Genomic DNA, 71,075 nt, shown 5'->3' on the forward strand with positions numbered 1-71,075 from the left:
TAATAATAAAATTATCACAGGGTGAAAATGTAGATTTTAGGATTTTTGGTATGGGGGTTTCGGGGACAAGATGGATGAACATGGGCGTGTCCAGCCTTTCTTCTTCTTCTTCTTCTTCTTTTGGTCTCCATTTTCTGCTGTGATGGTGGCACTTTGGGATTGGTTTAGAGTAGAAGCTCACTGTCTAACACAGGTGATAGGGATTGGGAATTAAGTGTACATATGTTATACGTAGTTTGTAGTATAAAAGGACAACACCACGCCTCAGGGTCGTCAGAGTGCCTGTGGCTGCCCTGCTGAGCAGATCTCCGCTGGGCAGAAAGAAAATTTTATAGATAAGAATTAATAAACAACCTCAAGACCGAAAACTGAACAGCTCTGACTCGTTCTTCAGACACGCGGGCTGAAACAGAGACATCCTGCACATCTCGGGGCAGCAATGAACAACCAAAACCCGAGAAGGAACGATGAACAGCGGCTGGTGAGCAGCCCCAGCAGCCGGGCTGGATTCCCTGCCCAGGTCCTGCTGCTCAGGGCTGTCCATTTCCCCAGGCAGGGGGTGACCCTGGCGGGGCAGGTGACAAAGGCAGCACCCACAGGGCTCCCTCTCTGCCATCCATCGCCGTTTTCCCAGGTCTGAGTCCCCTGTCCCCAGGGAAGGTGCTGGGGAACACCTCACACCCCCTAATGGAACTACAAAGGAAAACCTCAGCGAACAAGCCTTTCAGAGGGGATTTGTTTCCTTAGCACATTTGGATGGGGAAAATGTATTTGAAATTACGTTGGTACTGGCAAAGACAACAGTGGGAAATGTATGAGAATTCAAGAAGCTCCAGCCAGAAAAGGGACAGGAGAAAAAGCAAGTTCTTTAAAAAAAATACAAAACCAAAACAAACAAAAGCCCTCATAACCAAAATACAAAACCAAAACCAAAACAAACAAAAGCCCTCATAACAACAACAAAAACCTAAAGCAAAATAAAATCAAACCACCCCCCATAAAACCAAAACAAAACCAAACCAACCAAAACACACCAGCACTCTAAGGGCGCTGCTAAAATACACATTCTTTCACATGCAAATCCTCCTTTTGCACCACTTCATTGACTCTGAATAGGGGCAAAGACAAATGGCACTAAGACTACATTTAAAGCAAAGGCAGAGATAATCGATAGAGAAAAGTAAACAAACTCTTCTTTTGGGGGTGCGGGGAAGCCAACAACAAACAGATGAGATGAAAAGGAGCCCTTAAAGACAATTTCTTTGCCCACGTCAGTTACACTCTTGTAGACGTGCAGAAGATAATTTGGGACAGCGGCGGGGGACACCAGCTCCCCCCATCACGCCCTGTGATAACTCCAGGTGTTTCTATTGCCCCCATCACGCCCTGTGTTCACTCCAGGTGTTTCTATTGCCCCCCATCACGCCCTGTGATAACTCCAGGTGTTTCTATTGCCCCCCCCATCACGCCCTGTGATAACTCCAGGTGTTTCTATTGCCCCCATCACTCCCTGTGTTCACTCCAGGTGTTTCTATTGCCCCCCATCACTCCCTGTGTTCACTCCAGGTGTTTCTATTGCCCCCCCATCACGCCCTGTGATAACTCCAGGTGTTTCTATTGCCCCCCCATCACGCCCTGTGATAACTCCAGGTGTTTCTATTGCCCCCCATCACTCCCTGTGATAACTCCAGGTGTTTCTATTGCCCCCCATCACTCCCTGTGTTCACTCCAGGTGTTTCTATTGCCCACTGTCACTCCCTGTGTTCACTCCAGGTGTTTCTATTGCCCCATCACTCCCTGTGATAACTCCAGGTGTTTCTATTGCCCCCATCACTCCCTGTGTTCACTCCAGGTGTTTCTATTGCCCCCCATCACGCCCTGTGATAACTCCAGGTGTTTCTATTGCCCCCATCACTCCCTGTGTTCACCCAGTTGTTTCTATTGCCCCCATCACGCCCTGTGTTCACTCCAGGTGTTTCTATTGCCCCCTGTCACTCCCTGTGATAACTCCAGGTGTTTCTATTGCCCCCATCACTCCCTGTGTTCACTCCAGGTGTTTCTATTGCCCCACCGTCACCCCTGTGTTCACCCAGGTGTTTCTATTGCCCCCCATCACTCCCTGTGTTCACTCCAGGTGTTTCTATTGCCCCACCGTCACCCCTGTGTTCACCCAGGTGTTTCTATTGCCCCCATCACGCCCTGTATTCTGTGATAACCCAGGTGTTTCTATTGCCCCATCACTCCCCTGTGTTCACTCCAGGTGTTTCTATTGCCCCCATCACGCCCTGTGATAACTCCAGGTGTTTCTATTGCCCCCATCACCCCCTGTGTTCACCCAGGTGTTTCTATTGCCCCACCGTCACCCCTGTGATAACCCAGGTGTTTCTATTGCCCCCGTCACCCCCTGTGTTCACCCAGGTGTTTCTATTGCCCCACCGTCACTCCCTGTGATAACTCCAGGTGTTTCTATTGCCCCCCATCACGCCCTGTGATAACTCCAGGTGTTTCTATTGCCCCACCGTCACTCCCTGTGATAACTCCAGGTGTTTCTATTGCCCCCATCACTCCCTGTGTTCACTCCAGGTGTTTCTATTGCCCCACCGTCACTCCCTGTGTTCACTCCAGGTGTTTCTATTGCCCCCATCACTCCCTGTGTTAACTCCAGGTGTTTCTATTGCCCCCTGTCACTCCCTGTGATAACTCCAGGTGTTTCTATTGCCCCCATCACTCCCTGTGTTCACTCCAGGTGTTTCTATTGCCCCACCGTCACTCCCTGTGATAACTCCAGGTGTTTCTATTGCCCCCATCACTCCCTGTGTTCACTCCAGGTGTTTCTATTGCCCCACCGTCACTCCCTGTGTTCACTCCAGGTGTTTCTATTGCCCCCCATCACGCCCTGTGATAACTCCAGGTGTTTCTATTGCCCCCCATCACTCCCTGTGTTCACTCCAGGTGTTTCTATTGCCCCCATCACTCCCTGTGATAACTCCAGGTGTTTCTATTGCCCCCCATCACGCCCTGTGATAACTCCAGGTGTTTCTATTGCCCCACTGTCACTCCCTGTGTTCACTCCAGGTGTTTTTATTGCTCTGGACACAGACTCAGAGCCGGGATGGGGAATGGGGGTTCCATGAGGAGCTGCAGCTGCTCCACGGCAGGGGAGGGGCTGGTCCTGCCCTGGGCACAGCTGGGCACAGCTGGACAGTGCCCGGGGGGGAGTTTCCCCTGCAGCACCCCTGTCCCGGGCCAAGGGCAGCACCGCGGCCCCAGGGATGCTCCAGGGCAGCGATCGGGCGGGGCTGGGGCTGCTCCTGCCCCGCACAGCCCGGGACACCCCCGAGACACGGAGATACAAATTAATGGCCCTGCTAATCGCCCTGCTAATCAATCACCCGCACTGCTCGGGCCGCAGCTGCCCGGGCACCGGGGGGACCGAGACCCCCAGACCCTCCCAGCATCCCCCCCATGCCGTGCTCCTCGAGGCTTTGCTGAGCTCCAGAGCATCCAGCTGCGCACAGCTGGCAAATGGACCGCTATCACACCCCCAGTGGGGTAAAGATAATGAAGATTTAATGTGAAACCGTGGTAAATGTGTTGTGGATTCCATTCTCCTCCCCTTTTTTTCTTCCTTCAAAAGCATCAGTACATGCTTGGGAGCTAGAAAGGTTTGCCTGGATCTGATCAGGGCTGGGTTTTATTATTTCACAATGCAAAGATGAAATCCAACAGAAAAAAACAAAACCAAAACAAAACAAAAGCAACAACAAAAAAACTCCTAAACCATTTCTTACTGCATCCCTAGTTTCTCTAAATAAAAATTACCAACATAGAAACATCTGCTCAGCTCTGTTCCACTCCTTCCTTGAATTACCTTGTGGTTTTTGATTTTGTTTAAGGAGTTGTGGGGGTTTGTGTTTTCCAAGGCCCCCCACCCCAGCCGGCTGAGGAGAGGAAGGGCAGAGGAAGGCCCGGTCCTGGGGGTACCCTGCCAGCAGCAGGTCCTGGCAGAGCTGGACATGCAACAGGCCTGAGATTCTTCTGAAGGCAGTTCTAAGGGAGCTTGTTAACAGAGAGGCCCTGGGCAGCTGCACTGTAAATCTGCTGAGTGACAGCAAAGCCTCCCCTGGATGGGGCACCCACCCAGCACCAACTGCTGTGGGTCCATCCACCCGGCCAGTGCTGCTGAGGATGGCAAATTTCAGGAATTACAGGGATTAAACTATAGGGATGACAAATCAAATCAATTATCAAATTACAGGGATTTTGTCCCAAGTCACTGACCCTTGCTCCATGCCACAAAGGCACTTTCTGTGCAGCAGAAGGAAAGTGCCTGAAGAGCTGCAAGTGCCTTTGGAGCAGATTCCCACAGGAGCCTGCCAAGGACAGTGGGCCGGCTCTGCAGCTGTCATTGCCATCAGAACCAAATGAGAGAGACTGGGGCACAGCAGTCCCTCCCCAGGGCAGGCCAGGGCCAGGAGGCTGACCCAGTGTGAACCAGGGAATGCCAGGAATCTCACACCCACCCTGCATCCATTCTGCACCCACCTTGCATCGATTCTGCACCCATCCATCCTGTACCCATCCTGCATCCATACTGCACCCACCCTGCACCCATCCTGTACCCACCCTGCACCCACCCTGTACCCACCCTGCACCCACCCTGTACCCACCCTGTACCCACCCTGCACCCACCCTGCACCCACCCTGCACCCACCCTGCACCCACCCTGCACCCACCCATTCTGCACCCACCCTGCACCCACCCTGCACCCACCCTGTACCCACCCTGCACCCATCCTGCACCCACCCTGCACCCACCCATTCTGCACATACCCTGCACGCACCCTGCACCCACCCATTCTGCACCCACCCTGCACCCACCCTGCACCCATCCTGCACCCACCCTGCACCCACCCATTCTGCACATACCCTGCACCCACCCTGCACCCACCCTGCACCCATCCTGTACCCACCCTGCACCCACCCTGCACCCACCCATTCTGCACCCACCCTGCACCCATCCTGCACCCACCCTGCACCCACCCTGCACCCACCCTGCACCCACCTGCCCTGCCCAGCACTACTGCACCCACCCTGCTCGGCGCTTCCAGGGCAGCAACCCAGACCCAGCACACCCTGCCTGCAGGAGCAGAACCTCCTCTCTCCACTGGCATCATGTTCTAGATCTCATTTGAGCATCTACATTCAGATCTCTGATCAGCAAAGGCTGGATACACACGATCTACCATTAACTACAGCAACAGGAACTGGAGATCAGTAAGATTTTCACAGTGAAGGTGGAGATGCCCTGGCACAGGTGCCCAGAGCAGCTGTGGGCCCCCCATCCCTGGCAGTGCCCCAGGCCAGGTTGGACAGGGCTGGGAGCAGCCTGGGACAGTGGGAGGTGTCCCTGCCAGGACAGGGCTGGGATGGGATGAGCTCTAAGGTCCCTTCCAGCCCAAACCCTTCTGTGATCCATGAACACAACCTTTGCCATCAGCTGCAATCGATGGTGAACCAGGGGGTCCCCTCTGAACCCCCGCACCCTCCTCCCTGCGCTATTCAGGACAGCCTTTGCCTTAGGATTCCCAAGGCTGCCAGGAGCTTGGATCCAGGGCAGGCCCTTGCACTGCCACAGCCCAGGCACGCCGTGTGCCTCTGCAATGCCAGTGCACCATTAATAACCTTCCTCTGGGTCCCAATGAGAAACACAGTCCCAGCTCTCCCATATTGCAGGAATTTTTTTGAGCTCAGTTTATTGCAACCTGTCAAGATGCTCTTTGCAATTTGTACCCTGCTGCATCACTCCACAGCACAACCAGCAGCCTCCCAGCCAAGCTCCACCAGTCATTTGTTCAGTTAATGTGAGGGAGTAATGGGGACAGAAAGGACACCTGTGCACCACATTTATCTACTGCATCAGCAAAAATCACAGACAGATCTCAGCCCTGTTGGAGAAGCAGTACTGAGGCTGCACAGAGCTCCAGACAGAAGTTCACCCAGCACACTAAGCATGCAGCATGGTTTCAAACAGCAGGGTTCCCCCTATGCTCCTGCAGCACCATTTTCCACCAGACACCTCTTATTGTAGTGTCAGATACAGTCACTGTGTAAGGGGTTCAAAACCCCCCAGCAATGCTGGCCAAGCCTGTGGAGCATCCCACGGGGACTGTCACCATCCCACGGGGACTGCCACCATCCCATGGAGACTGTCACCAACCCATGGGGACTGCCACCACACCATGGGGACTGCCACCATCCCATGGAGACTGTCACCAACCCATGGGGACTGCCACCAACCCACAGGGACTGCCACCGTCCCAAGGGGACTGCCACCATCCCACAGGGACTGCCACCAACCCATGGGGACTGCCACCACCCCACGGGGACTGCCACCAACCCATGGGGACTGCCACCACACCATGGGGACAACCACCACCCCATGGGGACTACCACCACCCCATGGGGACTACCACCACCCCACGGGGACTGTCACCACCCCATGAGGACTGTCACCACCCCATGGGGACTGTCACCATCCCATGGGGACTGCCACCATCCCATGGAGACTGTCACCAACCCATGGGGACTGCCACCACACCATGGGGACTGCCACCATCCCATGGAGACTGTCACCAACCCACAGGGACTGCCACCACCCCATGGGGACTGCCACCAACCCATGGGGACTGCCACCACACCATGGGGAGAACCACCACCCCATGGGGACTGCCACCACCCCACGGGGACTGTCACCACCCCATGGGGACTGCCACCACACCACAGGGACTGTCACCACCCCACGGGGACTGTCACCACCCCACAGGGACTGTCACCATCCCACAGGGACTGCCACCACCCCACGGGGACTGTCACCATCCCACAGGGACTGTCACCATCCCACAGGGACTGCCACCACACCATGGGGACTGCCACCACCCCACGGGGACTGCCACCACACCATGGGGACTGCCACCACCCCACAGGGACTGTCACTACCCCATGGGGACTGTCACCATCCCACAGGGACTGCCACCACACCATGGGGACTGCCACCACCCCACGGGGACTGCCACCACACCATGGGGACTGCCACCACCCCACGGGGACTGTCACCGTCCCACGGGGACTGCTACCACCCCACAGGGACTGTCACCACCCCACGGGGACTGTCACCACCCCAAGAGCCACACAGTCCCCAGGTGCCCCCCTCCTCTCTCCTGTGACATTGGTGACCCCCTGAGCCCCGACCTTCAGGGCAGGGTTTGGGTAACCCAGCCCAGGTTTGCATGGGTTACAGTAAGAACCTCCTGGAACAGCTGCAACCGGCTCCTTTTTCTTCACAGAATGGCTTTTATTGTAACTACAAAATAAATGCTCTCTAAGGGTTTGCCTTCCACCTTCTCACCTCCTGCAAGGGGCTTCAACTCTACAGAAACACTAGGCAAACATACTCGGCTTTACATTTTCTGTGGTTTCAGTGAAGTGCACAACAAGCAGCACACTTGCAGGGAGGATGTTCCCTTGGAGCTGATCTCACACACACACGCATCCCCAGCAGCACACTTGCAGGGAGGATGTTCCCTTGGAGCTGATCTCACACACACACACATCCCCACCTCTGCACATAGCAGAGCCACCCTCCAGCCCAGCTGCCATCCCTCCCTGGCACAGCAGAGATGCTGCAGGGCCCCCAGCCCTACCCCGAAGGAGAGGCCATCCCAGCCAGTCTTGCTATTCTTACAGCTGCCCTGTCCTCCCAGCAAAGCAGGCAAATCACTGCCTGTGAGAGCTGGGTGTATCTGGGCTGCGGGCTCACCCTGCTGCCACTCCTGCTGCACCCCAAAGCCCAGGAGCAGCCCCTCATCCCTCCCTGCTTCCCCAGTGCTGCCCAGCCCAGCTGGGGCAGCCCCACGCCCTGGCTGCTGGGCTATTCTGTGCTGGGCTGGGATGTTCTGTGCTGGGCTGGGCTGTTCTGTGCTGGGCAGCTGGTTCCCAGTGCCCTCATCTGCCCTGCTCCTTGGCTGTCACCCAGCTCCATCGCCCTGGCCATGGCACAGGACCATGGAACACTTGGAAAGAAAAGAAAGGCAGTTTGGCATCTGGCAGGTAACTCCAGTGCCACCTGAGCACCTGAGCTCCCACAGGCAGTGCCATGCCCTGCTCTGCAGGGTTGGGTGAACCCCCATTGCCTTGCTCCACGCTCAATCCCACAAACATGGCTTGCCTTGCTCCACGCTCAATCCCAGAAACATGGCCTGCCTTGCTCCACGCTCAATCCCACAAACATGGCCTGCCTTGCTCCACGCTCAATCCCAGAAAAATGAATTTCCTTGCTCCATGCTGAATCCCACAAACATGAATTTCCTTGCTCCACGCTCAATCCCACAAACATGGCCTGCCCTGCTCCATGCTGAATCCCACAAACATGGCCTGCCTTGCTCCATGATCAATCCCACAAACATCAATTTCCTTGCTCCATGCTCAGCCCCACAAACATGGCCTGCCTTGCTCCACACTCAATCCCACAAACATGGCTTGCCTTGCTCCATGCTCAGTCCCACAAACATGATCTGCCTTGCTCCACACTCAATCCCAGAAACATGGCCTGCCCTGCTCCACGCTCAATCCCACAAACATGGCCTGCCTTGCTCCACACTCAATCCCAGAAACATGGCCTGCCCTGCTCCATGCTCAATCCCACAAACATGGCCTGCCCTGCTCCATGCTCAATCCCACAAACATGGCCTGCCCTGCTCCACGCTCAATCCCACAAACATGGCCTGCCCTGCTCCATGCTCAGTCCCACAAACATGGCCTGCCTTGCTCCACACTCAATCCCATAAACATGGCCTGCCCTGCTCCATGCTCAATCCCACAAACATGGCCTGCCCTGCTCCATGCTCAGTCCCACAAACATGATCTGCCTTGCTCCACACTCAATCCCATAAACATGGCCTGCCCTGCTCCATGCTCAGTCCCACAAACATGGCCTGCCCTGCTCCATGCTCAATCCCACAAACATGGCCTGCCTTGCTCCACGCTCAATCCCACAAACATGGCCTGCCCTGCTCCATGCTCAATCCCACAAACATGGCCTGCCTTGCTCCACGCTCAATCCCAGAAACATGGCTTACCTTGCTCCACGCTCAATCCCACAAACATGGCCTGCCTTGCTCCACACTCAATCCCATAAACATGGCCTGCCTTGCTCCATGCTCAATCCCACAAACATGAATTTCCTTGCTCCATGCTGAATCCCACAAACATGGCCTGCCCTGCTGCATGCTCAGTCCCACAAACATGATCTGCAGGGACTCCCAGGGTCCCTGCCCTGGTCCCTGCTCAGAGCAGGGCCATTCCAGCTCACTCAGGCTTTGCCCCCTTGGCTCCCACAAGCGTCCATGGACAGAGGTGCCCCACACTGCCCTCCCTGCTCCCAGCACCCAGCCTGAGAGGGCAGCAGCACCAGAGTCCTTCTTCTCTCCTGCCTCTCCAGCAGCCCTGGCTCAAAATGCTGAGGCACAGAAACTGTTCATCTCCCTCATGTCCAGGGAAGGTTCCAGCCCAACAGTGAACTACCCACACTGTGCCTCTGAGACACTGACAGGACATCAGCCCAGATACAAATTAAATTCCATCTACTGCAAATTTCAGCAGGGTTGTAGGACTTTAAGAGTCAGAACATTTTTCAGGGATGAACACTCCTAAATAATGAAGATGAGTATGAGACCACTCAGAATGAATGAGCGTTTCTGAGCAGTGCAGTCACTGCCCCTCAGCAGCATGAGCTCAGATGTGGTGGTGCATATTGCAGCCTGAAGTCACCCTGCAGGACTGGGCTGTTTGCAGTGTAACTGGCCAAAGGGATTGCTGTGCCTTTAGGCACACAGCGCTGTGGTAGCACCCTCCTTATCTCACCCAGCTTCTCCTGCCTGGCAGCAGCGGCCCCACAGCCCCTGGGCAGATGCTCCATGGTTCATCCAGTGATGAATGCCCTGCTGAGGGGGCACTGCAGGGGAAAAGCCAGGCTTTGATCAGGATTGGATCATCTCTGTTTTCCTCAGGAAGCCTGAGCAGCGATGTTGTGCACTGCACACGGCCTGCGTTTGTTGCGGATTACAGTAACAGCAGGTACTGCTCTTCCCTCTCCTTGCTGTGCAGTGCAAATGGGGTTTCAATTCTGCCAGAGGCTGAGCCCCACATGAACTACCCTTCAATAAACTGTTCGGCACGGCATTCATCACTGCATGAACCATGGAGCATCTGCCCCAGGGTCCGTGGGGCCACTTCAGCACTGGATTTATCACACAGGCACCAGCCTTGGCTCTCCCTGCCGATGTCCTGGGGTCAATCCTGTCTCTGCAGCATCACAGGAGGAACCATAGGAGGGGTGAGGCTGATGGGTGAGGCTCCTGGCTCAGCTCAGCCTCTCCTCCATGGGCTGCGGTGTCCTGGGGAGGTGTTGATGTCTCTGCTGCTACAGACAAGGCACGGGCAGGTCACTGAGCCAGCTGAGTCCATCAGGGCAGGGGCCAGCAGTGGGACCAGCAGCGGGACCAGCAGGACCAGCAGTGGGACCAGCAGTGGGACCAGCAGCGGGACCAGCCCCACAGAGAGCAGAGGCACCAGGAGAGCCCATCTGGGCAACCCAGGCCTGGTGACAGGACACACACACCAGAGCTGGGATCTGCTCTCCTGAAGTCATGTTAAGGCTGGCTGATTCACTGTTCTGAGAAAGCTCTAATTATATCTGTGAGCCAGATGGAATGCTGACAAGGGAGAAAGGAAAAATATCCCAAAAAACCCTTTGGTCTTGTTAGAGGAGCAAGGAGAGGCTGTGTGGATGGAGGGGCTGGAGCAGGATGAGAGTGCCAGGCCAGTCCCCAGCTGTCCCCCACCACAGGCTGTCCTGTTAGGGCTGACAGTGCCCCAGAGCCCCTGGCACCCTGTGCTCTGAGCTCTGCCTGCCCCGTGGCACTGCTGGCACCCTGTGCTTGAGCTCTGCCTGCCCCATGGCACTGCTGGCAACCTGTGCTCTGAGCTCTGCCTGCCCCGTGGCACTGCTGGCACAGTGCTGGAGCAGCCTGCAGTGCCCCTGGAACCCTGTGCTCTGAGCTCTGCCTGCCCCGTGGCACTGCTGGCAACCTGTGCTCTGTGCTTTGCTGCCCCATGGCATTGCTGGCACTCCTGCGTGGGCACAGTCCCCGGGTACCATGGGGTTCATCGCATGCGCACATGACACGCAGGCAACCTGTGCTGGCTTGCTGCCCCATGGGCATTGCAGGCACCTGTGCCGGCTTGCACCCCATGGTGGGTCTCCTGTGTGGGCACAGACATGGGCACCATGGGGTCCCTCCATGGGCACAGACCCCAGCACCATGGGGTCCCTGTGTGGGCACAGACACGGGCACCGTGGGGTCCCTCCATGGGCACAGACCCCAGGCACCAAGGGGTCCCTCCATGGGCACAGACCCCAGCACCATGGGGTCCCTGTGTGGGCACAGACCCGGGCACCATGGGGTCACTCTTGGCAGAGATCCCAGGCACCATGGGGTCTCCCTGAATCAACCAACCTGTGAGCACAAGCCCTGGATCAAGCACCATGCCCATGCCGTTGTAGTAAAACATTTATTTGTTCAGGTGATTGAAGCTACCATGTTTACAGCTCGTGACCTCACCACTGGTGACATGGGACATGACTGGGACCGCAGCTGCTGCCACCAGATTCTTCGCCGTCATTTTTAGTTATAAAAAACTCAGACACCAGAAAAAACAGGAATTTCAGACTTCAAGTGGCAGATGGGAAACCTGTGAGGGGGAAGACAGTTCCTCGAGGCAGCCGACCTGGAGGGCCCAGGCTGCAGCTTCAAGTAAAGGTTCCGGAGGGTGAGCCAGAGGTCAGTCCTGGGAGAGGCTGAACCGGAGCGATTTCTGCCGAGGAGCAGCATCTGTGGCAGCGTGGTCAGGGAGGGCACAGGGGCTGGTGTCCTGCAGAGAGGCCCCGGCTTCTGCACAGAGAGACAGAACACACAGAGTGAGGGCACGGCGAGCAGCAGCTGCCCTTGCATGGCCCAGGTGACACAGATGTGGGATGTGGGAGCACAGCAGGAGCTGCCAGGGGCTGTTGTGGGCACAGCACCCACCAGGAGCTGCCACAGACCATTGTGGGCGCAGCACCCACCAGGAGCTGCCCTGGGGCCATTCTGGGCACAGCACCCACCAGGAGCTGCCCTGGGGCCATTGTGGGCACAGCACCCACCAGGAGCTGCCAGGGGCCATTGTGGGCACTGCACCCACCAGGAGCTGCCCTGGGGCCATTGTGGGCAGGAAGCAGCAGCAGACCCTGCCCTCAGCCCTGGCACACACTGACTTGGTGCCATGTGCCCTGCAGGGGCTGGGGCAGCAGAGCATGGCAGCTGACAGGGGACAGGGCTGGGACTGGGATAACAGGAGACAGGGATAACAGGAGACAGGGATAACAGGAGACAGGGATAACAGGAGACTGGGATAACAGGAGACTGGGATAACAGGAGACTGGGATAACAGGAGGCTGGACTGAGACAGGGCTAACAGGAGGCAGGGATAGCAGATTGGGCTCACAGGAGACTGGGCTAACAAGAAACAGGGCTAACAGCACCCAGTGTCCCACCCACACCTCTGCCACATCTTGTCACCATCAGGGACTGCAGGCACAGCACTGCTGCTGCTGCTGCTGCAGGGAAAATCCAACAAGACAACCCCCAGAACCCCCAGCAGAACCAGCAAAGCTCATTGTTCCAGAACCAGAGAGTTCTCTGTTTTCAACATTTGCCGCTGCCCTTGCACAGGCCAAGCCTTTGCCCGGGGCAGGGACCCCAGCTCTGCCCACTGCCAGGGGGTCACACAGAGCTGGGGAATCCAGAGCAGAGCAACAGGGTATTGGAATCAAATACACATCACACTGCAACACACAGCACCCACCTTCCTGAGGAGTGTGTGTGCACCAGGAAAGGTCACTGCAAGGACGCTGTGCCACTGTCCTGCCCGGGGCACAGGGACAGCCCATGGGCAGCTGCTCCACCTCTGGGCCTGGTCCCACTGCTGCTGGCACCCAGCACAGCCCCCCTCACCTGGGGAAGTGCAGGTGTGCCACTGCCATGTGCCAACACCATGAGCCAGGCACCACCTCAGCTCCTCTGTGCGTGCTCTGGGTTACAGCCCCTGTAGGAGCACACAGTATGGGCAATGTAGAATGTAATCTTATCCCCAACAAGTTGCAGCTGAACCAATTACTAAAGATTAGGAGCAGGCCAGATGATAACAAGCAACACCTGTAACCAATAAGAACAAGTGGCATAAAAGAGTGGATTGGTGGGAACTGGAGTCAGGTGGTTGCTGCAAGGACCAGGAACAGTTGGTGCTCAGAGGAGATGCCTATGACAAACATTGAGGAGGTATGGGACTCTGAGGCTGTGGAACCCTTGCACCATAATGATAAGAGAACTCTTAATATATAAGACAACATGTAATGATAATAGAACTGTTGTGATCTATAAGACAAGCAGCCCCCACAGCACAGACTGAGCACAGGCCAGGCGGGGTCCCTGTGTGCGCACTGAGGGGCTGGGCTCCAGGCCTGGCTGGTTTTCCTCTCTCCCAGGTGAATTTCTCCTGCACAGGAGGAGGCACAGCTTGCACACAGCTCTGCAGGTGCCTCCAGAGCAGCAGCCTGGCAGTGCAGGAGCAAAACCAGCCCACACCAAGCCAGGCACAGCAGCCCGGGCTCAGCCCTTAGATTCCTGACCCAGACACTGCTGAAGCGCAGCTCTGGAGCCACCTGAGGTGACACAGCAATCCAGGAGAGCATGATCTGTCCCCAGCGGGCAGGAGCACCCTGTGCTGGTCTGGGACACTGCCAGAGCAATGCCCAGCAGGGCTGGGATGGTCCCTGGGAGGCAGGAGCACAGCCCAGCCCAGGAAGAGCTCAGAACTTCCTGCAGCAATTTCTCCTCCACCAGGGCCCATGCATAAAGCCCCTCCCATGGCTAAAACCCAGATAATCCACGGCTGAGCAGCAGCACACAGAGGCCAGCTGAGGCAGGCCATGCCTGAGGGCAGGAGGCACCCTGGGCTCAGTCCCTGCAGAGCCCTCCATGGCTGGGGTGATGCTGGGGCCACAGCACATCGCCCCCACTCCATCACCTGTGCTGAGGAGTTCTTGCAGCCTGGGGAAATAACCTGGGGTTATTCTGACCCAGGGGCATCTCAGCACTTTTCTGTCTCACAGCTGGCAATGGTTTTTGCAGAACAGAAGGGACAGAGAATTCCCTCCTCCAGGAGGCTTCCCACACTTTGAATGAACCCTGAATCAAACCAATGTCCCACTGCACAGTTACTCCAGTGGGAACGGATGATTCCATGCCCAGGGCACTCCCAAGGGACAAATGATCCCGTCAGCCAGGGAGAGGAGCTGGCACGAGAGGAACCCCTGGCTGCCCAGATCCCCTTGCCTGCACTGCCAGCAGAAAGGCACCAAACACAGGGCCATGTGGTCCCTGCACACTGCTTGGCACAGAGGCACCGTGGACAGAACATCAGCTGCAGTGCTTAGAAAATTATTCCTTTGAGTGAAAAATTACAAATATAAAAATAAACTTCCTTAAACCACAGGACACCATCAGTATTTTAGCACTTTCACAAAACATCACACAGATTTAGGTCCAGTTTTAGACAACATAGAAAAGCATTTTCATTGGATGTTTTTAAAATGCATGACTAAACCCACGCACTCCACAGCAAACCTCTGACACCCTCTCTGTACCCCAGGGTGGGGGGAAGGTGCCTCTGCCAGCACAGCCCCCCACTGGGGCTCAGACCTTCATGTTTGACCCACACTGGGCAAAGCCCTTGGCATCAGAGTGCCAGACCCTGGACAGGCCACCCTGTCCCCCACAGCACGTGTTTAACAGCTCACTTCTGTTCATGCATGCTCATGGCTGCCAATAAATCCAAGGAGGGATTTGTTGTATTTTTTTTCAACTTTTCCAGCAGGAAGCAGGCTTTCTCATTTTGAGGCTTTGTTTCCTATTTGGTCTCTGCATTTCCTGAGGGAAGCAAAAAGGGTTCCTAAAAAAGAAGCAGCCTCTTCCTTTTAGGTCCTTTACACCACCCTCATTGACTTTGTTCTTCTGTGACAGGCAATAAAATCACCCAGAGCAGCCCACGCTGGCCAAGAGCATCAGCCCCTCAGTGCAGAGTCCTGGGGGCAGAGATGGGGTGCCAGGGGCTGTGCCCCACTGTGAGATGTGCCCCCAAACTGCTCTGGGGCCGGCTGCTGCCCTGGCTGGAGCCAGGCTGGCACCTGCCCGAGTTACTGTGCCCCCAAGAACAAGCATACAGGGTATAAAATTTAACTATTCTCTCACTTTTATGGCCACAGAGCCCATCATGAACCTGTTATTTGGCATCTGAGAATGCACAGTGCTCAAATATTCAGAGTTAAGCTGTCTCTAATTTGAATATGATGACCATATGAGTTTAATTAATATTAACTGCAGGCTTCCCTTTACAGTGAGCAGAGCAGCTGCCATGCACACAACAAAATCTGCACCTGCTGTCCCCTGCTGCTGTGGGGCTCTGTCCCTGCAGAATGGCCCAGAATCACTCCATCCCACAGGCACAGCAATTAGGGGCAGCTCAAAGGTGAGACCATCATCTTCCAGGCCCTCCACGCACTCAGGGGCTGAAAAGAACTGGACCAAACTATGAAGTTCTGAGGAAATGTGGCCCAGGAGTCTAGGACAGCAGGAGATGCCCATCCACACCTGACCAGATGAGGTGCTGAATGGCCACAACCCTGCCGGCTGCCCACCTGCTTACCCACCTGCCCGCCTGCCTGCCCACCTGCCTGTCCACCTGCTCACCTGCCTGCCCACTTGTCCACCTGCCCGCCTGCCTGCCCACCTGCCTGTCCACCTACCTGGTAACCTTCCTGCCCACTTGTCCACCTGCCTGCCCACCTGCCCACGTGCTTACCCACTACCTGCCCACCTGCCTGCCTGCCCACCTAGCCACCTGCCTGCTCACCTGCCCACTTGCCCACTTGCCCATCTGCCTGTCCCACTCACAGCCCTGCTCAGCTGTGCCCAGCACCCTGAGGTGCCCCAGCCCCACTCCCTGCCGAGGGCTGCAGAACAGGGCACTGCCTGCACCAGGTCTGGGTGCCCTGGACCTCTCGGGGAGAGCCAGTGTGGGATCCCAGCTCAGGCTGTGGGATTCCAGCTCAGGCAGCTCTCGGGGAGGATCCCAGCTCAGGCAGCTCTCAGGGAGAGCCAATGTGGGATCCCAGCGCTCCACCAGTGCCAGCCCCAGCCAGCCAGAGCCGGCACAGGGGAAGGGCCCCATGCCCTGGTGCCTACTGGTGCCCCACAGAGGGAGCTCTGCAGCAGCACCAAGGCCCGGCCCCGGCAGGGCAGTCACCGCGAGGCTGGCTGGCGTACCGAGTGAATATTTTATTTTACACAACATAACAACACAGCGTTGTTGCTCCTGTACAGCATCTGCCTAAAAACAAAGGCAACACCATTGTCACGGAAAAGAAATGTACAGTCTGACCGGTTTAAAAAATATCATTTTACTGATTGATCCAGAAGTGGTTATTTGTTAGCTTGGAGGAAATTGCATTTCCTTTATAAAAGGCTTTTTCTGTGAAAACTCTCTCTTTTGTTTTCTGCTACCGCAGAACCAGGAAGCCAGTCCTAGAGCAGGGAAGGCACTGGTGCTGTTTCGTGCTTTTTTTCGCCCCTTAATCTTTTTTCCTTTTTTTTTTTTTAATCTCTGAATGTTGCCTTCGGTTTTGATATTAAATAAAACCAAACGAAAACTAAATAAACCCCCGTGTGCACTGGGTGGCTTATACAGAACCCGCCATGAACAAGCCATTAATCAGCGAGACAGCAGTGGACATCCAAATCCAATTCCCTGGGAAAGGGAGTTTCACACAACGTTTGGTGGTTTTAGTTAAAATAAAAATTTAAAAAAAAAAAAAAAAAAAAAAAAAAAAAAGCAGGTCACACAGTGCTTTCCAATATCCACTCAGAACTGGAGAAAGTTGCTGTTCCGCTCTGGGCGCAGTCTGCCTGGAGCAGCATCCCGTTCATGGACATGCTGCGCTTGGAGCGCAGGCCGGCGGGGCCGCGGGGCTCCAGCAGCTCTCCGCCCAGCGAGCGCCGCCGCTTGGCGCGGCTCGCCTCGGCCGGCAGCGTCAGGAACTTACTTGGCTTGGATTGTGCTCTTTTGTACGTGGGGGCCGCCTCGGGGCCGCGCCCGGCCAGCGTCAGGGCCGTGGAGTTGTTCCTGTTGGAGTTCTGGGGCTCGGCGCCGCCGCCCGCCTCGCCCTGCGCCTCGCTGCCGGGCTTGGGCCCCGACTTGCGCTTCTGCTTCTGCGGCAGGGGAGAGCTGGAAGTCCAGGCGGGAGGCAAAGCCGAGGTAGTGGTGGCCGAGTCCTGGCCGGAGCCGGTGTCCGGCGACTGCGCGGCACCGTCGCCCGCAGCCTTGCAGCACTGGACGCCCTCCTCGTGCCCGAGAGCCTGCTTGGACATGGACTGCGACAGCGCCCCGCCGCAGCCCTGGATCTGAGCCCCGTTGGTCTGCGAGTACACGTTGCTGACCTTGGTGGCCTTCTGCTGCCCGTTGTTGTTACACACCTTGTAGCGGATCATGAGGATGATGATGAACACGAGCACGGACGCCACAATGATCCCACCGATGATGATAATCATGGTCCCGCCCAGGAACTGGGACTGCATGAAGTGGCAGCGCACATAATCCTGCTCGGTGGTGAACTGTGTGCAGCCCACCACCCTGGTGGCCGTCAGCGAGGTGATCCCGTCGTCGTAGATGGCCAGGACGCACAGGTCGTACATTGTCCCCGCAGCCAGGTTGTTGACCAGAAAGGTTTTGCTCGTGGGAGGTATCATTCTGGGGGAGAAGGAAACCACTGTGAATGAACCTGATGGACACAGCCGCACCTTCCCACCCTGTGGGGCAGCCCAGGCTGTGCTGGGCACCACCATGGCTTGTCCACTGTCCTCGTGGGGCTCATCTCCATCCCCCAGCAGCTCCTGCCCAGCCTTCCATGTAGCAGCAGTCACTGCCAAGGCCCCTGGCACAGCTCAGCATGGCAGAGCCCCCCATTAGAACCACCACATCAAAAACATGGATTCACAGGATCACAGAATGGCCTGGGTTGGAATCAACATTTAAAGACCATCTAGTTCACCCTCCTGCCATGGGCAGGGACACCTTCCACCAGACAAGCCCTGTCCAGCCTGGCCTTGGACACTTCCACGGATGAGGCACCCACAACTTCTCTGAGGAACCTGTGCCAGGGTCTCACTGTCCTCACAGAGAAAATTTTTTTCAGTTACCTGATCTACATCTACTCTCTTTCAGTTTAAAGCCAGCACCCCTTGTCCTAGTAATGGATGGAGAAATGCACAGAAGAAATGACCAAGCAAAGCCAGTGCTGAAGGGTGCAACAGCCACACCAGGCAGCACAGAGCCCCCTGCACGTCCCCAGCACAGGCATCACCAGAAAGTGCTGCAAGGAACATGCTTACAGACACTGTCCTCCCTGTGCTTCCACAAAGCCGAGCACATTAGGCACCATTTAATCCATCTACCTTCACAACCTTTCTCAGATCAGTTCAGAGGATTAGAGGTCCACTTGAATTACCTAAAAATAACACTGTTCTAAGTAATTTTCCCGTTTGTGAGTAGAAATGGCACGAGTCCTTCCGGAGGCTCCCACCACGAGCTGCCGGGGCTGGGCTCTGCTCAGCTGGCACGGCATGGCACAGGAACTGCAGCAGAGGGGTGCCCAGGCCAGGGCCACACGGCAGCACCACGCACCCAGCACGGTCCCACACGGGCAGGCTGGGGCTGCCTTACCTGTAAACAAGGGAGTCATCGTAAGTACCATTGTACTGGATTTGAAACATACGTATCCCAGGTATATTCCTCTGAAAATTGAATTTCAGCAGAGCTGTGGAGGACGTCGCTTCTGCGACGACCACCTTCTTATCCTGGCTGACTTTAGTATCCCCGTTGCTACTGCTGGCATTGGAGCCCGACTTGGTGGATGTGGAGATATCCGAGGAGCCCGGGTCAGGCTCGTGGATGTGGTTTGTGCTGTTCAGCAGGTGGGGCAGTTTGATGATGTGCAGGTCCACGGTCTGCGTGGCCTCCCCCGCGGGGTTGGAAGCGATGCAGGTGAAGGAGCCCGTGTCCTTCACCGTGGTGATGAGGATGTCGAGCGTCCCATTGTCGTACACCGTGGACCTGGTGGCGTTGGAGATCAGCTTGCCCTCGGGTGAAATCCAGTGGATGGCTGGCTCGGGGTCGCCGCGGGCCTTGCAGCGCAGGGCTGCCCGCTGCCCCTCCAGCACCCGCAGCTCGTGGGTGTGCCGCGTGATGAGCGGGGGCTCGCACAGGAACTCCTCCTCGGGAATCGACCAGAAGTACCGGCCCGACAGCAGCGTAGGAGAGGCACAGGTCTCCAGGTCGTCCTCCCTGGAAAGGCGCCTCAGCCACAAGAGCTCACAGTTGCAATGCAAGGGGTTCCCACCAAAGCTCAGCGCAAACGTCGAGGGGCTGATAATTCCTGAGGTTGCCAGCACCTGAGCGCGCTGGAAGAGCGGGTCAGGCGGCAGCTTCTGCAGTTTGTTGGACGTGACGTCCAGCCTGGTCATCTTGTGGAGGTGGGAGAAGGTCCCCTTAGGAATATGGTCAATCATGTTGTGGTCAAGACTGAGAGTGTGCAAACTGACCATTTTCTCCACGGCATCCCAAGGGATGGTTTCCAGATTGTTGTAAGACAAATCCAATTCCTCGAGAGCTAAAACATCATCAAAAGCTGTGGAAGAAATTAAAGTCAGCTGATTGTTGTTCAGTATCAAGTGGTGGAGATTGGAGAGCCCACTGAACATGTCATTAGTGATCTTAGTCAATCGGTTGCTGTTCAAATGCAGAGCCCGCAAATTGCGCAGGTCGGCAAACGCGTGAGGTGTGATAAAACTGATTGTATTCCGGGACAGCGTCAGGTCCACCAGGCTGGTCATGTTGGCAAAGTCTTTCCTTTTAATGTTTGTAACAAAGTTGTCTGCCAGCCGCAGCTCCACGGTCCTCCTGTCAATGTTGGGAGGAACAAACAAGAGCCCTTTCTTGGCACACAGGGTGGCGAGGTTGGGAGACAAGATCTGACAGACGCAGCGCTTGGGGCAGATCTGAGCTCGCACCGCTACGCCAATGAACAGCAGAAACAAAAGCAGTTTTTCCATTGTAGAACAGATTCAAGAGCCTGCAAGGGACAGCAGACAATGGTTAGTCTCTGTGAGCTAAGACAGACATAATAAAAGAGCCAAGACAGACAGTCTGAGGTTAAACCATGGAACTGAAGTTCAGGTGGCAGCGAGCCACCCTCCCTGTGTTACCTGGTCCTTCTCCATCCCCCCATCCCAACACAAGAGTGCCTGCCAGGAGTGCAGCTGAGAGTCAGGGATGTTTGCAGCTCCATGGATACACACTGACACTCATAAAAATCACAAAGCCATTGGGAAGCCGCCCCTCGGGCCCCTCCTGCTCGAGCCCACCCTGCTGCCCAGTGCAGCTCCACATCCCAGCAGAGCCCCTGCCCTCCCAGGCTGCTGGCCATAGTGACAAATGTCCAGGTACAAAAAACGAGGAGTGGCTCATGTGTGCTTCACTTGCTAAGCTGAAACTCTCAGCGGCCTTGAAATCGCAGCAGCTCAATGGGTTTACAGCCATCTCCACTGAACATGTAAGCTCTTAATGCTATTTTCAGAATGAACTCAGAAGGAGCTGATTTTATGTCATTCAAACCCCAAAAATGCAAATAAAACAAAATGAAACAAAAAAAAAACCCAAAAAACAAAACAAAAGAAAACAAAAACCCAAGAAAAGCCCCCACAACAGAGATCTAAATAAAAATGGATCTTGGGCTAATTTGAGCTGATCACAGCTTTCCGGCTCCCCCTGGAAAGCCCAGCAGTTCAATCAGCTTTATTGCTTACACTGCCAGGCCTGCTCCTCGTGGCAAGTGGGAGCAGGGCTGCCAGCAGCAGTGCCCACGCAGCTCAGCAAGGTCACCCACCAGGGACTGTGCCAAAGGCTCCCAGCATGGCCGGGAGGCTCGGGGTGCTCCTCCCTGGAGCAGGTGGGAGGCTCGGGTGCTCCTCCCTGGAGCAGGTGGGAAGTTCAGGGTGCTCCTCCCTGGAGCAGGAACAGGTGGGAGGCTCAGGGTGCTCCTCCCTGGAGCAGGTGGGAGGCTGGGGATGCTCCTCCCTGGAACAGGAGCAGGTGGGAGGCTCAGGGTGCTCCTCCCTGGAACAGGAACAGGAGGGAGGCTGGGGATGCTCCTCCCTGGAACAGGAGCAGGTGGGAGGCTCAGGGTGCTCCTCCCTGGAGCAGGTGGGAGGCTGAGGGTGCTCCTCCCTGGAGCAGGTGGGAAGTTCAGGGTGCTCCTCTCTGGAGCAGGAACAGGTGGGAGGCTCAGGGTGCTCCTCTCTGGAGCAGGAACAGGTGGGAGGCTCAGGGTGCTCCTCCCTGGAGCAGGTGGGAGGCTGGGGATGCTCCTCCCTGGAACAGGAGCAGGTGGGAGGCTCAGGGTGCTCCTCCCTGGAACAGGAACAGGAGGGAGGCTGGGGATGCTCCTCCCTGGAGCAGGAACAGGAGGGAGGCTGGGGATGCTCCTCCCTGGAGCAGGAGGGAGCAGGGTCCCTGGAGAAGCACCCACCACGTGTCTGAGGGAATTGTGCCATTGTGAGCAGGGCTCAGAGGGGCTCCACGCTGAGACTGAAGCACTCAGCTCCCTTTGGGACTGGCACAGTTATACGTGCTCAGATCAGATTACTCAGACCCATTACAACCCCAGAGATGCATTAATGAAGCTCAGCTGAAATACAGTTTCACAGCTAGCCAGAACCAGAGCTCTTGAGTCGTCATTGATATTTAAAGACATTTAACGTCAGAACAACAACTATTGCTCCTGTTATCCAGTCCATCCTTAAACCAAACCAAATCTGTGGTGCCGTGCAAGCAGAGGCAACAAAATGATTAGTGAAAATACCAGCCCTAAACCTGCTTTTCAGCACAATCAATGTACTTTTTCCTGATACTTCTGGGGACTGCAAATATTCAGGACTACTCCAGCTTTTGAGTTCCCACTGGAAAAATAAAAGCCTGCTGCTGCAGTCCAAAGCAGAGTGTGCCGCTGTGGGCAGTGCTGGGAGCTGCTCCCAAACCAGCATAACCAGCACCATTCTGGCTGCCATGACTTGCAGCAGAAAGCAAAGTGCCATGGCAGCATTCAGCTATGCTCTGTGCACTCACTTTCATGACAGCACTGCAAATCAGGGTGGCCCTGCAGGTGACAAGGACCTGGAGGGGAATGGCAATGCCCAGCAGTGAAGGACACTGCCTGCTGCAGCCCCCAGGCCCACTGGTGTCACCCACCAGCCACCTCCCCGACCAGCAGCTGCACCTCATGGCCAGGGACTGCCACCTGTCCTTTCCAGGTGGACTTTGCTCCTTTAATGTACATCTGGTAAGGACCAGACGGGAATGGGAATGGGCTCAGCAGCTCAGGGCACCTGCAGCACAGCCATGGGGTCCCAGGACAGCCTCGGCTGGGGACAGCACGCTCGTTTGAATGTGCTGACCTAAGGCTGCCAGTTTAGATTCATGGCTATGATTGAAGTCATGTGCCTGGATTCAGCCAAGTCCACTGCTACAGCTACCCAAGACTAACACAGGCTTGAGCCCAAATCAGCAAGTTCATGAGTTTGGAAATACCATTACAAGATGAAACGACTCAAACAACAGCTGGGATGACAAGGTTAGCACAAAGTAACCTACCAGAGGTGGGTTTTTTGGATGTTAAGAGTTTTGGATATTGTCTCTGCCAATATCCTCAGGTCAGATGCCCAGCACATGGCCAGGGCTGGATGCAATGCTATCAGTGAACATCAGGCTCAAAGGGCTGCAGGAAATGGGGCAAGAGCAGCCCCCTGGCAAGGCCAGTCACCAGCACTGTGCCCCATGCCCTGGGTTTAGGGACAGTCCTCTCCTATGACCCTCCCAGTGACCTGGGCTGAGTGCACCCCACGTACACCTGCAATGACACTGAACCAGGAGGAGGGACTGAGCCCTCAGAGCCCGGGGTGCTGATGGAGAGGTGCTGGTGATCAGAGAGCTGAGCACCCCCCAGCCCTGACTGCAACGAGGACCAGTGAGGATTTGAAATCTGGACGCCGCAAGTGATGGAAACAGCAAAGCCACACCTGGATCTGCATGAGGCAGCAGGTGCCCCAGATGTGCAGGGATGGGGACAGCCCATCCTCCCCAAGGGCATCATCCCTTGCTGCAGGGAAACATTTCACCTCCTCGCTGAAAAAACACAGAGCATTTCCTCCCAGAGTGCTCGGTGCCCCACCACTGAGACATTCCAGACACCAACTGCAGGAGCTGGTGGCTTAGGAGGACAGCCATCAAAAACCACACCTGCTGCAAGTCAGCCGGGACATGTGTCCCCTCCTGTCCCAGCACACCTCATCCCCCACACAGATAATTCTATAGAGACAGCAGAGCTGACATGGCTGAGAGCTCATTGCAGAAAACACCTTTTGGACTAATGAAAGCAATATGTGATTCTCATTACCTGTCTGAAAGATGACAAAACAGAAAGGAAACTGCCTTCTTACATAAAACAAATGCCAGCTTCCTGGGCAGGTGGGCACTGCTCGTTTACTCCTGCAACAGGACAAGGGTAGCAAGCTCTTCATGCGACATTTGTGATTCACAAAAAAAGCCTCTGGCATATACTGCTCTTTACATCCATTCTGTTGCTACATTTGATCACTTTGAGTTACTCATCTGTCTATAAAACCTGCGTTGGGGTTGCTGTGGGCTGCATGGTCACACAGAGTGGGAACTGTGTCTCCAAAGAGCCAGGGAACCTGTGAGCCCCAGCACACTGCAGGGGCTGGGAGCCCCCCATTCCCCCATCAGGAACCTGTGAGCCCCAGCACACTGCAGGGGCTGGGAGCCCCCTTTCCCCCCCACTGGCTGGAGGGGATGGTCTGGAGTCCCCAGACTCTGCTCCTGTCTCTGAGCACAGGAAGACTTTCCTTCCCCATTTCTCAGGTATGGAGCAGGCCTGACAGTGTTGGGCAGGGCCAGGGCTCATGGAGGCAGGGACCCCTCTGGCGCTGCCCCCCCTGCCCACCTTGCCCTGGTCACTCTCAGCTGGGACATCCCCACACACTGGGTGACACTCCCATGGTCCTTCCCCTGTCAGGTGTTTCCCACAGGTCTTCTGGCCTTCACACCACCTCCAACCCAGCCCTGAACACAGCCCTCCATTCCAGCTCTGGAACACAGACCTCCATTCCAGCTCTGGAACACAGACCTCCATTCCATTCCAGCCCTGGAACACAGACCTCCATCCCAGCTCTGGAACACAGCCCTGCATTCCAGCCCATCCCAGCTCTGGAACACAGACCTCCATTCCAGCTCTGGAACACAGCCCTCCATTCCAGCCCATCCCAGCTCTGGAACACAGACATCCATTCCATTCCATTCCATTCCATTCCATTCCATTCCATTCCATTCCATCCATTCCATTCTACATCATCCCATCCCATCCCATCCCATCCCATCCCATCCACGGAACACAGACCCCCATTCCATCCAGCCCAGCTCCCTCTCCAGGGCTGCCAGGCTCATGCCAGCCCCAGGCCTGGCAGCTGCAGAACAGCCATCCCTGCCCAGAGCAGGAGCCCTGAGCTGGCCTGGGACCCAGGCCACACACGGGCAGGGGGTAGGGTCAGTCTCCAGCTCCAGCCCCACACAGGGCTCTGTGAGACCCACTAGAGGATCTCCACAGCTTCCAGAGGAGCCACCCGCTCCTGGGGGACACCCCAACAGCCCCTGGTGCATCCTGGGCACACACAGACCCTCCGGGCAGCACCTCCTCGGGGCAGACTGCCACCACAAAGCTGTGGCAGGTGCTGAGAACGGGCAGAGTAAGCCCAGCCCGGTGGGCACAGCTGTTCTGAGCCCCCAGCAGCACTGCCAGGGCGAGCAGCAGGCACAGCCTGGCACCCAGTCAGCTGCAGGCTGTGGGAACAACTGCCCACCTGTTCCAGCAGCACACAGAGGTCAGGGGAAGTGCTAATGAATTGGAAATTCCTGCCTGGAACGGATCCAAGGAACCCAGGACTGAAATGGCACATAATGTGATGGCTCCTTGTGCCCAACACGCTGCATGCTGGGGGCTTTGCCTCCTCCTCTTTGGGACATGAAGTGCAGCATCTGCCCGTGTGCCCAGTGCTCCAAGGGTCATGTACACATCGTGGATCACACAACACATGGGAGCAGAAGAATCCGTAAGACAGCCATTAATCAGCAAACCACATCAGTTCCTGTCTGCATGGCCAGCATGCCAGGGATGCCCAGCGTGCACACCGGGAGCTGCTGCAGCAGCTGCCAGCTCAGGGCCTGCCTCACACATCCTCTGTCACCGCTCAGGCCACAACAGAGCTACTGGCTGCCCTCCCCACCCCTCCAGAAGGACGGGTGGCAAGGAATCCACCCAGGGTTCTCAAGAGTCTTTGCAAATTCAGTTTCATGATGGAGGAAAAAATAGTCTGGAAGCTGACGGTGTTCATCTGCTGGGGATGGAGGAAGGGCAATCACAGCACCAGCCACCACAGGCACCCCCCAGCCATGCCAGAATGTGGAACGTGAAAGGAGATTCTGGGATCTGTGGCATTGCAGCTGCTGGCACCAGTGAAATGGAGAACAAGGAGCTTCAGTTTCACCAAGGTCAGTGGTTTGCAAACAGGTCAGAGGGTTTTGCTGAATCGGAAACAAAGTACCTGAGAAAAAACCATTTGAATCCAAGAAACTCACCCAGAGGTTTGCTTTGGGGGCTGTGCCAGGCACCCAGGGCTGAGCTGGCCAGGAGCACCAGCCAGGAGCACCAGCCAGCACCACAAGGCCACCACGTTTGACCCCTGCTATAGGACTGGAGAGGTGAATCCCCACAGGGAGCCATGAGACTGGGAAATCCTGAACCTGGTCCCAGTTAGAGGGCTTCCAACAGCCACAAGCCCCTCAGACCCCTGGGGACCTCAGAAGCAGGAGCAAGGGGCCCAAAGGGAAGGCCAGGGGCAGCGCTGCCAGCTCATACAGGGATAATGCCTCTCCTGACATAATGAATGTTCCTTCCTCAAAAGCTCCATTTCTGGGCTTGTGCTGGGTTTCCCCTGTCTTGTACACAACAAACAGCTTCAGCACTCACCCTTGCAATACACAGCTTAAAAACATGCCCATAAAGTTCAGAAATCGAGGAGAAAAATAGAATATCCTTTTTTTGAAGCACTTTATTTTAGAATTGCTCCACATTGTCTGCAGCAGACAGCACTAACAATGCCAAGTGCTCAGAAAGGCAAAAGCCCCACGGGGTTCCTGCAGCAGTGCACATGTCACAGCCAGAGTGTTTGCAGCAAGGACGTGGGCACATCCTGGGCATTGCCCCTCACTGCTGCTGACACAGCACCCCGTGCCCTGCATCTCACAGGGATGCTGGAGCCTTCCCAGGAGGGATGGGCAGCGTCAGGATGGCTGCAGTCAGGGCACAGAGTGCCAGCCAGCACCAGCCTGGCCTGGCCCTGCCTCCTGCACTGCTGGCTGCTGGGACAGTGACCCTGGGGCAGTGACCTGGGGCAGTGACCCTAGGACAGTGACCCTGGGACAGTGACCCCTAGGACAGTGACCTGGCACAGTGACCCTGGCACAGTGACCCTGGGGCAGTGACCTGACACAGTGACCCTAGGACAGTGACCCTGGGGCAGTGACCTGGGGCAGTGACCCTAGGACAGTGACCCTGGGACAGTGACCTGGGACAGTGACCCTGGGACAGCGACCCTGGCACAGTGACCCCTAGGACAGTGACCTGGCACAGTGACCCTGGCACAGTGACCCTGGGGCAGTGACCTGACACAGTGACCCTAGGACAGTGACCCTGGGGCAGTGACCTGGCACGGTGACCTGGCACAGTGACCCTGGCACAGTGACCCCTAGGACAGTGACCTGGCACAGTGACCCTGGCACAGTGACCCTGGGGTCAGCCCAGCCAGGGCTGCAGACATGGCATCCCCAGGGATTTCAATGCACCCTCCTGCACTGCTGCACCCTCCAGCACTGCTCCTGCACGCTCCTGCACTGCTCCTGCCCCCTCCAGCACTGCCCCTGCACCCTCCAGCACTGCTCCTGCACCCTCCAGCACTGCTCCTGCCCCCTCCAGCACTGCCCCTGACCCTCCAGCACTGCTCCTGCCCACCTGCTGCTGGCACAGCCCCACAGCCACACCGGGGCTCCTGCCATGCTGTGCCCTGGGGCAAGGGCAGAGGGAGCAGAGCCCAGGGGCTCCCTCCCTGCAGGGCTGCAGTGCAGGCAGCTCACCGAGGCTCTGGTACCTCAGACAGAGCCCAGAGTGATCCAGGGGATGAGTCAAGCAGCAGAGCAGAGCACGACTGCAGCTTGGTGAGGTATTAATAGCTGTGCGTGAGGAAACAGCCAGGCTGGGGGCACCTGCTGCTGCTGCTCCAGGGATGGGGAGAGGGCCCTGAACCAGCGCTGAGACAGGCACTGAACACAGCACTGAACACAGCACTGAGACAGGAACTGAACACAGCACTGAACACAGCCCTGAGCCCAGCCCTGAGCCCAGCCCTGAGCCCAGCACTGAGCCCAGCCCTGAGCCCAGCCCTGAGCCCAGCGCTGAGCCTCACCCACTGCCACGTCTGCAGCCCGTTCCAGCCCCTGGATGCCATCCCTTCCCTCCAGTGCTGACCTCAGCACAGAGCTGTGTGAGGCTGCCAGAGGGGCTGAGGGGAGCCAGGGGGCACAGGAGATGGCTCCAGACATGGTGAGCACACAGGCCCCAGGACACACAGTGGGTACACAGCTCCCTGGCACTCTCCATCCTGACACCCTCCCACAGCAGCACAGCTTACCCAGCACTGGCCGTTTGTAACTTATTGCTGTGGTGAATATGTAACAATGGAAAATGAGGTAATTGATGCCTCATCCCCAGAAGAGTTCAAGGCGAGATTGGGCAGGACTTGGGGCAAGCTGGTCTAGTGGAAAGTGTCCTTGCCCGTGCCAGAGGCATGGAACAAGATGGACTTCAAGGGCCCCTTCCCAACCAAACCATTCTGGGATTCCATGAGTCTGTGAATAAAATTGTTCTTAAGGTTTCCTTTGCCAACAAATGCCACCATTCTAAAGCACCAACACTCTCACTCCCCAGCAGGCACTGGGAGAGGGAGCCAGGCACTGGCCGGGGCACTGTGGGCAAACCCAGCATGCCCACCAGACACACACGGTTTAACTGGGGGCAATCAGAAGCACAGGAACCAGCGCTGTGAAGGGCGACACTGCAGCACGACACAGCAGAGAAAACGGGGATTAACCATAAGCAGATTGCCAAGCCTCAACAGTCCACAGGTTTTATCAAGCACTGTAAAAATAACTTATTTCTTCCATGGCCTTGCTTCTGCACAGCCCACCAAATTAAATGAAAAGTAAACTAACAATGATTTACTCCAGATGGACATTTATTATCTGCGTAATAATATCCTGCAATCGTCACAGCATTAACTGAGGCCAATTCTGTTCTTAGTCACTGTACCCTACATAAACATATAGTAAATTAAACACTATCTAAAACCAGGCGTTTATTAGGGTTGTCTCTACACTTGCCTGAACATCACTTGAGGATGTGAGTCATAAAACAAGCTGGATTTTGAGTTCTAAAGTTTAATTTAATGTCAAGGAGTACTGGGTACAAACTGTAGATCGCTCTCATGGAAGAACACCTATTTAGTATTTAGGTCTGGCTTGTTAACTGGTAAATCAAACAGATGTGGCCAAATTAGCTACTGAGATGATCTAAGATGTGCCATGTCTACAGCAGCCGTGACACTTCAAAGGCAAACCCCGGGAATCTCAAGGAGATAAAGCATTTCCATCACAATAACGGGTGACACGCGCCGGCAGGATACATGTAATAAAGGAAGGACAACAAGAGATGAAATGGAAATTTGTTTTGCAGAAGCCAAGAATAGAGCATGATTTATATGCACTTATTTTAATTTATTTCAGGCTGAATGCAATTTATCTAAAGTCATCAAAAATTAATAGGCCATACAGAAAGTAGTAGTAATAAATCCAAACTCGGGGCACACAGCAAGCACATCTCTTTTCAATCGCTATTAGCACTTCACTATCTAATTAATCCACCGAGTTATCTCGTCTGGAAAGCCAGGCAATCCAGCCTGGCAGGACAGGCGCTGGCTGTGTGGCCCCTGGCGTGCTGTGGAACGTTTAAAAGACCGAGGCTAAAGCTGAGAGCAGCCCAGAGAGGGAGCCCAGCAGAACCCAGTGCCCTGGGACTGGCACCCCAAAGCTGAGAGCAGCCCAGAGAGGGAGCCCAGCAGAACCTACTGCCCTGGGACTGGCACCCCAAAGCTGAGAGCAGCCCAGAGAGGGAGCCCAGCAGAACCCACTGCCCTGCCCTGGGACTGGCACCCCAAAGCTGAGAGCAGCCCAGAGAGGGAGCCCAGCAGAACCCAGTGCCCTGCCCTGGGACTGGCACCCCAAAGCTGCTGCTGCTGCTGCTGCTGCTGCAGCCCCCAGTGTCCCACAGCACGGTGCCACAGCCAGAGCACCCTGTGCCACAGCAGGGAGCTCCCCAAGGGTGACCAGATCTCCCCAAGGGTGACCAGAGCACCCCAAGGAGTGACCAGGGCACTGTGTCCCAGCAGGGAGCTCCCCAAGGAGTGACCAGAGCTCCCCAATGAGTGACCAGAGCACCCCAAGGAGTGACCAGGGCACTGTGTCCCAGCAGGGAGCTCCCCAAGGAGTGACCAGAGCTCCCCAAGGGTGACCAGATCTCCCCAAGGGTGACCAGAGCACCCCAAGGAGTGACCAGGGCACTGTGTCCCAGCAGGGAGCTCCCAAGGAGTGACCAGAGCTCCCCAATGAGTGACCAGAGCACCCCAAGGAGTGACCAGGGCACTGTGTCCCAGCAGGGAGCTCCCCAAGGAGTGACCAGAGCTCCCCAATGAGTGACCAGAGCACCCCAAGGAGTGACCAGGGCACTGTGTCCCAGCAGGGAGCTCCCCAAGGAGTGACCAGAGCTCCCCAAGGGTGACCAGAGCTCCCCAAGGGTGACCAGAGCTCCCCAAGGAGTGACCAGGGCACTGTGTCACAGCAGGGAGCTCCCCAAGGGTGACATGAGGTGACACTGCCCCACAGGTGAGCCCCTCCAGAGGCTCTCACCCAACCCAGAGAACATTCCAAGCCCTCCCACCACTACCCACAGGTTGTGTCCAGCACCCAGAGCACCAGGAGCAGGGCCAGGGCAGGGCCAGCCCCTGTCCCCAGCCTGTCCCCATGGGCTGGCCATGCAGCAGGCAGGAGGAGCAGCACATGCCCTACCCCAGGGCCCTGCTCTGTGGCACTCTGGGGACACTGGGTGTGAGGCAGGAGCAGTGGTGCCTCCTCTCAGCTGGAGCTGTGACAGAAGCAGGGGTCAGTCCCCACCAAAGAGGGGCAGAGCCCCCTCCCTGTCCCTGCACACGCTGCACATCCATGCTGAAGGGGCTCAGAGCCCAGCACAGGCAGGGGACAGGCTCAGGGCACAGTGTGAGCCCAGCACAGGCAGGGGACAGGCTCTGGGCACAGTCAGAGCCCAGCACAGGCAGGGGACAGGCTCTGGGCAGTGTGAGCCCAGCACAGGCAGGGGACAGGCTCTGGGCACAGTGTGAGCCCAGCACAGGCAGGGGACAGGCTCTGGGCAGTGTGAGCCCAGCACAGGCAGGGGACAGGCTCTGGGCAGAGTGTGAGCCCAGCACAGGCAGGGGACAGGCTCTGGGCAGTGAGAGCCCAGCACAGGCAGGGGACAGGCTCTGGGCACAGTGTGAGCCCAGCACAGGCAGGGGACAGGCTCTGGGCAGTGTGAGCCCAGCACAGGCAGGGGACAGGCTCTGGGCAGAGCCCGCACAGGCAGGGGAGGAGCCCAGCACAGGCAGGGGGACAGGCTCTGGGCAGAGTGTGAGCCCAGCACAGGCAGGGGACAGGCTCTGGGCAAGTGTGAGCCCAGCACAGGCAGGGGGACGGCTCTGGGCACAGTGTGAGCCCAGCACAGGCAGGGGACAGGCTCCTGGGCACAGTGTGAGCCCAGCACAGGCAGGGGACAGGCTCTGGGCACAGTGTGAGCCCAGCACAGGCAGGGGACAGGCTCTGGGCAGTCAGAGCCCAGCACAGGCAGGGGACAGGCTCTGGGCAGTGTGAGCCCAGCACAGGCAGGGGACAGGCTCTGGGCAGTGTGAGCCCAGCACAGGCAGGGGACAGGCTCTGGGCACAGTGTGAGCCCAGCACAGGCAGGGGACAGGCTCTGGGCACAGTGTGAGCCCAGCACAGGCAGGGGACAGGCTCTGGGCACAGTGTGAGCCCAGCACAGGCAGGGGACAGGCTTTGGGCGCATGTGAGCCCAGCACAGGCAGGGGACAGGCTCTGGGCAGTGTGAGCCCAGCACAGGCAGGGGACAGGCTCTGGGCAGAGCCCAGCACAGGCAGGGGACAGGCTCTGGGCAGTGTGAGCCCAGCACAGGCAGGGGACAGGCTCTGCACAGTGTGAGCCCAGCACAGGCAGGGGACAGGCTCTTGGGCACAGGCTGTGAGAGCCCAGCACAGGCAGGGGACAGGCTCTGGGCACAGTGTGAGCCCAGCACAGGCAGGGGACAGGCTCTGGGCACAGTGTGAGCCCAGCACAGGCAGGGGACAGGCTCTGGGCACAGTGTGAGCCCAGCACAGGCAGGGGACAGGCTCTGGGCAAGTGTGAGCCCAGCACAGGCAGGGGACAGGGGCAACAGGCTCTGGGCACAGTGTGAGCCCAGCACAGGCAGGGGACAGGCTCTGGGCAGTGTGAGCCCAGCACAGGCAGGGGACAGGCTCTGGGGTGTGAGCCCAGCCGCAGGGACAGGCTCCACAGGCCCAGCACAGCAGGGGACAGGCTCTGGGCACAGTGTGAGCCCAGCACAGGCAGGGGACAGGCTCTGGGCAGTGTGAGCCCAGCACAGGCAGGGGACAGGCTCTGGGCAGTGTGAGCCCAGCACAGGCAGGGGACAGGCTCTGGGCACAGTGTGAGCCCAGCACAGGCAGGGGACAGGCTCTGGGCACAGTGTGAGCCCAGCACAGGCAGGGGACAGGCTCTGGGCAGTGTGAGCCCAGCACAGGCAGGGGACAGGCTCTGGGCACAGTGAGCCCAGCACAGGCAGGGGACAGGCTCTGGGCACAGTGTGAGCCCAGCACAGGCAGGGGACAGGCTCTGGGCACAGTGTGAGCCCAGCACAGGCAGGGGGACAGGCTCTGGGCACAGTGTGTGAGCCCAGCACAGGCAGGGGACAGGCTCTGGGCACAGTGTGAGCCCAGCACAGGCAGGGAACGGCTCTGGGCACAGATCAGTTGAGCCCAGCACAGGCAGGGGACAGGCTCTGGGCACAGTGTGAGCCCAGCACACACACAGACATTGTGTGCCAGCAGCTAGTCAAATCCAAGCCAGCAGGACATTGGCACGTGTGAGCCCAGCACAGGAGGACAGGCTGGAGCCAGAAGCCACAAGGCGGGCAGCTTGCAGTAGAGCCCAGCACAGCAGCTAGCTCAGAGGCAGGCAGCTTGGGCGTGAGCCCAGCACAGGCAGGGGACAGGCTCAGGGCACAGTGTGAGCCCAGCACAGGCAGGGGACAGGCTCTGGGCACAGTGTGAGCCCAGCACAGGCTTTTAGGGACAGGCTCTGGGCAGGCCAGCCAGCAGGGACAGGCTCAGGGGCACAGTGTGAGCCCAGCACAGGCAGGGGCAGCTTGGGCAGTGTGAGCCCAGCACAGGCAGGGGACAGGCTCAGGAGCGCACAGGCAGGGGACAGGCTCAGGGCACAGTGTGAGCCCAGCACAGGCAGGGGACAGGCTCTGGGCAGTGTGAGCCCAGCACAGGCAGGGGACAGGCTCTGGGCAGCCCCTGCAGCTGCCCCAGCAGCTCAGGACAGAGTGTGAGCACAGAGCCAGCCTGCAACAGCTGCTCAGCACCTGCACAGAGCTCACTGACCACAGAGCTGCAGCAGGAACCTGACAGACCTCAGCCCCCATTTAGATCCAAAGGAAATCAATGGCCATACCAAAAGGAATATTTTCCTTTACCAAGAATGACAGTTTAAGTGAAATACTGGGACTCATATTTTTTAAAACTTCAGATACATCTGTCAGGGTTGGGCAATTTCGCCTAAAAGGGAAACTTTCAATGTGCCATAAGGGAGAAACTATTTTTGCAATCTTCCCTTTGGCTCAAAATCTGCTGCTGGGATTTTTCAGGAGGCAGCACTCCACATGCTTGAAAAAACTGACGGCTCTAAAATACATATTTATGGTTTCCTGATATAGGGAATAAGAACAGAAGAAAGTAATGATAAGCTGCAGGAAATGTTACAGAGCCTGGCAGCAGGACAGACAGCAAGCCGGGATCAGCAGCAGAGTCAGGGGAGGACAGGAGTAAAGGAAGCCGAAGGGCAGCCCAGGCACTGCCCCAGGGATCCTGGCCAAGGACAGGACGGGCTCAGGCACAGGGCTGCTCAGCTGCAGCCACAGCTGGAGATGGAATGAGGCCTCCATGTACAAGGAAACGTGTAGGGAAAGCTGTGCTGGGTGGGATGGAGCCAGGAGAACCTCAGAAGCCTGTGAAATGCACAGCCCTGGCATGGGGGTTGGTCAGTCAGGATCAGGAACACCCACCTGGCTCTGGTGTCCCCACGCTCAGGGACAGGACTGGTCATCTGCTGGGTCAGCACCCATCACACGGTCACATCCCACAGCTGTCCAGCTGGCACTGCACAGGCTGGGCACACCAGGGGCTGCTGCAGGTGGCAGAGGCTGTGGGACTGCCACGGAACCAGGAGCAGCATCTGTCACACAGCCTCTGATGGCATCAGCACCAACCGTGCCAGGACAGGCTGGGGGAGAGGCTGAGCACGGCCCTGCTGTCCCAGCAGCACCCAACAGCAGCAGGGAGGACAGGAGATGTCCCTGCTTTATTGTCCAGGAATGCAGGAAGAGCCAGTGGTGGAAACAGCGAGGGAGGGGAGTGGGAGAGGGATCCAGCCCAGGAGGAGCAGATGGCACAATTCCCCCAAGACCAAATCGTATTTAATTTTTCTATCAATTTTCATTAGCCTTTTCCCATGCCTCTGGTTCATCTTCAGCATTTCAGGATTTGTTAAAAATAAACCATTACTGTCTCAGGGAGCTCCTCGGCCAATTATTTTAATACTCCTGGGTACCAGTTATCCAGCTCTGCCACTTTTAAACTGCCTTACTTAAACTGTCACTTTTTAACCTTTTTCCTAGCTTCTGCAGCAGTAGAAAACAGCTGCCATGAGTTTGCATTTCGCTATTCCTTTGCAAATGGCAAACAGAAATAATCACAGAAAACTTTTGTATCACCCCAAAGTATTTCCTGCTTTGCTTTGTGAGGTGCAGCCCTTAACAGGCTTGTGTTTGTATCTCAGGTGTAGTTCTCCTCCTGCTCCTGGTACCAGAGCCAAGGACACTGAATGTGTTAATTACAAAACTCCCACCAATCTCAGAAGACAAATATTTAGGCACAAAAAAGACCCTCGGTGTGCGGATGCATTCTTGGGCAGTGCAGCAAAGAAGGAAGGAAGGAATTTTGGGCATAGGAAGAATTTCTTCATGGAAAGGGTTGTCAGTCACTGACAGGGGGGCCAGGGAGGCTGGGAGTGCCCATCCCTGGAGGTGTCCCAGGAATTCCTGGAGGCGGCACTCAGAGCTCTGGGGACAGGGTGGGCATGGGGCACAGCTGGGACTCTGCTCTTGGGAAGCTCCTGCAGCCCTGATGGTTCTGTAATTCAGTGGTCTGGCAGGATGTGGCCTGTGAGAGGGTGGTCAGAGGGCAGCTGCAGCAGAAACTCGGCCCTGCAGCCCCCTGCAGCCCCTTGCAGGTGCTTCCCACCCATAGCTTTGAACAAGGTGCCACCAGGACACTAACGAGCAAGTGCCTCATTATTTCATCTGTTAATTAGCCACTTCTCCACCCCCTGTCACCTCACATTACTGAGGCCTGCAGCCAGGGCCACTGGGGCAATGCTGGCACTGGTGTTTGCAGTTGCTGGGATGGAAGCCCTGGCTAGAGAGCACAGCTCAGAGCTGAGCTACTCCCATTAATGGAGCACAGCTCCCACACTTGCAGGGATTAGTGGGGGACAGCATCACTGCCACCAGGAGAAGCTGAACCACGACTGCCTGTGACCTCACCTACATCAGTTGTGAAAAGCCTGTGAACAGCTGACCAGAGATGGTGTGAACTGCTCAGGCCAGGGCTGACACAGTGCCACTGTGTCCCTTCCTCTGCTCCCAACATCTTGTAGGACAGAAAAAGTAACACAAGCAAATAAAACTGGTTTCCCTTCAGCTGGACAAGATCAAAACCGCTTTACACAGATTTCTGGAAAAGGAAAAGACAGCCACTTCCAAAACTTCTAACCCACAGAAATTATTCTGAAAGGTTAATTTTCCTCCTCTACATCTCAGTGCATGAAGCAGACACCATCAGATCTGCCACATGCGATCCCATCAGTTTGCAGGATTTATCTCCTTTGTCTGTGCCAGAAAATTTAATGGGTCTCTTGGTCCTAATGTTCTTCACTCAGCAAAGAGTCTGAGCATTTCAGATAAGAGACATACTTAAGGCTTTGGCAAAGAAATTTAGATTTTAATTGCTTCTTCAAAATTTGATCAATTGTCCTGCTATGGCAAGATTTCCACGGAACTCAAGAATGGATGCCAACAGATGGCCACCCACACCCAAATAATCCAGCTGCACAGCTGGGGCTGGTCCTGCAGCAATGCCTCACAAGGGCTGCACAGCTGCAGCCACTGCTCACACCACAGTCCAGCTGTGGCCAGCTGCGCAGGAGCTGCTGAGGAGCACGCCAGGCTCTGCCCATCATGCTACGTGCCTGCAACCCTGCTGGAGGAGCCTTCCTCTGGCATTCCAGCTGTGGCCTGGAGAAGGCAGAGGTCTTGGGAGGTCCTGACCACCTTTTCCCACATCGACTCCCCACGGCTCACAGGAGCAGCGCTGTGCTCTGAACCAACCTGAGAGGCAGCTCCTGAGGCACACCCACCAGGTGCAGGCAGCACTGGCTGGGACTGCCCAGCAGCCTGCAGGGTGCCCATGTGGGACACCAGAATCCTTCACCCTTCAGCAAAAGGGAACCCAGCACTGCAGCTCACCCTGGGCACTGCCAGCTCCAACACCGCCTCCTCCAGCCCTTCTGGTCAGGAATGGAGCTTGGGATGGAGCCTGCAGGGTCAGCACCTTCCCCCTGCCCTTGTGCTGCCCTGCCCAGCACCAGCATGGCAAGGCGGCAGCAGGAGCCCTGCTCTGAGCATCAGGGGCAGCACTGGCACAGCATCAGCACACAGGGTCAGCACACAGCTCCAGAGACAGCACACAGCTCCAGAGCACAGGATCAGCACACAGCTCTGTCACTCAGAACTGTCACACAGCTCCAGCACTCAGCTCTGGCACTCAGCTCTGGCACACAGCTCTGGCACACAGCTCTGGCACACAGCACACAGCACAGCACACACAGCTCTGGCACACAGTACACAGCTACAGCACACAGCAAACAGCACAGCACACACCGCTCTGGCACACAGCACACAGCTACAGCACACAGCACACAACACACAGCTCCAGCACTCAGCTCTGGCACACAGCACACAGCACAGCACACACAGCTCTGGCACACAGCTCTGGCACACAGCACACAGCTACAGCACACAGACACAGCACAGCACACACAGCTCTGGCACACAGCTCTGGCACACAGCACACAGCTACAGCACACAGCACACAGCACACAGCTCCAGCACACAGCTCTGTCACTCAGAACTGTCACACAGCTCCAGCACTCAGCTCTGGCACTCAGCTCTGGCACACAGCTCTGGCACACAGCATCTCCTCACCCCCAGCGCTCCCACCACGAGGATATGGCGCCCACACGGTGCCCCACTTGGCCAAGCACAGACCCACCTCAGCTCATGGTGCCCCCAGCACAGCTGCTCCCTGCATGCCCCCAAACAGCACCATTCTCAAAGGAAAATCAAGCCCAGGTGGATCCAAGTGGCACCAGAGCCAGATCCCCCCTCAGCCCCACAGCTGCTCCCACAGAGGCCCCTGCCTGGGCTGCCAGGCCAGGGACTGTCATCTGGAGTTTGGGCATGTTTCACACTTATTTATTGCCCTTTTAATACATTTTGGCATAATTGTCTCTTATCTTAATTAATATCAGGAGAATTACACAGTTTTCCTCTCACAAGAGGAGGCAGAGCAGCATTGTGCAGGGAAATGCTTGTAGAAACAAAACAAGGAACCTCAAACTCTTACCTCAAGTAAATCAGCATGACTTTACTGCAGCTAATTGAGTTTTCTTCAAATTATGCCCAGAAATCAAAGCAGAGAGGGAGAGACACTTTGCCCTCCACACAATGTCCTCTTTAAAAATACATCACTGCTCCTCATCTGTGGTAATTCTCTTGTGGGGAGTTCTGAGTAAGTTAGAGACAGGACCTCTGAGTTGGTTTAGATGATGTGGTTTATTTTTGGTTTATTTTCTTATCTTCTACACAGGCAGGAAGGGTGAGTTCAGCTCACATCTTCACTGATGGCTCAGAAGGTCACAAGACCCTCAGTTACAAGACCTTTTAAGCAGTTATTGACCAATAAAACACTGCCAACAAGGATATTTATGGTTTTGACCCAATCCTCAAATATTATGTCTTATGCACCCATGCTACAGTGTGAGCTTTCTTAGCCACTCATGTTATGGCACACAAACCCACAGTGCTGCATTCTAAACTCCTTGTTTGCCTCTGGAACTACTTTTATTTTTATATCTTAAACTCTAAAACCCTAAACTTTCCTTTCCTTAGCTCAACGTGTCTCTGCTTTAAACTATAAATCCACATTCTCACTTCCAGCACTGTCACTGTCACATTTTCTGAAAAATCCTCTTTGCCCAGGATTTTCTCCTGGGAAGCTGAGAAGCCTCAGAGAAAAAGGAAAACAATAATTATCTCATTTGCTTCTCGTGTGTTTTGCTGCTCTGGAATGTGGTTGGAGATTGTTTATCCAACAGGTGATTGTTTCATTGTTTTGACTCATTGACCAATCACAGTCAGGCTGTGCCGGGACTCTGGAAGGAGTCTGGAGATTTTCGTTAGTATCTTTTTAGCCCTCTGTCTGTATCCTTTCTCTATTCTTTAGTATAGCATAATGTAATATAATATAATATAATATAATATAATATAATATAATATAATATAATATAAGCCTTTTAAGAACATGGAGTCAGATCCATCATTTCCTTCCTTTGATGGGGGTCCTCAGAAAATACCACATAGCGCCTCAGTTTGGGAGCCTTTCCCAAGGTCTCAGACCAAATCCTGGGTTTCATTCTCAGCTTTGGCTCACAGGCCCGGAGCTCTGGGAGCTCCCTGCATTTCAGATTCCCACACTCCTCTCCCAGCTCCGCGGCACAGGAACGTGTCTGTGTGACCTGTCCCTGTCCCAGCCCGGCCCCTGACCCCAGCTGGGCTGGCAGGAAGGGACAGAACAGGAGGAACAGGGGACAGAGGGCACACAGAGAACCCAAACACCATCCCAGGCACTCCTGCTGCTCAACACTCCTTGGGTTTGCACAAAGAGGTGAGAGAAAGTGAGACACAAACACAGAGATGATGGCAGGGAACACCAGTGGGGGTTTTTTAACATTTGTTTCACTCTGAACAGATCAAGAATCCATCTTCCTCCTCAGAATTATTTCTGGAGAGCCCAGCTCCCCAGGCTGAGGGGCTCAGCGCCACCAGCAGTGCCTGCAGCGACAAAGGGAACCAGGCAGGCTCGGGGTGCCTGGCTCAGCCCCTCACAGCCCAGGGACCCACAGAGCCCCACCCGGGCAGGCCACGCCAAAACCTGCCCCAAACACAGGGAGAAGTCATCAGGTGGGAACCCCTGTGGGAAGGGCACTTTGCATTCCAAAACAGGCCATTTTAGCAGAGAAGCTTGCCTCGACAATGTCCTGGTTATTTGCTGACACAGGAGCAGCTGCCCCTTGGTCACAGCTCAGGAAACACCCAGATGTTTGAGCTGAAAAACGGATGCAGTGGCCCCAGGGAGGAGGACAGGTGACAGCAGAGGGGACAGGGGCAGGTCCTGTACAGTGTGAGGGGACAGCAGACCCCAATGCCAGACAAGTGCCACAGGCACCTGCCAACATTTCAACAGTTGTGCTGCTGTTGATTGGCTTTTTAAAGCTTTTCACCATTTTTTAAATTCAAGTTTTCTTATATTAAAGAAAGCAACAGAAAAGCAAAGGCATCGTGCCCTTCCTGCTGTACTGGAGATTCTTGAGATACACAAATTCCTTTGCATGCATTTAATTTCTGCTGCAAAGATCCGATGCCAACTGAATCTCTTTTAATAAGAAAACCTTTCACTGGAAAAAAAAATCTCACTTTAAGGAATCCTTAAAGTAAGGATAACATAACTTTTTTTTTTTAATTCTCAGCTTTGCTATCTAAGCTCTCCCTTGCCTATCTCTTTTGCTGTCTGGTCCTCCTGTTCACTGTTGTAATTAAGAATGAGGTGGGGGAGCTGGAGAAAACTCAATTACTTCAGTGTCCCAGCAAGGGGACAGAGCAGAGCAGAATGATGCCCTGGGCAGCACTTCCAATCCTGCTCACAGCACTGGCTCGTTTCCAAGCCCTTCCATCAGTCAGCAGCTCCAGCACTGCTGGTTCTGTGGGCACAGCGACCCTACGCAGCTCCCATGAACAGGACTGTGGATCTTCTGGAAGAGCACAGAATCCCAGAATGGTGTGAGTTGGGAGGGACCTTGGAGATCATCCTGTTCCACCCCCTGACAGGGGCAGAGACACCCTCCCCTAGATCAGGCTGCTGGGGGTAAGAGTAAATTTGCCAAGTAAAACATCCTGGCATGAGGCTGCCCCTCTCAGAGTGACCAGAGGAAGCATCACCATCGGGTCCATGATTGCCAGAACCCCACCAAGACCCCCCAGGAGCTGCTGGGAGGAACACAGTCCCCAAGAGGCTGTGTCAGAGCCAGCACAGAGCTGCCAGGAGCAGTGCCCAGGAGACACAGACCCTCAGGACAGAGGTCCTAAGGCATGGGATCCTGCTCTGGGCTGGCGAGAGGCAGGAAGCAACACCTTCAGCTCCAGGGGACTGGGGCAGTGCCAGGCACAAGAGCAGCTCCTCTGCTGCTCTGGCACCGAGGGAGGACATGGAGACACTGGGTTTCCATGCAGCAGCTCTGTCCACAGCCTGTCCACAGCATAGGACAGCTCACACCACTGGGAAGGGACAGGGCAATGCGCCTCTGCCTCACCCATGGTAATTAGGGGATGTGCCACCAGTTAAACTCACACAGGAGGAAGGAAACAGACCAATCCCCAGATCTCCCAGAGCAGGGTCTCCCAGAGAAGATCTCCTGCAGCAGGAGCTCCTCACTCCCAGGCAGCCTGTCCTCCACACAACCTGAGTGAGACACAGCTGTCCTCATGTAAGCCCTCCCCAGTGTAAGAGCCACTTCTGCAAGCTCCTTACCGCACCTGGGCACTCCACACATGCACCGCCAGGGCACAGCTGGAGTTATACTGAGACAGACATTTTGCAGAGCCAAGTGATCCTGTTTGGAAGGCTGGTGTCCCCATAACCAAGGGTGACAGACAGCAGCCCAGCCCACAGCCAGAGCAGAGGCTCCAGCCACCAGCTCTGTGCCCTGTGATAACCCTGGGGACACCCTGACAGAGTGTGACAAACCCTCTGTGTGACACGGGCACTGACACCAGCAATGAGGTCCCGATGCCTCTCCCTGGTTTTAAAAATTCGAGAGGCACATACAGCTAAGGGATAAGGGGTTTTTACCTCAGTATTTGAATAAGGACCCTTCCTGGTGCACCACTGCACCATGGTGGAATGCACCGCAATGCACACACACCATGGGTCACATATGCCATTTACAGACCTCACAAATTAGCATACCTGCCAAGGATGCCCCAGTAGGAGGCCTGGATGAATGGCCTGATATCCTCCATCTGTGGAATTCCCCCACTGGATGGGCCAGATCTCCAATTCACAGGACGTGTTCTAAAGGGGACCTTGGTTTCCCAAGATAGCACAAGGTTTATTAGGAGGCCTTTAGGATGCTTGGTCTCCTGGCCTAACAGCATACCAGGACTATGCTAAGTTATCAGACTCAAGGACTTACACGCACCCATGCTAAGAATACTGAGGGTACATAAAAGTCACAGAAAAGGTATAGAAAGCAAAAGGCAAACAATCATTCTGGCATCAGTCCAACAAACAGAGCTTCCTGCAGGACTGATTCCATGCCCAGCATGGGCAGGACAGGGACACAGGAGCACATTGTCCCCAGCACTGTGCCCACCCAGCACTACAGCCCTGCTTCTCCTGCCCACAGCCCCAGCAGCACTGCTCTGCAGGCAGCCCAGCACCACTGCACGGTGCTGCAGGCAGCCCAGCATCACCGCAAGGTGCTGCAGGCAGCCTAGCACCACTGCACGGTGCTGCAGGCAGCCCAGCACCACTGCACAGTCCTGCAGGCAGCCCAGCACCACTGCATGGTGCTGCAGGCAGCCCAGCACCACTGCACAGGTGCTGCAGCCCAGCACCACTGCACAGTGCTGCAGGCAGCCCAGCACCACTGCACGGTGCTGCAGGCAGCCCAGCATCACTGCACAGGTGCTGCAGCCCAGCACCACTGCACAGGTGCTGCAGGCAGCCCAGCACCACTGCAAGGTGCTGCAGCCCAGCACCACTGCACAGGTGCTGCAGGCAGCCCAGCACCACTGCATGGTGCTGCAGGCAGCCCAGCATCACTGCATGGGTGCTGCAGCCCAGGAATGCCTCCTCCTCCTCCTCCCCATTTGCTGGGAGCCTGCACCATCCATCAGCACGGGCGCAGCCCATGCTGAACCTGCCCCTGAGCCCTGCCCCAGGAGCACAGGTCACCACAAACCATGCAGAGGAAGCCAACACCTGCACGGGTCTGCATCAGCTCCAAGGCACCAGAGACCTGGGCAGGTTGTGTTTCCATCACTGTGTTCATGTGCAGGGAGTGGCCATCCCTCCGGTGCCTCCTTCCCCTTCTCTGAGCAGTAATCTGTCCCTCCCATGTCTCCAACCCCATGAACTCCATCCTGCTCTGGCCTCTGGAGCAGGGAGCACGGCAGGGACTGCTGCTCCTGCCTGCCCAGAGGTGCCAAACCTGCAATTGAACCCATCAGAAAACAGGGTCTGTGCATCGACACAAACTGATGCTCTGAAGGACCAAAACTGCCCCCCACAGCCACACGACTCAGCAGTGCCAGAGCACAAAGCCCTGAGGCTGGAATGGCATCGCCTGGGAGCAGAGCAGGGCACAGGGGAGCAGCCTGGCACTGCATGGCACCAGGACAGGAACAGGCAACACGTCAGGAGAGAGGATCACTGTCAGCGTGAGTGTGGCAGGAGAGCTGCCAGCCTGGCACTGGGCACAGGGAGCTGCCAGTCTGGCACTGGGCACACAGAGCTGCCAGCCTGGCACAGGGCACGGAGATCTGCCAGCCTGGCACTGGGCACACAGAGCTGCCAGCCTGGCACTGGGCAAGGAGATCTGCCAGCCTGGCACTGGGCATGGAGAGCTGCCAGCCTGGCACTGGGCACGGGGATCTGCCAGCCTGGCACTGGGCACACAGAGCTGCCAGCCTGGTACTGGGCATGGAGATCTGCCAGCCTGGCACTGGGCACAGAGAGCTGCCAGCCTGGCACAGGGCACGGGGATCTGCCAGCCTGGCACTGGGCACAGAGAGCTGCCAGCCTGGCACTGGGCACGCGGATCTGCCAGCCTGGCACTGGGCACAGAGAGCTGCCAGCCTGGCACTGGGCACAGAGAGCTGCCAGCCTGGCACTGGGCAGCGCCAGCCTGCACTGGGCACCACCTCTGGGTCCGCTGGCCTGGGCACACAGAGCTGCAGCCTGACGCGGCACTGGCACACAGACTGCCGCCTGGCAGGCGCTGCCAGCCTGGCACTGGCAGCTCTGCCAGCCTGGCACTGGGCACAGAGCTGCCAGCCTGGCACTGGGCACACAGAGCTGCCAGCCTGGTACTGGCATGTTGCCAGCTGGACTGCACAAGAGCTGCCAGCTGACCTGACTGGCCAGCTACCGGCTCCTGGCAGGTGCCAGTGCACTGGCATGTTGTGGCACTGGGCACAGAGCTGCCAGCCTGGCACTGGGCACAGAGAGCTGCCAGCCTGGCACTGGGCAGCGCTGCCAGCCGGCACTGACACAGACTGCCGCTACAGGCACGGGATCTGCCACTGGCACTGGCACACAAGCTGCCAGCCTGGCACCGACGAGCCTCACTTCAGCTGGAAAGCACTGCCACCTGGCACTGGGCATGGAGATCTGCCAGCCTGGCACTGGGCACAGAGATCTGCCAGCCTGGCACTGGGCACAGGGAGCTGCCAGCCTGGCACTGGGCATGGAGATCCTGAGCTGCCACTGCTGTCCCCCAAGAACAGCAATTCACATCTTGTCATTTCGGAAGGATCGGAAGGAGCTGCTGGAGCTGCAGTGACAAGCAGCACCTGAGAGGTCTCGCAGTGTCCCAGACAGGCAGTGGCACCCCCAGGAGCAGCACTGTGCTTCAGGCAGCCTGTGCCACCTCAGTGCCACTGCCCACGAGCGCAGCAACGCTCTGCTCAGGGCTGGGGCTTCCACTGCCCTGCAGGGGAGAGGGGGCCAGGAGAGCTCCCCCTCTGCACAGCCTCAGCCTCTCTGCCCTGCTGCCAAGCTCACCCTCCTGGCCCCTCTACCTGGCCCTTTCTGTCAGGGAAGGAGTTCTCTGCCAGGCTGTGCCCTCTGCCCAGCTCAGAGCGCACTAGCTGCCAGCCCCCAGCAGCCCAGGGTTTCCACCTGACAAACAGGAATTGCCAGACAAGCAAAACCCTGTGAAGTGCAGCTGAGCACATAAATGCTACAAAATAAGAGCAATTTATTCCACAGTTTACAAGTCAGTCTGTGGTCCTCAGAGATAATTCTGCTGTCAGGTGCTTATGTTCCTCAGCAGTCCCAGGCTACACAAGCTGCTTTTGTGCCTCTATTAGCTCACACATGTGTAGATCCTCCTTTTCCACATTATATTTGCATTCAATACTTAAAGTTTTGCTCGGTATGTGCTGCAAACTAAGTGCAATTCTGTCATAAGATTGCATGGAAAACCAGAGCAGGTTTCTGACCAGCATTTATTATTCAGGACACTGAAACATACTGATCTTTCTGGAAAGGTCTGGCAGTCTGGAAACACCTTTTGCACCCAGTTGTTCCCAGCCACACACTGGTCCATGCTGTCCGAGTTCCACCATCTCTTACCAAGGAGCAAACCACCTCTTACTGAGATGTGAACTGTAATTTATTCTCCAAATCTGCAGAATCAGTCCTGTTCTACTCCAGAATCACTCCTGCACTGCTGTACAGGGTATGTTACACTTGTGTTTCTGCCCATCTCTCCTGGCAGACGGGTGCCCAGCCAGTGCCAAGGCACCATGCGTCACCCGCCAGCCCTGACCTCCCTTTTCCAGAGCGAAAAACACCTGCGGCCCTCTGCCTGCCCTGGGCTGTCCCAGGGCCCAGAGCACAGGGATCTCCTGGGGACAGGACTCTCTGCACAGAGGACCTCAGCAAAGGTCCAGAGCACAGGGATCTCCGGGGGACAGGACTCTCTGCACTGAGGACCTCAGCAAAGGCCCAGAGCACAGGGATCTCCCTGGTGACAGGATCTCACAAGGCCCAGAGCACAGGGATCTCCCGGGGACAGGACTCTCTGCACTGAGGACCTCAGCAAAGGCCCAGAGCACAGGGATCTCCCGGGGACAGGACTCTCTGCACTGAGGACCTCAGCAAAGGCCCAGAGCACAGGGATCTCCCGGGGACAGGACTCTCTGCACTGAGGACCTCACCAAAGGCCCAGAGCACAGGGATCTCCGGGGACAGGACTCTCTGCACTGAGGACCTCAGCAAAGGCCCAGAGCACAGGGATCTCCCAGGGACAGATCTCTGAGAGGCAGCAAGGCCCAGAGCACAGGGATCTCCCGGGGACAGGACTCTTGCACTGAGGACCTCACCAAAGGCCCAGAGCACAGGGATCTCCCGGGGACAGGACTCTCTGCACTGAGGACCTCAGCAAAGGCCCAGAGCACAGGGATCTCCCGGGGACAGGACTCTCTGCACTGAGGACCTCACCAAAGGCCCAGAGCACAGGGATCTCCCGGGGACAGGACTCTCTGCACTGAGGACCTCAGCAAAGGCCCAGAGCACAGGGATCTCCCGGGGACAGGACTCTCTGCACTGAGGACCTCAGCAAAGGCCCAGAGCACAGGGATCTCCCTGGTGACAGGATCTCACAGGGCCCAGAGCACAGGGATCTCCGGGGGACAGGACTCTCTGCACTGAGGACCTCAGCAAAGGTCCAGAGCACAGGGATCTCCGGGGGACAGGACTCTCTGCACTGAGGACCTCACAGGGCCCAGAGCACAGGGATCTCCCGGGGACAGGACTCTCTGCACAAGGGACAGAGGGATCTCCCGGGGACAGGACCCTCAGCGCTGAGCACCTCACCAGAGGAGCAGACGCTTGACCCCTGCACCCCGAGGTAGTCGTGCAGCCCAGGCTGCTGCAGGAACAGGGAGCAGCACATGGCAGAGCCTGAGCTGGGGCCAGGGAGGGCACTGCAGCTACCCACAGCCACCCAGAGGGGGGCACGGGGGCACAGGCTGTGCCCTGGACACGGTTTGGTGACACAGGGCTTTCTGAGCCATGACAAACAGTAAACACTCGGCCCAGCCTGAATCCATCTCACAATAATAGACCATTTCATTTTTACGGAAGAACTTCCTCCCTGTGAGAGTGGGCAGGCCCTGGCACAGGTGCCCAGAGCAGCTGTGGCTGCCCCTGGATCCCTGGCAGTGCCCCAGGCCAGGCTGGAGTGGCCTTGGAGCAGCCTGAGACAGTGGAAGGTGTCCCTGCCATGGCAGGGGGTGGAATGAGCCCTAAGGTCCCTTCCAACCCAAACAATTCTGGGATTCTGTGCGTCTGTAAAGGAAACAGGTCAGCAAAAGCCATAAAAAACTCCCATGGCTCCTGTTGGGCACAGGGAGCTACAGGAGGGGCAGCTGCTCCCCTCAGCTCCTGCTGCTCCCATCTGGGGGAGCAGAGCTTGAGGCCAGCCTGCCTGGCATCCACATCTGACATCAGCAGGTCAGTCTGTCACTAATTGAATTATACCTGCATTACTTAATAAACAAAGAATACTCTCCACATTACAAGGATGTAATCCTTTAATTGGTTTATGAGCACAGAGTCCCATGGGAAGTGTCACAAATCCATCAGGATGCCCTGAGCACTGCGTTTCTGAGCTGGAGAGATAACGAGTGTCATATGCCAGCAGTCGGCTCTGGGCTGAGCTGGGAAGGGAGCTGAGCCAGCACGCTGCTCTCTCCACACCCAGCAGTCCCAGCACTGCTCCCGAGGCTGTGGAGCTGCCACCACCACCACCAGCAGTACCAGCAGCTGGCAGTCAGACCCTGTCCTTCCAGCCCCCAGCCCTGCTGCCCACCCCAGTGTGCAGGGCAGGGGTGACCCCCACCAGTGCCCCTTCCAGGCACAGCATCGTGGGCAGGGGAGCACTACAGCCCCCCCAGTGCCTCCAGCCCCCTGTGCACACTCAGTTCACCAGGCCTTGCCCACACAGTGCCACCTGAGTGCCCTGACACACACGGAGGGGATGCAGCTCCTCCTCGTCCATCCTCTCACCCTAGAAATCCCCTTCTGCTGCCTCACACAACTTGCTGCTGCAGATGTAAACCAAAACCATAGCTGTGAAGGTTAGCACACTTCAAAAGCCTTGGCAGAGGGAAACCACGCCCTGCAGGAGGCAGGTATCTGCTCCACGATGCCCCATGCACACCCAGTCCAGCTCAGGACCAAGCCTCTGCTGTACAAAATCCACTCCAGCACCGGAACCACCAGTGGAGCACTGCTGCTCCAGCTGGGACTGCTGGCCATGCTGAGGGCAAGGACGGAACAGGGCACAGACACAGGCTGGCCACACAGGAGGGCACAGAGACACAGCACTGCTGGCCATGCTGAGAGCAAGGACGGAACAGGGCACAGACACATGCAGGCCACACAGCACTGCTGGCCACACCAGCAGCATGGAGGGCACAGAGCACAGGGCATGGAGTGCAGCTGGGACCTGCATGCTCTACACTGTCCCTACAGGGACACCCAGATTGCCAGACATGTGTGCTGCTCCCCAGATGCTTGGGTTAGATTTTCTGTGCCTGGCATCACAGGAACACCATGTGGTGCCCCTGGAGTAGGAGTGATTCCTCTGACCCGTGTGTGGTAGCTGTAATACTGCTGTCCTTCACTCTCCTCCTTTAGCCTTCACGTCTCCTCACATCCCCAGTACAAACCAGGGATGCATTATTGACCATTGGGGAACCATTTGGATACCTTATTAACACCTAAACCCAAATTCCAGATGGCAAGGAGCAAGTCCAGCCTCTCCCAAGAATTCCAAGTCTCGCATCCTTCTGGCCACACAATTTCACTCCTCGTTACTGCTCCTTATTTACTGTTATAACTTTCCAGATGGAATTTAAGTGCAGTCACAGGCTCTGTACATTGATTGGCTTCTTTAATGCTCCTTAGAAGAAATGAAGCTCACTCAGTGAGCCCTTTGTGCCTGCTGGTGACACCACGGGAGGCCCTGGCAGAGCTGGTGGAGCGTGGCGGGGCTGAAGAGAGCTGCTGGGGCACCCAGTGCCAGAATCACAGGGCACTCACCTGGGCAGCTCAGCTGGCACCCACCTGGGCACACAGCACAATGCTCATTTAAACACCGCTGTCCTCATCTGTTCCCTTGGAAGTTACAGAGTCCTCATCTGGCAGTAACAGCAGCTGCCACCACCCACCCTGACCTACTGTGCCTTCTTCCACGGCATTTATCATGTTTCCCTTCTAGGGCAGGCAAGGACAGGGGATTGCTTCAATCCACAGAAGCTGCATGTTTGCAGAATGCTTCTTAAATAACACATGCTAGGTGTGTCCAACTCAGGGCAATAATGAACACAACAGGAATGCCAGCCCTTGGGGCAGCCTCTCATTTCAGCCACATCAGGACACCAGACCCCGATGGAGGGATCCTCGCTGCTGCCAAAGCGGGAATGCAGAGAGGGGGGTGCTTGTGGGACACCTGCAGGATCCAGCTGCAGATGACCAGGGCGCTCTGTGCAAGGAACATGGAGTACTAGAAGGGGGCTGCACCCCCAGTCACTAAATGCAATCCTTGCTGTGTACTTGGGGACAAGGACACATCTGGTTTTAGTGGCCCAACACACCAGGGCAGCAAGTGGCAATTAGCCCACAAAGGTGTCCCCATGCAGGTGCTCTGCTGGCTGAGCCTCTGAGGCCACGTGTCACCAGGGTGGCTGATTGTCTCCATGTTCATCCCCATCCCTGGTCCTCAGCACAGCATATGGGGCCTGAACATTACCAGACCCACACTATGAGGACAGGTGGTCACCTGGAGGCACTTGCAGTACATCTCCAACCCAGCACAGCCATGCCAAGGACCCCTGCACAGGGCCTGCTGGGACACCCTGCAGCTGGGCAGCATTGGAGCCTAATCTGGAGCCTGTGCTGTTATCCTGGTTCTTTACACCAGAGCTGAAAGAAGCTCAGCTGTCTTTGTCAGCTTGCCCGGGCTCTGTTGTGGCATTCAGGGCTACGGTGCTCTCCTGCCCAGGGTACTGTTGGTGTGCAGAGCCCTCCCTGCCCGCCTGTGACACAGCACACTGTCCCCAAAGGCAGCCAAAGCTGAGGCTCAGACACAGGAAAGCAGCAGTCACTTCTTGGGAACTGCAGTTTGGAGCCTGGTCCCCAAGAGCAGCGTCACTGCAGCTGGGCACCGGCAGAGATGAGACACGAGGCTGACGTGTCAGGAGGAGCCACGAGCACAGCAAACCTGCCCACAGCACAGTGACACCAAAGCTGCCCACGGCACAGTGACACCCAGGCTGCCCACAGCACAGTGACACCAAAGCTGCCCACGGCACAGTGACACCCAGGCTGCCCACAGCACAGTGACACCAAAGCTGCCCACAGCACAGTGACACCAAAGCTGCCTATGGCACAGTGACACCCAGCCTGCCCACAGCACAGTGACACCCAAGCTGCCCACAGCACAGTGACACCAAAGCTGCCCACAGCACAGTGACACCCAGGCTGCCCACGGCACAGTGACACCAAAGCTGCCTATGGCACAGTGACACCCAGGCTGCCCACAGCACAGTGACACCAAAGCTGCCTATGGCACAGTGACACCCAGGCTGCCCACAGCACAGTGACACCAAAGCTGCCCACGGCACAGTGACACCCAGGCTGCCCACGGCACAGTGACACCAAAGCTGCCCACGGCACAGTGACACCCAGGCTGCCCACAGCACAGTGACACCAAAGCTGCCCACAGCACAGTGACACCCAGGCTGCCCACGGCACAGTGACACCAAAGCTGCCCACAGCACAGTGACACCCAGCCTGCCCACAGCACAGTGACACCAAAGCTGCCCACGGCACAGTGACACCCAGGCTGCCCACAGCACAGTGACACCAAAGCTGCCCACGGCACAGTGACACCAAAGCTGCCCACAGCACAGTGACACCAAAGCTGCCCACGGCACAGTGACACCCAGGCTGCCCACGGCACAGTGACACCAAAGCTGCCTATGGCACAGGGACACCCAGGCTGCCCACAGCACAGTGACACCAAAGCTGCTCACAGCACAGTGACACCCAGGCTGCCCACGGCACAGTGACACCAAAGCTGCCTATGGCACAGTGACACCAAAGCTGCCCACAGCACAGTGACACCAAAGCTGCCTATGGCACAGTGACACCCAGGCTGCCCACAGCACAGTGACACCAAAGCTGCCCACAGCACAGTGACACCCAGGCTGCTCACAGCACAGTGACACCAAAGCTGCCTATGGCACAGGGACACCCAGGCTGCCCACAGCACAGTGACACCAAAGCTGCCCACAGCACAGTGACACCAAAGCTGCTCACAGCACAGTGACACCCAGGCTGCCCACGGCACAGTGACACCAAAGCTGCCTATGGCACAGTGACACCAAAGCTGCCCACAGCACAGTGACACCAAAGCTGCCTATGGCACAGTGACACCCAGGCTGCCCACAGCACAGTGACACCAAAGCTGCTCACAGCACAGTGACACCCAGGCTGCCCACAGCACAGTGACACCCAGGCTGCCCACAGCACAGTGACACCCAGGCTGCCCACGGCACAGTGACACCCAGCCTGCCCACAGCACAGTGACACCCAGGCTGCCCACGGCACAGTGACACCCAGGCTGCCCACAGCACAGTGACACCCAGGCTGCCCACGGCACAGTGACACCCAGCCTGCCCACAGCACAGTGACACCCAAGCTGCCCACGGCACAGTGACACCCAGGCTGCCCAGCCTGCCCGCAGCGCACGGCTCTGGCAGCAGCAGCAGTGGCTCACGCAGCACAGCCGGCAGCACAGGCTCCTGTGAAACACCACGTACCGGCAGCGGCAGCACTGACTCACGGCTGACAGGGCGACAAATCCCGCTCGCCTTACTCAGACCCGCTCCCACGGGCCCTATCAGGGAGCCTTACATCAGGGCTTGCACAGTGCGTTGGAGAAAACGGCAACGACGCAGCTGCCGGAGCGCCAGCGGTGCTGCCGGCAGCACCTGCCTGCTGTGCCAGTGATTCCTGCCTGTGCCCGTGGCACCTGCCTGTGCCCGTGGCACCTGCCTGCTGGGCCAGTGATACCTGCCTGTGCCAGTGATACCTGCCTGGGCCAGTGATACCTGCCTGTGCCAGTGATTCCTGCCTGTGCCAGTGATACCTGCCTGTGCCAGTAATACCTGCCTGGGCCAGTGATTCCTGCCTGTGCCCGTGGCACCTGCCTGTGCCAGTGATACCTGCCTGTGCCAGTAATACCTGCCTGGGCCAGTGATTCCTGCCTGTGCCAGTGATTCCTGCCTGTGCCAGTAATACCTGCCTGGGCCAGTGATTCCTGCCTGTGCCAGTGATTCCTGCCTGTGCCAGTGATACCTGCCTGTGCCAGTAATACCTGCCTGGGCCAGTGATACCTGCCTGTGCCAGTAATACCTGCCTGGGCCAGTGATTCCTGCCTGTGCCCGTGGCACCTGCCTGTGCCAGTGATACCTGCCTGTGCCAGTGATTCCTGCCTGTGCCCGTGGCACCTGCCTGTGCCAGTTATTCCTGCCTGTGCCAGTGGCACCTGCCTGTGCCAGTGATACCTGCCTGTGCCAGTAATACCTGCCTGGGCCAGTGATTCCTGCCTGTGCCCGTGGCACCTGCCTGGGCCAGTGATACCTGCCTGTGCCCGTGGCACCTGCCTGGGCCAGTGATACCTGCCTGTGCCAGTGATTCCTGCCTGTGCCAGTGATTCCTGCCTGTGCCCGTGGCACCTGCCTGGGCCAGTGATTCCTGCCTGTGCCCGTGGCACCTGCCTGTGCCAGTGATACCTGCCTGTGCCAGTAATACCTGCCTGTGCCCGTGGCACCTGCCTGTGCCCGTGGCACCTGCCTGCTGGGCCAGTGATACCTGCCTGTGCCAGTGATTCCTGCCTGTGCCCGTGGCACCTGCCTGTGCCAGTGATACCTGCCTGTGCCCGTGGCACCTGCCTGTGCCAGTGATTCCTGCCTGTGCCAGTGGCACCTGCCTGCTGGGCCAGTGATACCTGCCTGTGCCAGTGATACCTGCCTGTGCCAGTGATACCTGCCTGTGCCAGTGATTCCTGCCTGTGCCCGTGGCACCTGCCTGTGCCAGTGATTCCTGCCTGTGCCCGTGGCACCTGCCTGCTGTGCCAGGGATACCTGCCTGTGCCAGTGATACCTGCCTGTGCCCGTGGCACCTGCCTGCTGTGCCAGTGATACCTGCCTGTGCCAGTGATACCTGCCTGTGCCAGTGATTCCTGCCTGCTATGCCAGTGATTCCTGCCTGTGCCCACAGCACCTGCCTGCTGTGCCAGTGATTCCTGCCTGCTGTAGGCACCTGCCTGCTGTGCCAGGGATACCTGCCTGTGCCCATGGCACCTGCCTGCCTGTGCCAGTGGCAGTGGCACCTGCCTTCCTGTCCTGATGCCTCCCTGTGCCAGCAGCACCTGCCTCTCGGTGCTGGGCATTTCACATCCCAGGCAAACTCTTAAGTCTGGCTTAAGCACGGAGAACTAGCACCTCACCCATGTGCAGCAGAACATCTCTGCATGACTCCCCAGAGGTGCTAAGGCAATCCCATCCCAATCCCAGGACCAGCAGCACCACAGGACTAAGAACACATCCTGGGGATTCCTCTCAGTGTGGCTTTCTCCCCCGTGCATTTTCCTCTTTGTTTGTGCTTTCCTTGTACACTGCTGTCCCACAGCTGGTGAGTCCTGCTGCAGGACTCACAGAGCTGTCACAGCTCACTGTGGTGGGCTCCTGCTTCTCCATCCCCCATGGCCAACTACAGAGACCAGGAACCATAAATAATTGGAAATAAATAAGCAGGGAATATCAGCTCTCTGGCAATGAAACAATGCTGAGGCAACAAAAACTGAAGAGTTTTATCTGTCTGCAATCCAAAAGAATTCCAACACGATCTTGACAGAAAAGCCTAAATAAAAACTTCAAGGGAAAAAAGATATTCCACTTTAAAGCAAAGCTACCTAATCATATGTTTTCATGGAAATGTTTTGCCATGAGGCAGTTCCTGGGGAGAAGCTTCATCTACAAGAGCAAACTCAAAACCACAGCACTGGACACGAGCTCTGCAGCATTGGGAACCGGCTCAAATACTCTGAGGCCACATGCTACACATTTGGAGGCACCCATCAAGGCTGCCATCACTGCCTCAGTTAGCCATTTGACAAACCACCTTCCACATCATCCAGCCTGCTCAAAACAAACAGGACTTGGACAGCCATTTATCCCATGGAACACAGAAGCTGCTGCCCAGCTCAGGGCATGATGTGCCCAGCCTGTGCCTCAGTGCCCAGGTGGGATGGGCACATGGGCAGGGAGCCCTCAGACACCTCAGGCAGCATTCATGGTGTGCCCAGCCTGTGCCTCAGTGCCCATGTGGGATGGGCACATGGGCAGGGAGCCCTCAGACACCTCAGGCAGTGTTCATGGTGTGCCCAGCCGGCCTCAGTGCCCATGTGGGATGGGCACAGGGCAGAGCCCTCAGACACCTCAGGCAGCATTCATGGTGTGCCCAGCCTGTGCCTCAGTGCCCATGTGGGATGGGCACATGGGCAGGGAGCCCTCAGACACCTCAGGCAGTGTTCATGGTGTGCCCAGCCTGTGCCTCAGTGCCCATGTGGGATGGGCACATGGGCAGGGAGCCCTCAGACACCTCAGGCAGTGTTCATGGTGTGCCCAGCCTGTGCCTCAGTGGCCAGGTGGGATGGGGCACATGGGCAGGGAGCCCTCAGACACCTCAGGCAGTGTTCATGGTGTGCCCAGCCTGCACCTCAGTGCCCATGTGGGATAGGGCACATGGGCAGGGAGCCCTCAGACACCTCAGTCATCCTCACACCAACCTGTGCCCACAGGGCAGGACACGGCTCCTGCCACCACACCATGTCACCACACTACAGACCTCTGGCTCATGGAGCCCAGAGCCCCAGCCAAGGGACCTGGGGTGGCCCAGGGACCAGCACCTGTCTTTGGCTCCAGGGGCTCAGGGCCAGGGCCCTCTCCAAGAGCCTGTCTTCTCCTCTCCTCACCTCACCTGCTCCCCTGTGAACACCAACCCCCTTCCCTTCCTCTGCAGCCTCCTAGCTCTCAGAAAACCGACAGCAAGAGCTGCCACAGAAAACAAAACAATGGCCATCACTATTCCATGTCGGGCTGCCAGCATCAGCCAGCCATGTCTGTCCCCACCACCCACCCAGCAAGCCCATGGCTACTGGGGACAAGCCAAGGTCTGCACCCTCCTCGGGAGCCCCACTGAGACCCACAGCAGCTCCAGAGAACTGCACCCAGGACACAGAGCCAGCCGTGCAGCAGGGCTCTGAGGGAACACCCTGCACAGCCTGGATCTGGGCACTGCAGAGGAATTCCATAACCCACCTTACTTCAGGATTCGTCATTCTGTTTTCAGAACGACATCTCAAACTCCAGAGTACCAGAAGGTATATCTGACTAATTTGAAGCAAATGTTTCTATTTTGCTGCAAAGTGCATGATTATTTCATACAAACTTTCTAGAAAGAATGGTTCACTCTTCAGCAACAAAAGCTTATACTTTGGGCAAGGTACCCTAAACCTTTGGATAAGGTTTGGATTTGGTTTCCCAGGCTTGAGCATGTCTCCAGAGCTGCTCCTCTTTGACCACATTTCTCCCTGCTACCCAGCCACACAGACAACAAGCCTTTGTTTCCAAAGCATTTTAGGTAACTACCTCAAGAATAGTTTTTATTTAAAACAAACACACACACATAAGCCTCTCCTAGCACAAACTTCATCAGATAGCGTCAGCAAGCATGGTTTAATAGCATGATATTGAAAAGTAATTTTACTACTAGCTAGAAAAGTCTGAAGACTGCAGAGGATATATTTAGATGTGTATAAATAGACAACACTCAGTGATGTCTGGTCCAAAGAGTACAAATCTTCCCTAATGCATGGAATATGCCTGGCCCAAAACGCTTGAGCAGCACTTACACAGCCTTTTCAGTCTGGCTCAGGTTCTGAGCCCGCTAATAGCGAGGCCATTAGAGCGGCGCTCGGGCCCAGCTGCTTGTGCAGGGAATATGCAAAGATTGCTCCATAAAACCCAGCCTCACCACATCTGAAAGCACAGGCAGGATCGATCAGCAGTGCAAAGCCATTAGCCCTCCAGCCTCTGAACTACCCCACGTGCCCCAGCGGAGGGACAGGCCCTCCAGGCACCTGGGGATGCTCCACCCACCCAAGGCAGGCACCCAGTGTGCCAAGGCCATCATTCCTGATGCACCTGCCTTCACAGCCCCTCCAATCTTTCTCAAAAAATTGAGGAAGATCTGTTTTTTCCTTGCCATGCTGCTCAGCCACATCTCTTCTTGGGTTCCCCACATTCCCAGCCAGCCCAGATCCTGGGCTGGGCAGCCACCTCTCAGCCTCCTCCCCCTGGCCCCACTCACACCTTCAGTGGCCAACACGAGCCTCTCCACACAACAGACCTGCATGAAAAATTCAAACCAAGCCCTTGGGGCACCATCCTGAACAGAGCTGCACTCAAGTGCAGCTTCTCTTGGCTGTAAGGATGACATGAGCACTCAGCCCACCAGCTCTCACTGGGACAGGACAATCTGGAGGCCACTTCCACATCTGCATGTCTTGGGTGGAATGTGTCAATCTCAAGTCCCCTCCTGCACCTGGAAGTGTCTGCTGAACAGGAGAACTAATTCAGCTTTAACTTGCACTGGGCACCTGAAATATCCAGGATTTGCTTCCACTGACTGCCCTGCCATGATAAAACCAAGAACTGCTCTTTCTGAAAGCAGAAAGATGAGATAATATGCCAGGAGATGTATCTTAGAGAGGCTGGTAACTGGAGGCCAAACTGGCAAGCTCTGGTGTGCATTATGATCCAGCCTTACGCATTTAAACACATTTATTATGCATTTAAACAAATGCATAATCCCTTGAGTACAGTATATATTTAGCAGCGTGGATTGGGAAGGTGTTGAGCACTGAGAACACTCAGTCTCTGCTATGGCTGCTTGTGCAAAACCAAACCAGACTCCCAGACCAGCAGTGGAATTGCCAGGCCTGGCACACCTCTACCTGCCAGGACTGACTGGAATACCACAGAGCCCATGGGCCAGCTCCGAGGGGTGGCTGTACACAGGACCAGGGTGCCCACCTGGAGCAGTCCCTGTGGCAGCACACACAGCCCCGAGCACCCAGCTCCAGGCAGCTGGGATGCAGTCCTGCACAGCAGGGCAGACCAGAGCCAGCACACGCAGTCCATCTGGGCAGCACTGCCCCATGCTCCTGGACACAGCTGCTGCCAGGCCAGCCCAGACCCTCCATCTGCAGAGGCACCGCTGGAACCAAACAGGCTTCAATTCCAGCATGGATCCACCTCGCCTCGCCAGTGGGCTGGCTGGCTGTGCCGGCCTGAGCAGCCCTGCACACGCAGGCTCGCCCGAGGATGCTCAGAGGGAACGAGCTGACACCACGTGTCACACAGGAACATGCGAAATGGAAGCGTGGGTGGGGAGGATCACCAGTACGACAGCGCGATGGCCAAGGGCAGGGACACCCAGCCTGTCCGGTTCCACGGCACCCAGCCAAAGGCCACACGGGGCTGGGCTTGGCTGGGGGCACCTGCTGTCCCACCCCTGGTCTCCAGGACTGCTGAGGCCGAGTTCATGACCACAGCTGGAACCAACACATGCCTCTGTTCCACACACACAACATAATGAGTGCCCCGGAGACGCAACAGACTGGAAGGGAGGAAGGGAAGAGCTGCTGTCCCAGGATGCAGAGGAGCCGCAGAGCCAATGTTCCCCGGTCCGTGCTGGGAAGGAGCAGCTCGGGAAGAGGCTTCCCCGGTGCACCTGGCCCAGACATGCCGGTTCCCGCACGGCAGCCAGGCTCCCGGAGCCGCGAGGGCTGATGCTCCGACACCAACATGGCTGCGAGGCTCCGCCGGCTTCTCCGCCGCTGCTCTGCCATCTCCCCAACGGGAACCTTCCGGCGGGGAAGGGCCATTCTGTCCTACATTCCTTCTCCCGCACACGGCGGCGTTCGCCACGGAGGGGGCGGAGGGCAAGGAGGAGAGGGGGGCGCAGCCGCATCCCAGGACGCAGGGGACCGCGGCGGCCCTGGGGACAGAGCCGCGGGGAGAGCGGGGTGCGCGTGGCGGCCAGGGGCGGTGGGACGGGGCGGGAGGACTGGGGCGGGGGAGCCGCGGGATTCCGGCGCCCTCCGGCAGAGCCCCGCACCCCCCGAGCCACCCGCGAGAGCGCCCCGGGATGGCTCCGCGAACAGCGGCTCCTCCGCCCGCTCGGGCAGCGCCGCAGCGCCAGCGGTGCCGGTAACCGGGCGGCGGCAGCGGCAGCGCGGCGCGGAGGGGGCGGCGGCACGCGGCGCGGGCGGCCCCGCAGCATCGCAGCCTGGCAGCATCTCCGGCCCCGCAGCATCCCCAGCCCAGCCCCTGCCCAGCCCGGCGCGGGCGGCCGCCGGCGCCGTCCCGCGGGCAGCGGCGGCAGCGCGGCCAGGCCCGGCCCGGCCCGGCCCGTCCGTGGGGCACCCGCCCCGCCGCTCCGCGCTTCCCGCGGCCGCCGCCCTCCCGGGAAGGGCGTCGTCCCGGCGCCCTGGGGTCGTCCTGACCGGGACGTTCGGGACCGGCCGGGCCGCCCCTCACCACCCAACCCCCCCCCCCATCCCCTGGGCCGGTACCGCGGTGCAATGCAGATGTGCCGGGCGCGACTCCCCTCGCGTTACCTGGTGCCTCCGGGGACGGGCGGCGGCCGGAGCGCGTCCCCTGCGGGTGCGGCCGCGGCCGGGCCCCGGCGGGCTGCGGGCGCTGGCGGCAGGCGGGCTGCCCGCCGCTCCGCCCCGAGCCGGCGCTCACCCCCGCATCCTACCGCGGCTCCGCGGCGGAGCTGCCCGCGGCCGGGACGGGCACGCCGGCCCGGGGACGGCCCCACGCGGCGGCTGGGGCGGGCGGCGGCACATGCACACACGCGCGGCGGGGGCGGGAGGCGCGGGACAACCCGCCCGCATCAGCCCGCCCGCATCGTCCCGCACCGGGCAGCCCGCCCCGTTCTGCTCCCGCCGGCGCTGACCTTGTCGCGTACCTGCGCCAGGTTAATCCTCGCCAAGCGCTGCCGCTCCGCACCCCGCTGCGGGATCCTGCGCGCCGGGCGCTGCGCTGGACGGACGGACGGATGGACAGACGGACGTAGCCGAGGCGCGGGCAGCCCCGCCGCCGGGCCGGCGCCTCCCGGGTGCGGGTGCCGCTAGCGCGGGGCGGCCGGCGGCAGGGCCATGCGGCTCCGCGCCGCTCCGCGCCGGGCGCGCTCAGGCGGAGCAGCCGCGGCGGCGGGCGCTGCGGCGGGGCAGAGCGGGGAGCGCGGCGCCCGCGGCTCGGCCCTCCGCGGCGGCGGCAGCTGCGCCCATCCTCCGCGCCGCCGGCCTCCGCCCGGCCCCGGCCCCGGCCCCGGCCGCGGGCAGCCGCGCCGCTCGCTGCCGCATGGAGCAGCCGCCGCCTCCCCCGCGCCGCGCCGCGCCGGGGCGGGCTGGAGCAGCCGGGCCCTCCCCGCCCCGCCGCACGCACGGCTGAGCCGCAGCCGCCCGCCCGCCCGCCCGACCGCCGCCGCGCAGACGTGCGGCCGGGCCGCCCCCGCCGCGCCGGGCTCGGGGCTGCGCGCCGCCGGGCGGGACCAGGCGCGGGCACCGGCGCGGAGACGGACACGCCTCCGCCTGCCCCGCCACGCCGGGGCCGGGCTGCGGCGACGGGCGCCGAGAGCGGCCGCGGCCCCCGGGACGCCCCACAGCCCTCCCGGGGCCACAGCCCGGCCCCAGCCGCCGCCCGGGACCCCGGGTCCGGAGCGGGCGGCGGGCGGGAGCGGCGCGGCTGCGGGCGGTGCGCGGAGTTTGAGCTGACGATCGGTCCGGTGGATGCACCGGCGGAACCGTCCTGCGGGGTGGGAGCGCGGCGGCAGCTCCGCTCCGCTCCACCCTCGGGGCACGCAGCTGCCCGCATCCTGCCCGTGCCCCGCCGGTCCGCGGACGGGGACTGCAACACCGGACTTCTAGGAGGGATGATCCTGACAGGAGAAGGAAACGCTGGGTCATCTGTGGGGGCAGTAAATTGGAGCGCTTTTGGGGATTGCGTTACCTGTCTCCTGGATCTCTAACAGGGAGGAGAGTGCATTTCGTGCTATGGAACACTGACACCCTTTTCTAGTGCTCTCTTGTGGGAAAACGCCGGGGATGTTGCAGGACCCGAAGAAGAGGAGCGCTGCCTGCAGAGCCTGGAAGAGGAGCTAATTAACGAACCTCGTCAGCGGCCAGTGACCCCGCACCTGGAGGGATGCGCAGGCACTGCCCTGCCACCACCGGGCAATGGCCCCGGCTCCCCCGACACCCTTCCCCTGGCACGGGAGGCATTGCCGGCTCCTCCGGGGCTGTCCCGGGACTCTCTGTAGCCGCCACCGCCGCCGAGGGTGCAGGAGAAAACCCACGGACTGCTCGGCACGCTCGGAGGCAGCGGGAGCAATGCTGCCGGGATGCATCTTCTGGCTGGGGATGCACGTGGTGGGAGCCCCGTTCCAGAAACGGGAAGGAGCCGTGGCATTCCTCATGCCTCTCTGTGCTGATACCATGCCAAAGTTTTTTGTGCCTTGGGATGCAGCGTCTGGCTGGGTAAGGGTGAGAAGAGGGAACACATCGGTATTCCTGGGCTCAGGGCTGTCCGTGTGACCTGAGAACTTGGAAATGGTCTCCGCAGCAGCCCGTGACCCTGTCTCGCAAGGAACTCAGCTGCCAGAGCCGCATCATCCTCTGTCCTCCCGGCAGCCTCTGAAGCTGTCCAGGGCTGGGCTGCCAGGCTGAGCCTCAGTTAGTGTTTATCTCCAAGTACCAGCTGCTGTTTCGCAGAGCTCGTTCGAGCTGTTACCGCGGAGAGAAGCTGGCAGGAGGAAATTAGTCTAAATCTTCTCTCCCTGAAAGGAGCTCATGTCAGCTGGCTTTGCTGGGGCGGTCTCTGCCCCACACTCAGTCCGAGCACCGGTCTCCTTTGGAGCTGGAGGCAGTGTCGTGCTCAGCCCTGATTTGGCGTTCACAGTGTGCTCCCCTGTGGAGAGAGAAGAGAGACAATAAGAGGCTCCCTGGTAAAACATCCGTGGTCTTGGCTGGCATCCACCAGCGCCTTGGGCTTCAGGTTCAAGCATTTGCTGCTCTGTCAGTTCTCTGCTGCCCCAGAAGCAGAGGGGCTGGCATGCCAGCAATGCCAGCAGTGTAGCAGAGGAGGCAAACATCAGGGTACAGCTTCCCTGGCCGTAGGCACATGGAGAAGCTCGGTGGAAACTCAGTGGAAGCATGTGCCCAGAGCCTGGTGCGTACTGGGGGGTGCACTGGTTTGCACCATCCAGCACAAACACACTGTGAGGGCTGGTTCAGGACCACTCTGAACTGGTACCAGCCCAGGCGCTCCACATCCTTGCAGCTAAAGCAATGTCTTGTGCTCTCTGGCCTCAGGTGTTCGAGCAAAGGCTGCTTCATGTTCTTTGTCAGCCTGAATTCCCTTCTGGACGTGAGACTGAGATGACACCAGCACCTAGTTAATGTACCCAGTAGGAAAACTGCGCCTCCCTGGGGCATCCAGGAGTGTGGGAGCTGTGGGTGTGCTGGGGAGGTTCGCTCGCTCCTGGCTGGGATGGAGAGCCCACTTGTCTGATCCTGGACCCAGACCTGAGTGACAATGTGTGGCTGCTGTGCCGTGCAGGTCTCACCCTGAAACTGCTCCCCTCCCTCTTGTTCCCCCCTCCCCTGGGGCCTCTCCTGGGCTCTCTCCTGGGGTGTTCTTGGCTGCCTCAGTGACTCTGTGGGGGTGTCTGTGCCTGAATGCTCCCTCCAATGCCCAGGGACAAGGGGACAGGCTGTTCCAGGACAAATCTCAGTGCACTTGGGAGGGGCAGCTCTGTGTGCTGGCATTGTTATTCCCAGTACCTGGCAGTGTACCTCACAGACAGCACTGTCCTGCGTGGCCCTGGCTCTGGGGATGCTCAGGATTACTCAGGTGAGCTCCCACCTAGCTCTGGCCAGGATTCACCCTGCCTTGGGCACCCTCACCCTGCTGGGGCTCAGTCACCTCCCCTATTACCCTTCTGAACAAGCCCTTGATGGGGTTTTATCTTGCTCTCTCCAACTAGTGTTAAAATGCTTTTTTACTGGCAGAGCTGATAACTCCTTAACCTGAAATATTTTTCCCCTCACAGGTATTATTTTAAAATTATTTCATATTTCCTTTTTTTTTGCTGAAATAATGAGACCTGGAGGAAAGTGCTTTGTTTAAATAACACAGAGAGCTCTTTTATGCACTTTCTAACCCTTAGTCACCTCCGGAAGGAGGGATCTGGGGCCTTAGGCACAGTGCCACCGTGCTGCAGCTGCTGGTGACAGGGTGTCCGCAGCACCCCGGTGCCACAGGGGGCTGCCTGTCCCTCATCCCTTCAGAGCTGCTCCCCAGCCCCAGGCCACAGCCCGGGGCAATGCTCTGAGCTGTGCTGGCAGTCAGCAGCATCCCTGGGAGCTGCTGCTGGACCTGGGGCACTGGAGGGGTGGGGTGCCCATGGCAGAGGTGGTGGCAGCTGTGCCAGGAGCTGTGCCAGGAGCTGTGCCAGCTGCTGCTTGGGGATAATGTCACTGTTATCCCTGAGCACTGAGCCTGGCTCTGAGCACAGCTCTGAGCCCGGCTCTCCATCACTGTGCACTGAGCCCAGCTCTGAGCCCGGCTCTCCATCATTGTGCACTGAGTCCAGCTCTGAGCATGGCTCTCCATCCCTGTGCACTGAGCACAGCTCTGAGCACGGCTCTCCATCCCTGTGCACTGAGCCCGGCTCTGAGCCCAGCTCTGAGCACGGCTCTCCATCCCTGTGCACTGAGCCCAGCTCTGAGCACGGCTCTCCATCCCTGTGCACTGAGCCCGGCTCTGAGCCCAGCTCTGAGCCCGGCTCTCCATCCCTGTGCACTGAGCCCGGCTCTGAGCCCAGCTCTGAGCACGGCTGTCCATCCCTGTGCACTGAGCCCGGCTCTGAGCACGGCTCTCCATCCCTGTGCACTGAGCCCAGCTCTGAGCACGGCTCTCCATCCCTGTGCACTGAGCCCGACTTTGAGCACGGCTCTCCATCCCTGTGCACTGAGCACAGCTCTGAGCACGGCTCTCCATCACTGTGCACTGAGCCCGGCTCTGAGCCCGGCTTTCTATCCCTGTTCACTGAGCCTGGCTCTGAGCCTGGCTCTGAGCATGGCTCTCCATCCCTGTGCACTGAGCCCGGCTCTGAGCCCGGCTCTCCATCGCTGTGCACTGAGCCCGGCTCTGAGCACGGCTCTCCATCCCTGTGCACTGAGCCCGGCTCTGAGCCCGGCTCTCCATCGCTGTGCACTGAGCCCAGCTTTGAGCACGGCTCTCCATCCCCGTGCACTGAGCACAGCTCTGAGCCCGGCTCTGAGCCCGGCTCTCCATCGCTGTGAACTGAGCCCGGCTCTGAGCACGGCTCTCCATTGCTGTGCACTGAGCGCAGCTCTGAGCCCGGCTCTGAGCCCGGCTCTCCATCGCTGTGCACTGAGCCCGGCTCTGAGCACGGCTTGCAGTGATCTCAGCTCTGATCTCGGCTCTCCATCACTCCGCTCTGAGCCCGGCTCTCCCGGCCCTTCCCCAGGCTCGGAGCGCGGTACCGCGTGCCGCGTGTACACCCTAAAGGAGAGCAGCAGCACTGCAGGGCAGCGGCGCTCGTTCCGCAGCTTCCGACAGCCCGGCGAGAAGCACGGCAAGAGGCAGTACATGGTACTGCTTGAGAGAGACCGTGGTACCTCATCCAAAAGTGTCTGCAGCCGGCAGAGCTTGTTCATCCTTCCAAGGAGAAAATTCGCTGCCCTAATCACTGAAATGTCAAATGTCACATTGTGTGAAGTGGATTTCTCTTCCCTGGAGCACCTTGGAGACAAGCACGCCTCACGTACCGTGCACTGCCAGCCTCTCCTTCCAGAAGAACGGGGGAAGCATGCGGAGCGAACCCATCCTTTCCTGGGGATGCTTTTCCATTTTGAGTTCTTTAGTCTGTAAGATGGGGGAGCTGTTGCATTGTACAAAGAACGGCAGGGAACGATCCTGCTCCTCGGGGAGCCCTGTGTCTGCTTGCTGCCAGGCCAGAGGTGCCCCAGCCCTCACCCTCGCGGCCAGGCAGGCTCAGGGCAGGCAGTGCTGAGCCTGCCCAGGGCACACAGACCCTCAGCACTGCTTCTGCTTTTATTTAAGGCGAGCTGGTGTGGCATTCTCCCTGGGGTGCCTTGGTGGGTGGTGAAGCCCCAGCATGGAGTGGTGCCCTGGCCTTCGTGTGCCAGCCCCACACTGCCAGTGAATGAGACCTCACACCCAAAACCACCACGGGCTGGTGACAGGCTTAGCCTCAGACAGACTCGCTTCATCTAGTGGAACCAAACCAAGATAATAATAGCTGGAGTGCACCCCTTTGTGCATTTTTAATAAAAAAAACCAGATTTAAAGTCGTGAGTAAAGTAATTGTAGTGTCTGTTTACTTAATCTTTTAACAGATTTGTTCTTTAAGAAATAAAATAATGTGCTGATTTATTTTATTTTTTTTTAATTTCTTGCATGATTATCTGAAGGCTTCTAGCTGTTGGTACCTGGCTTATTTAAAGTGCTTTAACTGTGGTGGATAAGCACTGAATGTCCTGCAGGGATGGCACATCTGCCACAGTTCTGCATTGCATGGGCACAGCTTCCTCTGGGAAGGTCCAGAGGCACAACTTGGAAAAGCCAACTGTGCTGGCAAGGAGCCTTGTCTGCCTCAGCCCACACCCCATGGGCAGGCCCTGCCCAGCCTGGAGCCAGCACACCAGCTCAGGGCTCTCTTCAGCCAGCTTTGTGCCCCACACCAAGGGTTTTCTCACCCCCATGGTGGCCTGGCAGGGGCACGGGCTCACACAGAGCATGGCTTGTGTAATTTGGAAACAGGGGTGGAGGAAATATTATGGGAAGAAACAGATATATTGCAGGGCTGTGAACAAACATAGGGACTAAGCTCAGTCATATTTTAGAAAAATAGCCTGTCCCAAAAAGAACTTGTTACCTGCAAAAGGCCATTTCCTTCTGACAGGTGTGGCTGTCACCTCCAGGCCCTGGGACTTGGTACTCCCAAGGCAGGCAGGGTCAGAGCAGTGAGGGGCTGCCAGGGACCACTGTGGCTGGCAGGCAGTGCTGATGAGTGGGATGGAGCTGGGGCAGAGCTTACACGAGGAGAGGGCTGCTGACACCGTGGGCAGCCCCTCATCCCACCTCTATAAACAGACACACTCGTGGGTTTGAGTTCTTGTGGTTTGGAGGGGGCCAGTGCAGCTGGACATGGAAGGCAAAGCCAGCCTGGACAGCAGGGAAAGACCCAGGGCTGTGAGCAGTGCTGTGCTCTGATGAGCTGGTTTGGGGGAAAACAGCTCCACGCTGGTTTCTGAAGGTGGCATTCAGCCTGCTGGATGGAAGAACAATGATTGCCCATCCCTGGGGGCAGCTTCCATCGCTGGACAGCTGGAAAGCTCTGGGAGGGTGGCTGGACTCGATGCTCTCAGAGGGTTTTTCCAATCTAAATGATGCTGTGGTTCCATGATTTCAGCAGACAGAAATGCTGGGTGTCGTGCAGATGGGATGGGCATCACCTGACAAGCAGCACAGGCACCTCATCCTGTGCCACCAGGGCTCAGTGCCCCTCCCCTGGCCTGTTTAAACACAAAGATGTGCTGCATTGCCTGTCTCCTCCTCCTTGATTCTGGAATTTCAGTAATGTGCTCCCTTAACACCTGCACTCTCTTCACGTTGGAGTTTTGGGTCTCGATTTTTTAAAGTTCTTCCTTATTCACATTTATTTCTTACACAATTTATTCCTTTTTTGTTCAGATGACTTCTCAGTAGAAAAAAAGCAAATTCTCCACCAGCAGCCTGCCCCAATTCCCTCAGCACTGTCAGAGCCAAGTGCAGAGCTCCTTTCCAGAATAGACAGGAATTTGTTGTTCTACCAGCTGCTGATTTAAGTATTTTTCTTAAGCCAAATTTTGCATGGGAAAGTGTCTCCAGTAATTCAAAATATTACTCTTCTGGATATTCCATCTCCTCTCTTCTATCCAACAACATTAGCTGAGGGATAATGTTCAACTCATCATGGTGGGAGAATGAAGAGCTAGCCTACACCTCATTTGTACACAGAAGAAAGAATAAACTTTTATTTACAGCCTTTGCAGTCTTCAATTTATAATGTTTACAGTCTCTACAGTTGCAGTTTAGAGTACGCAGGAGCTCACCACTGCCATAATCACAATGAAAAGCTTGCACCAAAAATGAGTTGATCTTCACTTCAAAAATTGCTCTGGAATGCAGGCTGGAGTGTTGCTCCAGCACAGACAAGGAATACAATATTCCACGGAATGGGAGGAGGAGAAAGTGAATTTAGTGATTATTATGCATAAGCATCCCAAACAAGCAGAACCGGGGAAATAATAAGATAACTAATATTTTTGAGAAGCTTCTAATTGGAAAAAAAAAAATAGAGACACAGAAGCAAAAGAATTCTAGTAATAACTCTTCAAAAAAGAGAGAACTGGCGTCTGGCATGGATCCCCACTGCTTCCGAGCTTGTTCAATTAAAATCAACACTGAATGGGTTTTCTTTCACTACCAATGCTCAAGCTGCATCCTTCAAAAGGATGGCAAATGATTGATATGCATATGAAAGAACTACAGAGTATGAAATTACAGAATTATACAGGGTTTGGATATTTGCACTTTGAGATATTAAATCTTCTGAAGGAAAATATTTGAGCAAATTCTGAATAAAGAACCCTACAGAGGAGGAAGAAAGAGCAGCAAGATAATCTAATAAGGCAGAGACAGAGCAATTTCCAAGTGCTGAATTCCTCAGTTGAACCACAACACAGTGTCTCCAGCCCAGGATCTGCTCTTCTCTCTGGCCTGGCCATTCACTACCAGGGTCTTGTGCATGTTCCTAACACAAACCAGGTTCAAGATCCTGAGCCAGGCTTGGATTTAACCCCTTCTAGAGGCACAGAGATGCTAACAACCACTTCATTGCTCCTGGTGCCCACCCTCCTTTCATTTTTGCAGGCTCAGTGTTGCTGGTACACATCTCTGAGCAGGTGGAAACCCTGAGTGTCCCAAAAGGCTCGGTGGGACAGACAGCCCCTGCTCCCCTGAGCCCCTGCTCCTGGAGGGACCCCTGCTCTGCCCTGCCTGGCACAGCCACCCCTCCTCACAGCTGGCAGGAGGAGCCACAGCAGGGCTGCCACCTGTCACAGACATCTTTTATGGAAAATCCTTTCCTTAGGATTTGTCCTCCTGAGAAGCTGAGAGGCCTCAGGAACAAAATGCAAACAATGGTTATCTGCTGCTGTGGAATGCAACAGGTGCATCTGTGATTGGTCTCATGTGGTTGTTTCTAATTAATGGCCAATCACAGCCCAGCTGGCTCGGACAGAGAGCCCGAGCCACAAGCCTTTGTTACCATTCTTCTTTCTTTTTCTATTCTTAGCTAGCCTTCTGATGAAATCCTTTCTTCTATTCTTTTAGTATAGTTTTAATGTAATATATATCATAAAACAATAAATCAGCCTTCTGAAACATGGAGTCAGATCCTCGTCTCTTCCCTCATCCTGGGACCCTGTGAACACGGTCACAGCCACCCTCCTTTGGGTCTCTCACAGGACAAAGTGCTCTGTAAATTAGGCTTTTTTAATGAACTCATTAGGAGATGCAACCACCAAGCACAACAGCCAGGTTTCGATCGCCTCTGCCCAAGGGATTGACATGAATTCACTCCTTCACCCCTCAAGCCAATGAGATTCCATAATGCATGAGCCATGGCTGAATCCCAGGGCTCTGAGCAGAGGAGATCCCAGCCCAGGGGTGAGTGTTCATTCCTCCCCTCCATCATCATGGTGAGGGCATCCCCTGCAGCACAACAGGAGGCTGAGGAGGGAAAGCTCAGCATCCCGCTGCTGTGGGACCCACTGCACAGGCTGTTGGGGGGAGCTGGCTCTTGTACCCCCCAGCTCGGCGTGCTCCGCTCCCAAGAGCCAGCAGGCCCAGCTGAGCCTGCTGACAGGGATGTGTGGGGATGCTGCTGCAGGGACAGGGAGCAGTGGCTGCACGGCAGACCCTCAGCTCTCCCTGGCCACCTCCTGCCACCGTGGGGCTCTCGGTGAGCCAGTGATGCTCTCCCAGCACACACCAGGCTGGTGGCTATGGGCTGTGTTAGCCAAACATTTGACCAGGAATCACAGGAACGTTCACAAGGTTCCAGGTATCCCTTTGATTCTGGATTTTGAGAGGTGCAAGAGGAGGACTTGGGCTGTCTGCTGTGTCTCAGTCTGCCAGGCTGCTTTATTTTAATAATATTATGTGCAGATTAAACATCATTGAAAGTCACCTGTTTGGCATGAAGCATCTTGTCAGGAATATGCTGCGTGGAGACCCCTCAGACAGTCATCTGATGGTCCCCAATCACACAGGACTTCCTCACTGTGTTTAAAATCTCGGGATGCCATGACTCCTCGGTAATTAGCAGTAATTGAAGGCACAGGATTTGACAACTTCCTTTACAGAGATCAGGGGGATCAGAATGCCTGGGTCAGGAGATGGCACTGCTAATTACCCCCTCACTGCTAATTACCCTCTCACTGCTGTGGCCACAAGGCGCTCCTGTGCCACTGTCACCCTTCAATGACAGGATCCTGGCTCCTGTGCCATTGTCCCCTCCCAAGGACAGGCTCCTGGGTCCTGTGCCATTGTCCCCTCTCAGGGACAGGATCCTCAGTTCCTGTGCCTTTGACCCCTCTCAGGGACAGGCTCCTGGGTCCTGGGGCTCCATCCCTTAAGGAGAAGTGGGAGGTGCATCCTGCCAGTCTGGCCTGCCACAGGGCACACACTGGGATCCCCTGCGTCTGGGGTTTGCTGCTGTTTGAAATTCTTCTGGAAATGAACCCAGGCTGGACTAAAGAAAAATAACTTTAATCGGCAAAACTCGACTGGCCCCTTGGGTAAGCTGCTCCAGTCTCTGCTGTCCTCGACAAAAATGCTTGTTTCACTTCTGATCTTCAGTTTCCCACTGCAGCTTCCAAACACCGGTGTTCTTTTCCTTTTTTCTTAAAGTCCAGCCCCTAAAGAGGCATGTTTTCCTGCTTTTCCTGTGATTCTCAGGTCCTGGGTAACTCCATCTGCCAGTGCTCTGTGAGGATGGGGAAGCTGAGCCCTCCCTGCTGCAGCCCTGGACTGATTTTCAGCCTGCTTTCTGTCAAAAGCCCATAATTAGATGCGTTCTCTAAGGCCTTTACAGTGTTTGTAGAGTGAGCAATTACCAAATGCTACATTACAATTGTACAATTAGCAGTGCTACATTGTTAATAATGAATTTAAGACTTGTGTAACAAGACTGGAGGGCTTCCATGTGGAGGGCTCGGGAGGATCTCGTTTGCATTACAAAAACCAATCTGTGCCCTGGCCTGCCGGCTGCTGACTGTGCATCTGAGCAGGGGCAGCATTTCAATCTCAAAGTCGAACCCAGCGACTGGCACCTTCTCATGAGTGGGGAAATTTCAGTTCAGTCCCATGGCTGAGATGATGAGGATGGAAACATGTCTAAGGGAATGTCGTGGAAGCAAATAAGGCAACATTTCTGAAGAAAATGGCACTCCAAATACCATTACAGTCTGGCTTTTTATTTTCCTCAAGCGGTGTCTTGGAACCCCAGATTCCTTATTAGCTCCTCAGAGCAGGTTTGTGGGCAGTTTGTTCTTTGTTTAAACAACCCACCATGCTTGTTACTGTTCTTTGATGATGAGAAGGTTGACATTGAATGAAATTTAAATTAAGGGATTTTTTTTCCAAATCCACTTTCCCAAAACCTAGCACTGACAAAGAAAAGAAACCCAGCCCTGAGGTTGTACTTCTCTCCTGTTTACTTTCTCCCCTCATTGTTTCACACAGCAGATGGCAATTTCTTCCCTAGAAGTTGCTTGTTGCCCTGTTCAGTGATGAGTTTGGGAATACATCCATTAGCACTGTGAAATACAGAGCTGTGTTTGGTGTCAGGTACATACAGGCAATGTGTGTATTTGTGATTGTGATATGTGTGACCGACAGTGGGACAGTTGTGAATTCTAATAATAACTGAGCAACATAAAGCATGGAAGAAGGCCTTTGAACCTATCTTTTGTTTGCAGTTCACCCTGGTTGATTTAGGAGCATTGGAATTAAAGCGTTAAGGATGTTGCTTTTTGCTTGTAGTTAATCCATAAAGAGTTCTGCAATAATAACCTTTTGAAGTATAATTTTAGAATATTACTTGTGTCCTTGAAACTATAGCTTTGGAATATATATAAAGGAAACACGCTTATCTCACACCTTAACAAAACAGTGAAAAACAGCTTGAGAAAGGAAGATGACCACCACCTAAGGATTTATGGTTTCGACCAAGGGAAGCTGGACATCACTGTTATGAGATTTATAGTCCTTGCAATTAAAAGGTTGGACCCACATCTGGGGAGCTGGACTCCACCAGATAGGATTCGTCTTTCTTCTTTTGGAAACTGGACCACCACCACCTGGGATACTCCTTTTGGGATACATCCTGAGAAAAACTAAATCACAGCAGTGTATAGAATTGTGATGTAAAAATTGGGAATAGAAACTGCTGATGAGTAAAAATTGGAATAGAAACTGCTGAGAAAGCCGATGAGTACCCCTATAAATACCTGTAAGCCTCAACTATGGGTGTGCAGTTGGAGGGAAAACTTCCCCCACTGTACCCAGCGCTGTGTTGCTCATACTTTACCCCATTAATTAATAAATTGATTGCTGCTTGAATATTGGCCTAGTCAAGCTTCTTATTCATCACAGCACCCAGGGAGGGGAGCAGCAGGATGGATGAGGAGGCTGGGTGGATGTCACCTGCAGGAGCCACCACTGAATCCCTCTGAGCCACTGGCACTGCTTCCATCAGAAAAGGGGGGAGCTTCTGGCAGCTTCTCACAGGAGCCACCCTTGTGATTCCCCCCACAACCAACACCTGGCCATGAAAACCCCACACAATTTACACTTTATTTGTGTGTTTGGTTTGCAGAGTGATTTTTCTTTCAGAAAAATGGTGCATTTCCAAGCAGCCCTGGTGGCTCATGACTTATGTTCAAGGCAAACACAAGACAAATGAGGCACCTCCAGAGAGCCAAGCTCCAGGCAGAGCTCGCTGCCAGGTGATCCAGTGGTAAATAATGACCACTACTTAGTACAGACTGAATAAATGCATAAAACCAGGAAAAAGATACATTTAACCTGAAGGGGATACCTGAACAAGCCAAGCCCGACAGAACTGGGGCTTGTAAACTGGGCTGTGAGGCTCAGAACTGCAGAGGACAGGTTTGCAATGAGGAATGGTTTCTCTGACAACGTGTCACATGTGTGTGATCTATCAGGTGACACACAGCTCCTCAGTGTGCCATTAATTATGTCACTCCTCAGTCAGACACTTAGATAGCGTTTGTATGTGACAAATGGTGTTTCTGCAAGGTGAGAGGGCCCTGCAAGGGGTCCCCTTCTGCGGGACCTGGGCAGTCCCAGCAGAATGGTCCTGCCACCCCTCGGGGCTGGCACGGGTCCCACCAGTCCCACCCTGTTCATCCATTCTGGGCCTTCTCCTACAGGAGCTCCTGGCCAGTACTCCTTGCCTCTGGTACATTATGTATGTATAACTCCTGCCAATACCTCGAGTACCTCTGCAGAGCCACAGCAGCCCTGTCCCACTGCCCAGGAGGAGGGCAGGGGCTGCCTGTGCTGGGCTGGTGCAATGAGCAATGGGGACGTGCCACGGGGATGTGCACAGGGATGTGCCACAGGGATGTGCCCAGGCACTGCTCCAGCTGTTA

At 56.7% G+C, this 71,075-nt stretch overlaps 1 protein-coding gene across 4 annotated transcripts; it reads right to left on the minus strand.

Moving 5' to 3' along the window:
* Window positions 1-11,618: 11,618 nt before the first annotated feature.
* LRFN5 (leucine rich repeat and fibronectin type III domain containing 5) lies at window positions 11,619-58,372 on the minus strand. Of its 4 annotated transcripts, none has more exons than XM_030949529.1 (4): window positions 58,208-58,372; window positions 18,933-20,340; window positions 17,257-17,960; window positions 11,619-12,010 (listed from the first exon to the last, which is right to left on the minus strand). In XM_030949529.1, the coding sequence occupies exons 2-4, from the start codon at window positions 20,318-20,320 to the stop codon at window positions 11,901-11,903; spliced, it is 2,202 nt and encodes a 733-aa protein (XP_030805389.1). In that variant the 5' UTR covers window positions 20,321-20,340; window positions 58,208-58,372; the 3' UTR covers window positions 11,619-11,900. The 4 variants fall into 4 exon arrangements, with proteins under 4 accessions (XP_030805389.1, XP_030805390.1, XP_030805386.1 ...); XM_030949530.1 differs by having other exon boundaries at window positions 11,628-12,010; window positions 17,687-17,960; XM_030949526.1 differs by lacking the exon at window positions 11,619-12,010 and having other exon boundaries at window positions 16,788-17,960.
* Between the last annotated feature and the right edge of the window lie 12,703 nt (window positions 58,373-71,075).

The sequence above is a fragment of the Camarhynchus parvulus genome, chromosome 5 (genome assembly GCF_901933205.1).
Source record: "Camarhynchus parvulus chromosome 5, STF_HiC, whole genome shotgun sequence".
NCBI lineage: Eukaryota > Metazoa > Chordata > Aves > Passeriformes > Thraupidae > Camarhynchus > Camarhynchus parvulus.

What these genes read in the sequence shown, in the direction of transcription:
- LRFN5 (XM_030949526.1), bottom strand. Translation starts at nt 20,320, where the DNA reads ATGGAAAAACTGCTTTTGTTTCTGCTGTTCATTGGCGTAGCGGTGCGA. An exon ending in GATGACTCCCTTGTTTACAG is followed by an intron (nt 17,961 to 18,932) that starts GTAAGGCAGCCC and finishes CTTCTCCCCCAG; the next exon opens with AATGATACCTCCCACGAGCA.